Source organism: Microtus oregoni, unplaced genomic scaffold, assembly GCF_018167655.1.
Source record: "Microtus oregoni isolate MIOR12 unplaced genomic scaffold, Mior012 000010F_ref0000083, whole genome shotgun sequence".
NCBI classification, from domain to species: Eukaryota; Metazoa; Chordata; class Mammalia; order Rodentia; family Cricetidae; genus Microtus; species Microtus oregoni.
This window is the reverse complement of record NW_024543069.1, coordinates 20,187,959-20,260,047: the sequence shown is the minus strand read 5'-3', so window position 1 is coordinate 20,260,047 and position 72,089 is coordinate 20,187,959. Positions and strand designations below refer to the sequence as shown.

Here is a 72,089-nt window from a genome sequence, read left to right as displayed (position 1 = left end):
TCAGATTCTTCCCAAGTTCCTCTCTGTTCCCAGAAGTCCCACCTATTCTCTCCTGCCAAGCTATTGGCCCTTCAGCTCTTTATTAAACCAATCAGAAGGTGCTTTAGGCAGAGAGACATCTTCACAGTGTACAAAACGATTATCCCATAACAGGATTATCCTGCCTGTGAAGTTCAAGGGAGTATAATCATCCATTTTAGGCACATGGTTCAATGACAGTGGATAGTCTTATAATATCAGACTCAAAATCCAGAAAGGGTCTTGTACCCCTATATTCTTTATATCCGTTTTGTGGTCAGTCATCTTTTCATGCTCTCTGCCCTGGAAACCCCAATGTCCTGTCCACTCTGCACCATCTTCCAGGAAGTCATATAGATAGAATTGTGCCGTGTACAGCTTGTAGTATGTGACTTCCTTTACAGATGTTTTTAGACTCAGATACACTTCTGCATATATGTGAACATATTCACATAAAGTGGCTGGGGTGTCCTGTTGGGAAAGAACTCTTGGAGAAGGCACCAAGCCACATCCCAGCCTTCCCAGTTGTCTTGTGGAGGCAGCAGATCCCATCTGAGACATTTCAGCCCTGTTGGCCTCCACCAGAACAGATGAACCCTTCAGCTGAGCTGGATCAAGCTGTAAACCCCTAAGGGTTGAGAGAACACTGTCTTCTGCTCCCACATTCTGTGGTGGCTTGTCATACTGTGCTCTCAAAAATACCAGCCGTGTTTTAGGTTGTCATTAGCCACGGTCTTAATTTCCTCTAAGAAAGTTATTATCTACTTTAATAACAAAAAAGTTATAACAAATAAAAGAGATGGGAAACTGTTTTCCAAAACTTGTTCACCCCCATAAATAATTTGCTAAGTTACCATGATGTGCAGGGCAACAATGGAGTACTTTCTGTTTTTCTAAAAAATGGTGTCCCCCACCCCATCCTAAAAAAGTAACTAAACTCCCAAGTCTAAAAAGCAGAAAAAAATTAAATTTCACATCATGCTTAGTGAGTGACCACAATATTTATTTGTTTATTTATTTTGGTTTTTTGAGACAGGGTTTCTCTGCGTAAAAGCCCTAGCTGTCCTAGAACGAACTCTGCGGATCAGGCTGACCTCGAACTTACAGAGGTCCACCTACCTCTGTCTCCTGAGTGCTGGGATTAAAGATCTGCACCAGCACCACCACCTGGCTGTTTATACTTTTCTGGTTTTTTTGTTTAGCCCCTAGAAAACCCATCACGAAGCAGCACTGTGCCAAGTCCTGTATCTCACACACTTTTTAAAGAGGAGGTTGAAGATCTCAGTCTTACACAAAACTGCAGGCTTGTGAAGACCAAAGGGCTTTTGAAAGTTATTCAGCATGCTCTACTCCAGTGAGCATTTCCTCTCAGCATCCCTGTGATCAGGGAAGGCTCTGTAGCAGACACCAGGCTGTTTCCAGAGAAAGTTCCCCTGGTGTCCCACTGGAGGCTACTACTCTATGACCTGCTGTGACTCAGGGCCCTGCTTGTGGCCAGGAAGGAGACCTCCATGACTTGTTTTCCACACACCCACAGGCGGTGTGTGGGTTAAACCCAATAGTGAAGTAAGAGAAGGAAGTTTGTCTGCTGTTCCTCCGGCATGTCAAGTATGGATCTGCTTTGTTTAGAGGTGAAATGAGTCTTAGTCTTGTATATTTACCGCTCTAAGTTTCCTCTTAAGTGAAATCTTACCCCGTGTGTGTGTGAGTGTGTGTGTGTGTGTGTGTGTGTGTGTGTGTGTGTGTGTGTGTGTCTAACTCCTACATTTATCTGTTCTGGTCATTTTAACCTTTGACTGGGAGTGGGAGTTCTGGAGGAGACCAGAGAAGGAATTTGGTTTGAAGACAACTATTCACAAAGAACCTCCAACTTAGACTTGGAACACTTCTTCCAAGCATGGTTAGAAATACAGTCTTAGACACAGATGCTTCTCGTCAACTCTAAACTCCTGTCCCAGGATGGTGCCACTCTACCTCTGGAAGACTTTGAATTAATTAAAAAAGCCAAACGAAACCAAGCTCTGCAATTACCCACGAATTCCACAGCTCCATACCATTGCATTTTGCAATTAAAGCTTATCATTTGTTAAATAAAAATGTTAAAAACAGGACAAATTTGTGACCCTGCTTTGACAGTTCTTTATGATATTAATAACTAGGCATTTATGGAGAGCTTATGTTAGGGTCTTAGAAAATTCCACACCAATTTAAGTAGAAATTAATGTCATTCTGTTTTACAACTCAGCAAGTCGTGACCCAGGCCTAAGGAAACAGATGTGCTCAAGGCCAGTGGTGAGTATGTCACGGGGGGTGGGGGCTGGGGCTGGGCCGAAATGGTCTGACTCCAACATTGATGTTTCTGTCCAAGCTCAAATCTGCTCCTCAGTTTTGAAAGTGTGTGTGTGTGTGTGTGTCTATCTGTCTATTGTCTCAGAAGTGCTAGAATTGTGGGAAGGGCCGAGATGGAAACTGTTGACAGGAAGGGAAGGACCCTGTGAGGCTGTGCTGAAGTAGAGGTGAGTGAGGCTGCCCTTTCTCGAATCTTCTTGGCACGTCTTGCATTTCCAGCTCTTTTCCTGTATTGGTGCCTGGGTGTGTTCCTGTTGTTTCTACTTTAGCCCTGTTTCCTTGGTGTCCCTTCCGTCCTTACTCTCAAGACTCCTGGTCAGGAAGTGGTGGCGCACGCCTTTAATTCCAGCACTCGGGAGGCAGACGCAGGTGGATCTCTGTGAGTTCAAGACCAGCCTGGTCTACAGAGTTCCAGTTCAGGCTCCAAAGCTACAGAAACCCTGTGTCGAAAATCAAAAAAACAAACAAACAAAAACCATAAAAACAAAAACAAACAAACAAAAAACTGGATGTCTTGAGTCTTGAGTCTCACCTGTTCTCTTTGCTCTAGCTTGTGTCTCATCGCTGTAGCCTCTAGAAACTCTGTAGTTTCTGAGTAAACCTATGACATTGCCCTGCTTACTCATGGGAAACCCAAGACCCAGAATTTCTGCTCGTGGGCACTATGGGTCAATGCCTCCAGGTCTGAGGTTTGGGCGGCTGGGAGCGTGGGAGCTGCAGAGGACCCCTGAGTGAGAGGCTCTGGGGAGAGGAGTTGGGCCCAGCCTGTGCTGTTTGGAGTGTGGGAGAGCTGTCTCTCTCACAGCCCTCGGTGTCATGGAAACCTGCTGACGCTGCAGTTCCTCTTGTGTGCGGTGACATGGACACAATTTTATTCACCAGAGTGCCCGTCAGACTGGGCCTCACAGACAGGTCTTGGTCACGGTTATTTGCATGGGGCTCCACAGCCACACAGAGCACGTGAACTTCCCAAAACACATGGGGTCTGCCTGGAAAAAAAAAGTTTTCAACAACAGAAAATTAAAGTATAAAATAAAAATAAATGTCAATTAAGTGCCTGCAAACCACGACAGCATGTCATCTAGTTAGCCACAAGTCAACTCATGTAAACGTGATCTAGTGTGGAATTATCCCAGTGTTTGGCGTGAGGGGCAGGAGGTGGAATTACATGTGTGGAAGAATTTGCATGGTGGGGGGTAGTCTCAAGTGGACAACACACATCTTTAAAAGGGGCACAGTGAGACAAAAGGGCTGTACCAAAGATAACCATGCGTTCCCCGAAAGTAAGCCCTTCCCTATCAAATAAAATTGCGCAAACTGCTGTCTTGGTTCAAGTGAATGTCTTGCAGAAGTCAGCCAGGGGAGTGGGTGATGGTTAGCATTGAGGCTTGTCTCTCTGCCAGCATGTCTAAAATTGAACCCAGCTCTATTTGCCTTCTGTTATATGACCAGGATATCATAGCTGAAGGGGCCACCCTGTCCTCAGGACAACAGCAGTTCCTTGGTGGGTCACCTGCTTCTGAACAATCTTCTCTCCAGTATAAATGGTGGCTATTCAAACTCAGCAATCCGATGCCCTGTTCAGCTAAATTCCCACCTCCTCCGCCTCAGCGATCCGATCCTTACGCAATCTTCGCCCCCACATCCTTCACTGCGGGTCTCCAGGGTGCAACCCTGGGCTGCTCACACCTGCCTTCATTTGCATAAACTTGCTCTGATCAGCTCCCCGCACCCGCGCCTGAGCATTGCCCTGGGTGTTTCTCTCCGCAGGGAATCCTTTTCCAGGATCCACAGGCCCTGGCCATCTTTCAGAGAGGTTTCCACCCACCAGGCCAGAGGAATTCACAACACCTAGAGACCTCACTTGCTCTATTTCATTTTCTCCACCCAACAGTTTTTCTTCTGAAAATGTCTTTTCACACTCGGAGTTTTTCCACTTCTCTGCATTTTGTTTGCCTGCCTCCCACCAGCCAGCATGCCAACTCTACCAGAACAGGAATTTACCGGTGCTTTAAATAGCATGGCCATTGTCTGTGACAAAGCTTGGAAGATTGGTTGGTGGTCAGTAGCTAGGTGTTGAAATAGCAGTTAAAATAATGAGCAAGGCACGGCCCATGGGAGGGTAAAAACGTGCAGATTCTTAGGGGTTCAGGGGTTGGAAGTAAACTAATTTTCACCTAATCTCGGAGTCTCCAAGAAACATCTGCTTTGTATATGTGTTTAATTAGGCTGTACCTCACTGCAAAAGAATCTGTGTCGTTTTCAAAGATGGGCCTGTATCTCTCTGCATCTACGAAGAGACATGTGAATATGTTACAGAAAATAATTTTTAAAAAAGCTTTAAAGGAAACAGTGGGGAGAAAACAAGTGTTGAAAACATCAGATGAAATGCAGGAAAGATTAATTATTACTGTCACAGAGCTTTGTTTTCTGGGACTAGACAGCAAATTTAACTTTGAACTTCTAAAGAGCCAGTGATAGTTACTAAAATCCTTAAAAGAAAGAAAGAAAAGGAAGGAAGGAAGGAAGAAAGAAAGAAAAAGAAAAAGAAAGAAAGAAAGAAAATCTGTGCTTATTGCATTTTTGCCTGTTGTCTGTGAAACATAATATGTCCTATTTCGGCAGAACTGATCAAGATATACTCAATGGGATTACACAGTTCCACAAACGCACATGCTACCCCCACAACCTGGGCCATGTTAGAGGATCCCAACCTGAATTAAGGACAGCCAAGGCCTCTGGGTGACGCGGCTTCTGATCTCACTTGGAAACTCACACCTGCATTGAATGTCCAGGCTCTTTCAACGATGCTGAGGTTCACTTTTTCATGCTGCTTTCTTAGTCCTGGTCTGGGAAGTCACTCAGCGGGCTAAGCTATCCCTCGCCTGTGCACATACTTTCTGATGCTGTCCCTTGGGTGTCCTCTTTCTTCCTCCCCTCTTCTCGTTCACACGCATACTTGGCCACACACGTTGAAGGCAGTGTAGAACAGTTAAAAGCCTTGGCTTTGGAATACTGGCTGAGTTGCTTAATAGCAGTGTGCCTCCATTCCTTGTTGTGCCCACCTCTCGGAGTGGGAATGGGAATTAAATGCTTTTGAGAGCTTGGCACAGGGCAAGCACTATGTGAGCATTAGTGACCATTATAATTAAGTACCATTTCCCTTTAAAACGGCCCCCCTTACCATAGCGTGGGTTTATTCCTGTTGTCTTTTCCCTCTCTCTGTCTCTGAGTGAACCTGGAATTGCTTTCTGCTTTTCTGGTTCTTGCTTTGTCTAGTCTTGTTTGGAGACAGGGTCTCACTAATAGCCTGCCCAGGCTGGCTTGGGACTTGGATTGCTGCCTCAGACTCCTGAGAGCTAGGATTAGGCCGCACAGCGATGCCTTCAGCCCTTCTTTTCTTACAGAATGCCTCCCCATCCTTTACAGCCAGTCTTGGGCATTTTCCCCCACAGAAAGCCTTTCGTAAACATTTGTTCTGACTTACTGTGTATGGGTGTTTTGCCTCCGTGTATGTGTGTGCACCACGCATGTGCCAGGTGCTTAAAGAGTTCAGAAAAGGGACCCCAACCTGGTTCTCTGCAAGAGCAGTAAGCACCTTTAACTGCTAACTCTCTAGCTCCAGAAAAATCTTTCTTTGTTGACTTGCTTAAACTTTCCTCTGGGAGCTTGTGGCTCTCTTTCGATGGCTTGTTTTGTTTCGTGGAGACAGGGTCTTATTTTGTAGCCCAGCCTGGCCTCAAACTTATAGCAATCCTAACTCAGTTCCCTCCCCAACCGCAGGGATGACAGACACAAGCCTCCATGCCCTGCTCTTTCCTCGGCACTCAGAATGCTCGGGAGGTGGTATCTGATTTCCTGCCTGTTTCCACAATGGACTGTGAGACAGAGACCACACTAAACCTTGTGACTCTGGCGTTGCATATTTTCTTGCTATATAGTGTTGTTCAGTTCGGTGGTTAAAGAGTACAGCACCGATATTATGGAGAATGAGCAAGCAACAAACCAGCAGCCTCCAGCATTATGAGGATCATGGTATCATACTAATCAGGCCAAGACTGAACAGAATTATTGATGCTTAGGACTTACTGCTTAAACAAATGCAGGTTGAACTCATCACAACGGAAGGTGATGTCCTATTTATGTTGCAGCAAATATTTCAGGTATGCAGTGTGAAGTGTTGAACCATCTCCTTTTCTGGATTTGAGCCCCATTTCTGTACTAGTTGTGAGATTTTGGACAAATGGTTAAGTCTTCTCACGGCTCAGGGTTCCCATTTGAAACCGGACATTATGGTCCTCACCTCATGTCTCCCTCACGTGTCCTGTTATAAGTAGGCCAGATGATGTACACACATGTGCTTTGGCATGGCACACTATCCCACCCCCTGCAAATGCAGGATTGTGGCATTTGGGGTGAAATGGAGAGTGAGAAGCTATAATAGCTACAGGATTAACTAGAAATGGGTTAGCCAGAAATGGATTAGCCAGAAATGGGTTAACCAGAAACGTTATTACTTTAAATCGAGACTCCTTAGTCAAGAAATCTATACATTTCCACTTGTCAGTCAGACCAGTTCAGTCAGTGTTGAGGAGTGGTCTCTGTGTAGACCCTGCACATGCCCTGACTCAAGAAAGCAATGTCTGTGGACCCCAGACCCGGGACATTCCACGGGGAATGCTTGGGATTTCTAGTGACGAAGGTGACTTTATCATTATCTCCAAGGTGGGTGGGGACAGGGATAAATATTAGGGACAAAGACCATCTTCCTGATTCTAAACCCAGGTCTGTGTGATTATGACTATTCTTACATGGCAACTGAACCAAGAAAACTTCCCCGGACGCCAACTAGCCGACTAACGAAGGCTCCACCCCAGTCCTCCTCTCGCGGTTCTTTGCCGCTTTCTGGTTTTACTGTGAGGATAACAAAAGGAAACCACAGCACTTCCATCAGAAATCAGAACATGCCCATGAATAGCTAACAGACTGCATGCAGTGTTCCCAGCTAGCTCTCAAAGCCAAACGTGGGTTGGTTTTGTCTCTAAAGTGCCAGTGTGCCTTTTCCCTTCCAGTGGGAGCTCTCTGAAGGGAACGTTCAGCTGTGATGAATAACAGCCCCTCCAGAGAAACCAGTGTGCAGCATACATTTGGTCCCACTGCGTGGAACACTGTGCCTGTCACCAAATGATGATGGGCCTCTTGCCATTAAGTGACATAGATATATATTTGTCATTTGGCTCTTTTCCAAGTCTTACATGCTAGAGAAATAAAACACTTTTTACTATTTGTAGAGCCAATGATATCCTTAAGGTTTTTTTTAAATCTCTTTTTATTTTACTAATTATAAATAAAAAATTTAAATTTTATTTTTCTTAAATCCCCCCTTCTTTATTAACGCTTACATTACATTCTTTAACTCCTTAAATACATCATAATAAATGACAATGTTCTTTCCAACATAAACTTGCTCTATGCAGACAATATTTTCATCAATGAATCTTTAAAAATACTACTATTACCTCACAGACAAGGATAGTAATAGTTAACTTTTTCTAAATACTGCTATTCTCATATCATAGATGAGGAAGCAGGGATTTAGACCAGTTAGCTTTTCTAACATGGCATACCACAGTTTGAACCTAGATCTGTATTTTCAATTATTTTTTCTATGTAAAAACCACAAAACCAGTGTTCAGTTATTCCTACCCACATCACCCAATAGAATCATAACTTTTGTTAGTGGTTCTCAATAATTATTGCCAAAACCTTTTATTTTTTTATTTTCATAGTTTATTTTATGTGACATGCATGTGTGTATATGTGTGTGTATGTGTTAGGGGAGCAGACAACAACAACCTGGTGCTGTTTTCCGACATCACTTTAATTTGACAGGGCTTCTCACAGCCTGAGCTCAACAGTCAGGCTAGACTCTCTGGCCTGTGAACCCTAGAGATCTACCTGTTTCTGTCTCCCCTGCCCTGGGACTCCAAACCTCCTCTTAGGTGGGTTCTGGGCATTGGACTCAGATCCTTGTGTTTGCAATCAAGCATTTTACCAACTGATCTATGTTCTCAGACCCTGAGACATTTAAATTTTAAATTCAGAATATTATTTTGAAGCAAACAAGAGATAATAGGGACAAACATCCAACTTTTGGTGTTGTTTAATGTTTGTGTTAGATCTAAATATTTATTGAAGATAGTGTCATCGGGCCACTGGTATAACCCTATAAATTTTAGTCTGTCTTTCTGACTTCACTCTTCCCTTCTCACCCCTACGCTGAAAGCTCAAGTTGAAACTGCAGTTAGATGGCTCGGATTCAAAAGACACTTTAAACATCCCATTGAGCCAGCAAATTAAAGGAGATATTGTTTATAATTTGAAAAACTGGCTTGAACAGACAATACGTAGACAAGCAATAGAAACCAATAAAGGTACTTAGCACTTTGTCACCAGAGAAGTGCAAATGAACACCATGATGGTATAGCAATACACACTCACCAAATGTCCAAGATAAAATAAACCAGCAAAATTCAAAACCCAAACTCAGTAATGAAACAAACGAACCAGGGATGATGTCAGACACTGGCAGGATATGACGCAGGACTCTGCAACCTCCCATCCCACCACCCTTACATGAAGCATCCCTTCCTTCTTCCACTGAAGGATTCTCAGGGTTTAGTTTACACCCTGTTTTACCGTCATGAATAGTCTTTGATGCTTTTCTAGGAAAGAATGGAGAAAGCCTAACTCGCTGAGGATTTTGAATAGTATGGCATTTCCCCACTGCTTTCCAGTACCTAGCATTGCCTTTGAGGAAGCTGCAGCTCGTGTAACTCTTGTTCTACCTACTGTGAACTTGAAAGGCCTGGTGGCATGGTAGGCTTTCCTCTTACGTGTTGCTCTAGAATTTTAAAATGATTTGCCTAGAGGTTCCTTGACTCTCTCCCTGACTCTTTGTTCCTCTCTGTGTGTGTTTATGTTCATTTAGCTTATGCGTGTTTCTGGCTAGCTTTTTGTTTTGTTTTGTTTTAACTTAAATTAATCTGTTTCTGTTTGTCTATGCTTTTCATTGGGGCTTTTACCTTTCTTCTATAGATCTTACTTCCTGATGGCTCTACGTTTAGCTGGCTGTTGGCTTCCTGGCTTCTGGTGCCAGGAGTGTCCCCCTCTTCCTCTTCATTCTCTCCTCTCTTTTTCCTCTCATTCTTCTCTTCTGAGACTTGATTTCTCCTCCTATTTATTCTCTCTTTCTTCCGGCCCCACCTATCTTTTCTTTGCCTAACTATTGGCCGTTCAGCTCTTTATTAAACCAATACGATATCTTAGGCAGGCTAAGTCAAACAGTAACCCATCTTTGCATTGTTAAACAAATGCATCATAAACAAATGTAACAATCTTTACGTAGTTAAATATGCCACAAAAATCATACATAATTTTGCTCACAGAAAGGACAAGTGGTAGATGTGGAAGAAAACTGTCAAATTCTAGTTTAATTGTGTCCTACAGAGAAGACGTTGAGGAGACACACCTCAGTCATGAAGCTTCATGTATTACAGTAAAGTAAGAACACAGTTGGTTCTGAATGGTCAACAGATTTGCTTTCCAAACCATTGTTAAGAAAATTATTCTGAGAGAATATTTAAAGCACACTGGTGTCTCCAGGACCACTTTAAGAAACCTGAGTTTGTTATGTAGCATACAAGCTTACTAATGGGTTCCATTCCTTCTTTGTTTTAACTATTGTGCAGAAGAACCACACAGCGAACAGCTCGTGGTTGCTCCAGAATTCTGTGGGTTGCTGGGATTTATTTTTTCCCTTTTCACCTCTTGGGTAATTAAAGCTGCAGTATGCCTGCACCACAAAAATGAAAATACTATTCCTCAGCGTTGCTTTTTCTGTCTTGTTAGCAAAAGGTCTTCCAAATATAATATGTTCAGAAAAGTTTTTCAGGACATATTGAATTAATAGAGGCACTTAAAGGAAATGACACTGGAGACACCGTCAAAGGCTGCTGACTCTCATGGACAGTATTTGCCATCAAACCCTTTGTCACGGCAGCCTCATTAAATCATCAGCCTTCATTTTGTCTTGTTTTTTTCCTCCCTTTCCTATTTCCTCATCATTATTTATTCGTGACCCCAATTCTTCCAGGCAGTTTGGTCTTTGTTCTTTGCTGGATTGCTGTCTGATTATTTGGGGGAGGGGTGGAACTGGAGTATCACCACAGTGCTGGCCTGCCATCACGCAGGAGCTTAGAGAACCGATCATTGACTGACGAGTCTCTCATTTTAAAGGGAATTACTCAGGTGCCTTACTTCTTTGTACAGTTTGATTTTCTGCCCAGTGAGGTAGTGCCCGAAAGTTGTCACAAGCCTAATGATGATTCCTATTATATCAGAAAAGGAATCGAGGCCTCCATTTTAACTCGCATCATTTGACATGTTAAAATAGAGTATAGCTGGAACACGCACTGTAAGGGCATGGGGAGCAAGGCACACACGAGGACAAAGCTGTCCTGGTTAATACCATGCAGCCCTTCTTGCTCTCAGCTGCATATTAAATCTACCTGGGAGCTTTGAAGCCAATACCTAGAGGTGGACTCCATTCCAGATCCACTGAGACAGGATCTCCGGGGTGTGACCTGAGACTTGGCATATGTTAAAGTTACCAGGTGTTTCTGCTGCACTGTAAGAGTTAAAGACAATTGATGCTGGACAAGGTGGTTCCATAACGAACAGGAATAATGAAGCTTCCCTCTTCCCAGCGTTGGGTCAGGTGCATTATATTGTGGGAGAAGACATAGAGAAACAGGAGACACAGATTTTCCTATTCTGTCTAAGAGAAGGAGCTGAGGGCTCACAAAGCCATGTGTGCCAGGGCTCGTACAAGGACTCTGGGAAGGAAGTCTTGTTGTTGAGGGGAAAAAAGAGGCATTAAAGATACTGTCTGGAGCCTCTCTGGGAGTAGGCCCTGAACACTTGGGCGAATGGATGGAAAGCAAAGGGGCGGGGTGTGGGCGGGGCTTAGAGAATACTAAGTGGACTGTCCTGTGACTGGATTAGGGTTGGTCTACTTCCCTCCCTTCCCACCACCCTTCACCAAAAGCGCTTTGCATTCATTTTTGCTGGGATGCTTCTGAAATATCATTCCAGACAGGGAAACTGGCTAGCAGAGAATTGGGGAGCTTGTTTAGTGCCAGGGAACTGGACTCGGTTACCCAGGTGGCCTGGTCCTGAGTGACCAAAGAGGAGGGAACACTCACCACAGCTGTGATAACGGGAAGGAGAGAGTCTTGGGGACAAGGTGGGGACACAGCAGCAAATTGTCCTGTACTGTGAGGGTAGCTGAAGTCTTTTTGAGAACCCAGCTGAGGGTGGCTGGTTCCGAAGCCTTCAGACCTCAGCCAGGTCTGAAGCTGCTTACAGTGACATTCTTTCACGTTCCTGGGGCAATGTTGTGGGTAAGGCATGGCCTTCTAACATGTCAACATGATTTTCTGGAGGATACAAATATTTTAACTTTGAATAGCATTCGTGATCTTTCCTATTATTGTATAAGTCTTATCTAATGTCAAGCGACATATATCTCGAAACTTCCTTGCCCCGTATGTGACCCTGAATCTGGAGGGAGGCATTTTGGCCCCTGAAGCAAACAGTGGGAAATAATTCATGATATGGTTCACAGATGGTCATCATTAACGGTGGATACCATCTGGCAGCTTCTCACTTTAAATCGTTCCTCTTGCTAAGCAGATATTAAACTTTCACAATCATCGCCTAGAGATTTGGGTCCTCCAGATCTCCATGCTTCGGGCCTCGTTCCTTTCCCATGTGGGACTCCTGTCCATCCTTGCTCCAGACAGCTCAGGCATGGATTAGGTGTGTATGCTGTGCATGTACATCAGAGTAAGGACAGGTAAGAGCTTAGTGACTTCCTTCTCAGGGTTGTGGAATAACGTCCAAGTATGCTTCTTATTCTGGCGCCCAAGAGGCTCACATATTTGAATGCTTAGTCACCAGGGAACAGCACTATCTGGAAGGATTATAGGGATTAGGAGGTGTGGCCTTGTTGGAGTAGGTGTAGTCTTGTTGGAAGATGTCTGTCACTGGGGGTGGGCTTTGAGGTTTCGAAAGCCCATGCCAGACCCAAGTGCCCCCGCCACTTCTGGATCAGGATGTAACTCTCAGTTCCTGCTCCAGCACTGAGTGTCACCAGGCCCCTGACACCTCTGACATTGTAAGCAAGCCTCCAGTTAAATGCTTGTTTTTGTAAGAGTTTTCATGGACATGGTGTCTTTTCATAACATAGACATTTCAAAGTCATCTATGCTGCGGTGAGTCCATTAGGGGGCTCAGAAAGGATAGGAATCTGGTGGTAACATAGCAACAAGGTGGCATGGATGTCATTTGAACTCAGACATGTGACTCTAAGGTTGAAAGTTTCTTCCCACCATGAAGCACGATTAATAAAATCTCAGGATCAGAAACTGGGGTTCAACCTGAAGATCCGAAAAGTAAAACAGCCAGCCACTGAGTCTTACCTCAACCTCAATCTGAAATAGCGATCCTGCCTTTTGGAATCTCAGGAGGAGACTGCATCTGAGAGCTATCTCTCCCTATTTTATATTCCTCTCTAGGGCTGGGATCAAAGGCATTCACCACTGGGATTAAAGGCATGCACCACCTGATTTCTATGGCAACTAGGGTGGCTACTGGGATTAAAGGTGTGTGTTACCATTACCTGGTCTGTAAGGCTGACCAGTGGGGCTGTTTTATACTCAGATCTTCAGGCAGTCTTCATTTCTTAAAATACCTTTGAAATGCCACCACACCACTATATTTCTCTAACTACCCAGGGACCATGTACACTACAGAGAGGCCCCAGCCTTGGCCCTTGTCTTTCACTTAACTGTCGATGGGGCTGGCTTGTAGGTAGATACATGGGAACTCATTGATGAAATCAGATTAAGGCCAAACAAGATGAAGAGCAAGCTAAAGTGGACCAGTTTTCTTCAGACAGTGTTTGGGACTTATCACTAGGAAGATTACTCAAGATGAAATTTCTATTGCTATGATTTTTCTTTTAGTATTTTCATTTTGGGTAGATGTTATCAAACATGTAAAATATTGAAATGATACAAAAGGGGACTCGCTTCTCAGGATCTTGGGAGAGAAAAGATTGCCTCTGGAAGATTCAACTGAAGAGACTTCAATGAAAGGACTGTTTACAGTAGTGCATACAAGGTAAGTGGAGAAGCAAAAATATGGAGGATCCCTATCCAACAGCCCAAGGAAAGAAGTGTTAGTGTGGTCCAGTCTGAGTTGGGAAGGAGCTGATTTGAGACAACTGTGTCTATTGCTAGAGGCACAGTTCCAAAGAAGCAGGGAGCTTGGAAGGAGATCCTGCCTTTCTTCTCACTGTCTTTCTTCTGTAAGACAGAACTCTTGCTGGGACTCCCATTGGCCCAAACCAAGAAGTCAACCATCAAGGTAGGCTGACTGTGTCTCCATGGAGGACACAAAAGCCTATGAGAGCAGGAGGGGTAGTGCTGGGGTTGAGTGTGACCCTCCGAACAGCCGCCCATAGAAGTGTGGAGTGCTCATCCCAGATCCCCGAGGGAACTAGTAGCCTTCACTTTAGAACCTTCCAGAAACCAAATCTGCACATACAACCTGCATGTGTATCAACCCATTTCTACATAAATAGTAATGAACACCTTCACTTTTCACTAGCCCCCGCCCCTTATTTGTTACCAACCACTGTGTCTTAGATTTGGGTTCCCTGTAGCATCCACGGAGCTCCTTGAAGTTGGAAATAAAAGTTTCTAGATGTATAGTCCTCAGGTAGACAGCATCAGTATCCCTCAGGAGCATGTTCATAGTATAAGGAATTAGGAAGTGTAGGTGAGGCCCAGAAACTAAGGATCCCACTTAGAGGAGTCCCACTTGGTCAGGGGTATTATCTGCACACGTGTTCGTGTACCCCGAATCTATGGCCAGAGACCCAATACTGTAGCATTAATTCTAATTGTTCTTAATAATAAAAACCTGGCATTGCATATTGGAGTAAATGCTGAAAGATCAGAGAGACAAAGGAGCAAGCCACAGCCACTTCTTACCTTACAAACTTCTCAGCTGAAAAGGGGCCAAACTTCTGTCTCGGCCCTGCCTTATGGCTTCCTCTCTCTGCTCAGCCTTATCATTTCCTGTTTCCTCCCAGCTGCTGGGATTAAAGGTGTGTACCACCACTGCCTGGCCTCTATGGATAACTAGTGGCTAGCTCCTCACTCTGATCTCCGGACAGGCTTTATTTGCTAATCACAAACAATATGTCACCACACGCGGCATCGGCCCATGTGACCATGTGCTTACAGGGTAAGGAACACAAAGGGCAGCAAGCATCCTTTTAAGCTTTGGTAGCTGCTGTCAATGCAAATGAGAATCGGCAATCAGCATGGTTCCGGACGCATCCTTTTCATGTCTTCTCTTCTATTTGGTTTGTTGGACTGAGATACTGTGTTTTAATGTCTGGTTGAGTCTGTGATGTAATCCAAGCTAAGTGTAATTATGAAGAATCATAGTTAACACACACAGGCAGCAGCTTGGCATCTATAGCAAGCCTGGCTATCTGCCCTGACTCTGTAAGTCACTGGGCACTCCTCACTGTTTTATCATCTGGGTCTCAAACATCTTTAGCATATGACAGTGACTACCCCATAAAATGAGTCCCTTATCTTTTGAAAGCTGGCTAAACAGTCCCAGGCTTGGGAGGCACCGGTTTAGTGTCTCTAGGGTTTGCTTTGTGTTTTGTTTCCCTTACCCATGGAAGGGCAGATCTACCGGCTTGTGTGGTCTCACATTACAGCAGAAAATATATGAGTTGGGCCCCCTGAAGGGTGAAGTCACAGTTCCTGAACTCTGGTACTTTTAAAAAGTGCCCTAAGAGACTCTAATATGCAGATAGGCTGGAAAACCCTGGTTGATGGACACCTACTACCTTCCTGTCATGAGCTGTTGGGTTTCAGCTCAAGGTTCTTTTGAAAGTAGTGCTATGAGGACTCAGTGCCCTTCTCCCCAGAGATGGATGAGTGACCAGATCAAGCAAGAGAATTGTTTTTATAATGATTCTTTACTAGCAACTTCAATATCCAATGCATCAATGGGGTTTACAGTCTTAATAGGCACGGGGGATTGATGATGGGTAACATACAGGCAATTCACTATCACAGCTATCAATCCTACTAATCCTAATTCGTAAAACCAATTTCTAACTTCCATTTGACTTATCAATTATCTATAAAACTCTTCTTAACCTCAATAACAACTTATCAATTTATGTTTCCTAATCTTATTAATTATCCATAAAATAAAACACTTCTTAACCTTAATACAACTTATCAATTAACAATTCCTAATCTTATCAATTGTCCATAAAATATCTCTTAACATTTAACACACTAAACACATGCATAACATTTCACACATCAAACATACATATTAACACATCTGTGTTTTTCTCTTAACATCCACACACGCATTAAATAGCATCATACAAACCTGATATTCTTCTGCAGTCCTGAAAAGGACTTTTGGGTTTCTTCAAGCTGGATACCTGATTGCACTGGGGCTTGAAAGCGAGGCTCAACTCTTGACCACGTGGTCTGCAATCAGGAGATAAGGCATTCAATGTCCTGCTCTCAGGCTGGTACCTGGTGCTGGATCAACTCTTGACCGCATAGTCTGTGGTCTGGTGCTAGTCTTACCTCGAAATGCAGGGCCTTTGGACTCTGCTCTTAGGTGACGGAGTCTCAGGAGACAAGGCTTTAGCTCTCTGGTAGCGAGCCTCTGCTTTCGGGGCACAGACATTCAATGTTCTGCTCTCAGGAAATGAGGCTTAGCCCTCAGGAGGCAAAGCATTAAATGTTTCTGCTTTCGGGAGGCAGGGCATCTGAGGATCTCGCTCCGAGGCTGCCAGGGCCATCGTGAAAGTGAGACAACTGCCTTGCGCCTGCCCTCTCTTTTTATGCAGTTTGAAACTGCCTCTCGTCTGATCCTTCTGATAACCAGATGTCCTAGGTTGTCGATACTGACAGGGCACAGAGGAGTGAGGTCCCCGCTCATGTCCATGTTTCTGGTAAACATGTTTACTCCAAGTCTGTATTGACCGGGTACAGAAGGGTGAGGCCCCTCTTGTGTCTTACTGGAAAACATGTTTACCTCAAAATGACAAGGGTGTTTTTCCTACATTTTTAAAAACATTTCCTCCTAGTAATTTTCCACACCACACACAAGACGAAATGCTTTTACACTATACCAAGTTGCACTCATTTTTACTCTATAAATTTCCTGCTCTGTCTACACTACAGATTTCCCTCTTTATTTATTCATTCAAAGGGATGTTTCCATGCTCATTACACTTCCAAGTGTGTGTAGATGCAAAACAAGTATTTCCTTTTGCCCTTGATACCACTGTGTTGTTTTGAATGAAAATGGCTCCCATAGACCCATAGAGAGTGACACTAATTGGAAGGATTAGGACCTGTGGCCTTGTGGAGTAGGAGTGGCCTTATTGGAGGAAGTGTGTCACGGGGGTGAACGTAGAAGTTTCAAAGGTTCAAGCCAGGACCTGTCTCTCTTTCTGCTAATAACAGATCTGGATGTAGAACCCTCAAACTCCTTCTCCAGCACGTGTCTGCCTGCATGCAGCCATGTTTCTGGTCATGACAATGGACTGAACCTCTGAAAGAGTTAGCAGCCCCAAATAAACATTAAAGAATTGCTGTGGTTGGGGGCCAGCCGTGATAAGCTAAGTCTGGGCAGGTCACCCAGAGGAAGTTCTTTACTTCCAACCATTATCACCTGGGACTCTGGCCATTGATGAATTTAAATGGAGTCTGGAGTCTCAGTAGTTTACCCTGAGACAATACCGGGCTACAAGAGGAACCACAGGCTGAGATAGCCTGACCCCCACCCAAGAGCAGACCATTCAAAGGAAACGCCAGGCATTCTAACCGCTATAGATAGGATCACCTGCCAGCGTACCTCAACAGGACACCCCTAGACAGATGTCAGCGAATCAGAGGTCCTGAACCTCAAAACCCCTCATCCCCACCTTTACTACTATAAAAAAAACCCAATTCTAATTGAGCTCAGGGCTCTCCGTTTATTCCAACACATTGGACATGCGGAGAGACCAAGTTTGCAAACGTAATTAAAATAAAGGCTCTTTGTTTTTACATATGGGACTCGGTCTCCTTCGTTGGCTTTTGTGGGGACCCACGGATTTGGGCATAACAGTGGTCATGGCATCTCTTCCCAGCAATAAAACACTGACTAAGACACCACTTCACAGAAGTACAAATCAAAGCCCCAAGAGCAAATTAACATCTCCAAGTCATAAGCCAATATGATGGGCTTTAATTAACGTGGAATTCTAACCTCATATTCCATCATTGGTACCACACCCTCAAACCTCAGAGTCCTCTTCAACACAAAAGGAACAGATGGTGCTTCTATCCTTAGACTGCTCTGAGAATTAAATAACACAATACACCAACAGTGTGGTTATGCGTAGTAGGTGTCAGTATTGTTAACATTAATGACCCGTGTATAACACAAATTTTGAAGACTATTGCATTGAGAAAGACAGGCTAGAATTAGGATGTTGCAGACGTTTCTCGTGATAGAGCATGGGGAAATTGATGTCTGGGTAAATGTTAAAGACAATTGATTGTGGAAAATCAATGTAGAATAACCTATTTCTAGGCTGAAATTGTGCTACTTGTTGAGGTTTAGGGAGCTAATAAACAGTGTTCCCCCATGCACTTCTGAATTTAGAAATAGTTAAACAGCCACTACAATACTACAAAGATCTCCCATCAGAGGGAACATTTTGCTACAGATAAAAGGGTTGCGTCTCTCCGGTTGCCATGGAAGAGCTGGCCCACTGTAGACATTCCAAGCAGAGACCTGATTCCATGAATTCATGTGTAGCTGCAGACTCAGCACCCCTGAGACTGGGAGGCCTGCGCAGAGCAGAGCTGAGCAGGTGTGCAGGGCATTCTACCAGGTGCTCAGGTACTTTTGCCCTCCCAGGAATGGAAGTGGTTAAGCTGGTCTTTCTCTGGTGCCCCAGTGCCGTGGAGTGAGAGTGTAGAGGGCATGGATGTTTCTGTGCTGGCTCAGGGCAACTTGACACATGCTAGAGGCATCTGGGAGGAGGGAACCTTAATTGAGAAGATCCAGCTGTGAGGCATTTTCTAAATTTGTGATTGACAGGGGAAGGCCCAGCTATGAGTGGTTCCATCCCTGGGCTGGTGGTCCTAGCCTCTTTAAGAAAGCAGGCCAAGCAAGCCATGTGGAGCAAGCTAGAAAACAGCACCCCTCCATCAGCTACTACCTCCAGGTTCCTGCCCCATTTGAGTTCCTGTCCTGACTTCCTTTAATGTTGACCAGCAGTATGGAAGGTAAGTTAAATACTTTCTCCCCAACTGGTGGCAGGTTTTATAGGGGGGTATGGAGCATGCGCATAGGGAAAATACTGTGACCGTGGTGGCAGTGGAAATGAGTCGTATTGGCCACTAGTGATGACACGGCCATTGGGGCTGAGTCACTGAGGTGGGGTGGGGATGGGGGAACACCTGATTCTGGAATATGGGTCATTCTTAGTTGACTAACACTTGGCATCATGACTCACCCGTGGGGAGGCCCGTGAAGGGGGAGTATATCCGAGACCACAAACTGTAATAGAAACTACATTTTTATCCTTTCTTTCTGTAGTGATTTCAGCCACATAAGGCTGATATTTCCAGGTTCTAGGGGTCATACAGGTTCAGGCAAGCCCTCAGGCAGAAAGTGCCTAATGGTTTCCGCGAATGTTAAAGGGCTGTGCATGACCCACTTGCAGTGTGGATGACATCATCCACGTATGACTCAGCTAAGCCCTTGCGTGCATATGTGAGCCCATCATGTGCATATGACATAGCCACATCAACCTCTTGTGCACATGTGCTAGGCAGCTTTTAAAAGCAGAAGCGCCATCTTCCTCTTTCTTTCTCCTCTCTCCTCTCTCTCTCTCTCTCTCTCTCTCTCTCCCTCCCTCTCTCTCCTCTCTCTCTGCACACTGACTTTCCCAGGCCTGTACAAGCCCCCTCTAATAAACTCCTGAGTGGGTTTGTTGCATGTTCCGTGTTTCCTTCTCACACGCACCAGGTAATTTCACTTCACTTCACTTTTTAAAATTAATAGAAAGCTACAGTTCTCTAATTTTCCACGCAGCCTTCTCAGCAGATGTTTACAGATTGCGGGGAGGAGTAGGCCAGAGTCTCCATGAATAAAAGAAGAGGGTGAAGAACATCCCTAGCTGAGCCGGGAGCTCTGATCTCTCCTCTTTCTCTGTCTCTTACAACCACAGCAAGAATACAAAGTCTCTCAGTGTGCACATATGGCTTGGAGTGTCTCTGAGAGAGACAAGATAATGAGTATTTGTCTTCGCTCATTCATGAAGTTAATATACGAGCCACTCTTAATTACATTTAGGAACTTTATTCAACTAGTGTAAATAGTAATTTCTGAGATTTCCCACCAACCCTGACGCTATACCTGTTCCATGGAACAAGCCCCGAGAATTCATCTGGGCTTTCGAGACCAGTTTTGGTGTTTGGCTGTGTGAGTGAATCTCCTTGTTTCCTCCTGACTCTACCAAGCCTTTACTATCTTTCGGTTTTCTAGGACAAGAGCTTTTATATATTTTACTTTATTTATTTTCAGATCACTTTATCCTACCATGAATGTGATTTCCATCTGTGAACTGTGTTGCAGGAACCACCCTCTGGCCAGCCCCTCTCTTCCCCACTTTCCTCACAAACCCAAGAACAGCACAGAAGGAAAAGAGAAAGAGGATCTGCCTTCCTCATACCTGCCCAGCCAGGGCCCAAGAAAACAATGCTGCCCTCCAAGCTTCTCCTAATCTCTTCAGAAATGGAAATGCTATACCTCCTCACACTGTGAGAGATTTATGAGGCTCTCAGTTTATGAGGAAACATTACCAAAACACCAATTGTTTGGAGAAAACAAGTTCAGTGTGGTTAGAAAAGAGCAAGGGAAAATGACAAGCAAACCAGGACCTAGGGAGAGGCTTTGTAGCCGAAGGCTGGAGCCCATTGGGATTGCTTTGCAGATGCTTGTCTGTGGGCCTGTGTGCTGTAGTGTGAAGGCTTGTGTATCCTCCAAAAGTTGTGTTGAAAGTTAGACTCAGCACAACAGCACCTTTAGAGAGTAAGGAGGCCATCAGCCTCACCTGAGAGAGTGAAGTCAGCACTTTGTAAAGGGGTTAGTGAGCATGAGGCCATATTGACTCTTCTGTAGTTCTGTCATGGGACGACAGAGTATCCATTCACGCCAGAGAAGGTAAAATGCAAGGAACTCTATTTTTAAATTTTTTATGTTTTTTGAGAATTTTATACATGATACAATGAAATATAATAATGTTATGCCCAGATCACGGTGTCCCCCCAAAACCAACTAGGAGACCAATTCCTGTATGTAAAAACAAAGAGCCTTTATTCTTTTTTTTTTTTTAAATTTTATTTAACTTTATTTTATGTGCATTGGTGTGAAGATGTCAGGTTCCCGGGAACTAGGTCTTCAGACAGTTGTGAGCTGCCATGTGGGTGCTGGGAATTGAACCCGGGTCCTCTGGAAGAGCAGTCAGTGCTCTTAACCACTGAGCCATCTCTCCAGCCCCCTTTTTTTTTAATATATTTATTTATTTATACAATATTCTGTCTGTATGCCTGAAGGCCAGAAGAGGGCGCCAGACCTCTTTAGAGATGGTTGTGAGCCACCATGTGGTTGCTGGGAATTGAACTCAGGACCTTTGGAAGAGCAGGCAATGCTCTTAACCACTGAGCCATCTCTCCAGCCCAAAGAGCCTTTATTCTTACACAAGTTTGCAAACTCAATCTTTCCGTGTATCCAATGTATTGGAATGATCGGAGAGCCCCAAGCTCAGTTGGGGTTGGTTTTTTGTTGTAGCAAAGGTGGGAGTGAGGGATTTCTAAGGTTCAGGACCCCTGACTGGCTGACATTTGTCTAGGGGTGTCCTGGTGAGTGTGCTGGCAGGTGATCCTATCTACAATGGATAGAACATTAGGAATTTCCTTTGGATGGTCTGTTCCTGGGTGGTATCTGGGTGGTCTCAGTTTGTGGTCTTTCATGGAACCAGGTGTTGCCTTCTGGAAAACTACTGAGACTCAGGCCGCCATTGAGCTTGTCACGGCTGGGTCCTGCAATCATATCTACCCCAATTTTGCTCCTGACTACTTTCCAACCTACTCCTCCCAACGTTGTCATCTTGATCTCCCCCCCCCCACCTCTGTTTCTCTTTTTTTTTCTTTAACAACCTACTAAGATCAATTACTGCTATACATATGTACACGGGTGAGGGCCTCCTATCCATGGCCACACCCCCAAAGCAGAGTGATTCTTCCTCCCCAGACAGTTATCAGCTGCCAATAGCTGCTCAGTTACAGGTGGAGCCTCTAGAAATTCTCTCCCATTTTAGCTGGGATTCTGGCTGGCTTACTCTTAAGCGTAACCATAGCAGCTGCGCACTCAAGAGGGCAGCAGCCCATGGCATGTGCGGAAGACGGCGTTCCTTCGCATCCTCTGGCCCTTGAGCTCTTCCCACGCTTTCTTCCTCAATGTTCTCTGAGTCTTGGTGGGGCCAGCTGAGGGCAGTGATAAAGACGTCTCATTTAGGGCTGAACACTTGCAGTTTTTCTTGTCCTGACTGCGTTTGCCTCCGGTGGAGAGGAGCTTCTCTGGCTCTAGGTCTGTGAATACCAACATACTTAGAGGTCAATTGGACAACATAACTGCAATGGTAAAAGTGAAAATGCTGCGGATCCCGGAGTGGCCGCAGTGGCAGAAACGCTGCAGCCCTCCAAGCGGCAAATCCCAGGATTAACATTTGGAGCCACCCCAGATTCTGAAGTGAGGCTCTTTGCTCTGGTGTTGGGAGCCTCCCCCATTAGGAATCAGGCATTATGCTCGCCCTGTCACCTGGCAGGAAGAACCCAGGCAGTACCTGGGCCAGCCCAGGGTTCTATGACTGCTACGTCACTATGTATGTACACAGCTACAAAAGGTCCCTTTAAGAGAGAAGCACCACCCACTTCCACTCTCTCCCACTGCTCTTATAAAGAGGTAGGCTGAGCCTTCCCTCTTCTTCCTCTTCTTCTCTGTTATGATTTTAGCCAACCGGCATGGCTGGCACTTCCGGGTTCCAGGGCCACGCATGTGCCGACAAGGCAAAAATACCTAACATCCCCGGGGACCTTAAAAGGCTGTACATGATTTACGTGTGGCACGGTTGCATCACCTACATATAACGCAGCTACGTAAGCCCTTGCACGCATGCGTGACCTCTGTCATCTGTGTATGATGTAGCCACGTCATCCCCCTGTGCACATGCGCTAGGCAGCCTTTAAAAGCTGGATGCGCCATCTTCAGTTCTCTCTTTCTGCACACCGACGTCACCAGGCCTGTACGTGTCTCCTCTAATAAACTCTTAAGGGGGCTTGTTGCGAGCTTCGTGCTTCCTTTTCACTCGCTCTAGGTAATTTCACTCACTCTCTGTATTTCTCTTTCTCCGCCCCCATCCCCGCACTCCCTTATCTCCATAAAACTCCCACATAAGCTTTGCCTGCCTGGTGTGTCTGTTTTCACCCTCCGTGAGCTCTCCAAGGTCTCTCTCAGGCCATTTGACAACATTGGGTGTCGTGATACTCCACAGGCTCCCCTGGCAGTTCCTCCTGCCTGCCAGCAGTTTGAGAACCTCAAGAATGCTGTATCTTCCAATCTGGTCACCTTTTCTGAATAAGGATCACTGGAATTCTACATCCAACACCAACAGAATTGGCAGTAATTGATGGTAGGCCCCTTCATGACTGAGGATTCGTTTCAGTTGTGGTTTCTCACCTTCTGGCTTTGCTTGAAAGAGCTCAAGAGACCCAGTACTGGGCACCCACAGTCTCGCGCTCAAAGCTCTGGCCCCTGCCTTTGTGCTCGATGGACCACGAAGGCAGCTTGTGCCGGTCAAATCCTTCCTCTCTTAGTCTCTGAAACTCAGGACACTACAGGCTGAGGATCTTCCCCACCTCACTCGTGGAGCAAGACAGTGACGTAAACAGTCTCGTAAAGGGTCTCTCCTTACTTAAGATCTGTTCAGGCTGACAGGGAATGATTTAACAATGGATGTCTAATATCTAACATCTTTTTTTTTTTGCTACCATTGTTCGTATTAAAGGATAAACACATTTCAGATGTAACTTTTCACTAAAAGAACATGTTTTGCAATGACACTTTCTTAGCAACAACTACTCCTGTCTCTGGTAAATGATGAAATGGAAAGAGAAAGGTTCAAATTTCATGCTGAGGGTTTAAGAATATGTCCTAAGATATCTAGAGGTGTGAGGATGTAAAAGCTTAAATAAGTTCTGAGGATCTCAGAAAATGATTTACAATAGGTTAGTACCAGTTGTAAAGATTAATAAAAAGAATTAAAGTATATAAATAATGGGAGATACTTTAGATTTCTCTTTTCCCCGTCTATGATATTCTTACAGTTTTAACATTAACATTTAACATTGTTCAATAAAGTTCCAATAGGCTAAGAAAGCACTGACTACTTGCTATTCATTCACAAGTTCAGGATTTTAAATTTCTTTTGGTTGTCTTCTAAGTATAGACTTAAAAGTACTTTTCAGCAGGCTAAACTATCTCTGTCCAATCTATATATCTAACTCTCTGGACAGAGGAAAAATTGTTCATGCTTTTTACAATTAGAAATGTCATCTCTCTTTGTAGACTAAAAATTCATGTAGGCTCCAGAGAGTTAAGGAAATCATCAGATTTATATCCATCTGTCCCAGGTCAAAGAGACTTCAGATAAGCACAGTCCTAAGTTTCTCCACTTGTCTGTTCCTGAGGTGGAATCCTGATTTTGGGATTCCTCCTGTCCCCCAATTAATTCCTAGGACTCTGGGACTAAAAGTCCAAACGTAAGGTTTTCTTTTAAGTCCCTAAATTTTAACTTCTACCCCTAGTCTATATTTGTCTCGGCAGATTTCCATTTAGCTGACAGACATCATCTAAGGGTTACCTGCGGACTGGAAACTGCTGAGCTCTGGACATGTTGAAAACTGATGAGAACCACCGCAGCCAAGGTAATTGTTCCCTGTTTCTTCAGCTGGGTCAGCTAATCAGACGCTTCTGATAAATGCCCCATTACCCAGTCTTTTGACTAGCCCTCCAGCTTTCCTCGGCCCTGGCAACAGTGACCTAGTTTCAGCTGGAACTAGTAACAAGAGAGAGCATATCATTCCTTGCCCCCATAACAAGCTGAAATGCTAAGTCAAGATGAAACCCTCTGGCATAGCGGGCAACATGGCTTCTGACAATGCCAATTGACAGACGACAAAAGTGGGCACAGGTCTGTCAGCCAGTAGATTCATTAACTGAGATAGTTCTTAATATGATAGGACTGCTTTACAGTGTAGATTTCACCCCAATGGTAATGCTAATGTATTTAGAAATTTCATTGCTTTTTCTAAACTGAAACTTCATGTAGGCTTCAGGGAGTTAAGGAAAGCAGCAGATTTAGATTCATCAGTCACAGGTCAAGTAGACTTGGCCTGCTTTATGCAGAACAAAGAAGGATCATATGGATTTAAAAGAAATTTTTTTTTTCTGTACAAACCATTCAGGATTATAATCTGGCTGTACCCAAGAAAATATTACAAAAGGGGGACCTGGGATTAAAATAATAATTGCCTGGTGCCCTGTCCATTTCCAGGCTCCTTCCAGACAGTCACTTTAGCCCTTCTGCTTCTGCTAACTACTGTTGGCTTTTCCATCACTGACCCAATAACTAAATGATCATTCCTGTCTGGGTACCGTTAAGCTGATAGTTATAGATCCCAATATAAGCAAGCACCCATCATGGAGTCAAGGATTTGACCCAGGATATAACTCAAGGGGGGAATGTAAGACAGTGCTAACCTGTAAGTAAGCCCAACCCACCCAAGGCCTGGGTTACTTCCTGGAGTGCTGGGAGTTATTCAAATATACTGAAACCTCATGGGAGAAGATGGTGGAAGTATGGGTTTGTTCTTATAAACCCTTGCAAAACATGTCTTGGGGCCACTCAGCTGGGAATTCCAGGGAGTGGTCCCCACCAAAGTCCATCTTTATTGGTATTTAATTAATGTTTGCTTCAAATTTGGCTCAAATGGTGGAACTGGTTTTTCTCTGGCAAATCCCAGGAGATTAACAGCTCACTTGCTATGAACCTCTACACTAACATGTATCACAAAGCATGTGTGTAATACAGGGTCAGCATAAAGAACAGAAGAGTAAGGCATCCTTGGGAAATTCTCTGCATTTTCTTTATACCTTCTGTCTGAATAGGTGGGAAGTAAAAGCTCATTGTGGGTCCTTGATTTGCATTTGTCTTATGATTTACAATGTTGAACATTTTTAATATGTTGGGCATATGGATGCTATGTTTGTAAAAATTTTACTCAAGCTTTTGCCCATTATCTAATAGAATTATCTGAATTTTTATTGTTGGTGAGTCATACTAGTTCTTAAAATATGTCTGGTTAGTCTGTCATAAGATATATGATTTCTGTATATTTCCTTCCATGCTGAAGCTTACCTTTGTGTGTGTGTGTGTGTGTGTGTGTGTGTGTGTGTGTGTGCGTGCGTAGGGTGAGAGTGTGGGAATATGTGTGCGTCCATGTATGGACTGACATTCTCTCCTTCCACCTTGAGTCAAGGTCTCTCCTGTTTTTGCCAATCTAGCTGTCCACTTCAAGGGAGGTGTCCTATGAGCTTCTGGGAAATCCTCACCTTCACCTCTCAATCCATAGCATGAGTGCTTAAAATTCTAAGTCTGCAGCGCTGCCTCTATCTTTCTTCATGTAAATTCCAGGGCTTAACCTCGGGTCATCAGGTTGTGTGGCAAGCACTTTTACCAGATGGGCCATTTTGCTGGCCTAGTATTTTATGCTTTGTTAATTGGGCTTCAAGGTTATTCATAGTCATTGTACAGAAATACAGTTGATTTTCTGTGGGATTTTATATATTGCAACTTTGATGAATTAGCTAGCTAGTTCCAACACCCTTTGTGTAGAATCTTTATAATATGTACAGATAAAATCACTGCTTGGGAACAGGGGTAATTTCAGCTCTTCCTTTACAATTTGGATTGATTGTCTTTGTTTTTCTTATCTAATAGCCCTTACTTTAGTTCTTTTCAATTTTAGGATTCAGAAATTAATGCTTAGAGATGATAATTAGCTTGCTTGAGGTAACACAGCTAAGTGGTACAGTCTGAATAAAAACTCAAGGCTTTGAACGCTACAGTCAAGAATGGAGTCAAAATACTGAGTAGGATTTTAGCAGGTTGGAATGAAAAGGTGATGCTGGGCAGGTAAATTCTGGCAGGTTTAATATGGCCCTCTGTATCCTTGGAGATGACCACACACTAAATCACTAAATACAAATAGGCTTAAAGGGAAAACTCCAATTACATCTTAAAGAATAATAATTTGGAAGACAATATTTGCTCTAAGATCAGTTAGAATAGCAGTGTTAACTGGGGTGAATCTGTGCCAATGATGGGCATGATGTAAAAATTACCTTGAAGCCATTTGTGTCCTTACTGTTATCTTCCCCCTCTGTCTTTTTATTCCTCCCTCTCTCTTTATCCTTCTACATAGTTTGAGACTTTTAAAGTTGAATGAGACCTTAGAGAAGAAAACAGAGGAAAGAAAAACAAGATGATTGTAGCAGCGTAAACGAATGCAGACAGATTGTAAAATATATATATATATATATATATATATATATATATATATATATAGCTTTAATGGAGAAATAGACTTACAGAACCACCGTTCCCGCGGAGACCAGGAAAGCAGAAGCAGCAGCTGGGAGCACGCTTGCCAAATTTATAGGCAAACATTAGCCCGAGGCGAACATGCTCCCTAAGGGGCAGGACTTATCCCTACATCTCCCCTTTTTGTCTAAATAAGACAGAACTAAACCAAATACAACTATATACAATAATAACAAGTAATAAATATAACAAACAATATTGAGAACAAAAGTTTTGCTAAACATTCTATCTCAAGGAGTCTAAATAATGTAGAGAGTAACTACAATTATATAATCTTCAACTCCGTCAAAGATCCGAGAAGGGAATAAATATTACTTAACAAACGAGATATATCCAAAATGTGTAACAATTGACAGAGACAACTGACTACCTGGGCAATCACCCAAAGTTTCGTTTGCAATGTTGAGTCAACCAACTTTGGCTAAGGCCTAACATAACTGACATACCATTTTCAAAGGCAAGCAACTTTTCAAAACTATCTTACCCTGTCTTGGCAGGATATGACAGTCCTGTTTTATCCATTGATGCATGCTCTGTATCTCTGTCAGTGATTGAGGTATGGGCATTTCTTTGCCCAAAGGCCAGTTCTGCCAAACAGAAAGGCTCCAGGTGGAGTGTCTTTGGTGCTCAACATTCTCTCGGGAATAGAGCGGTGTTGCCAGGAGCAATTGTGTCTCACTATCACGAAACTCTGAGTTAGATTAAAGGCCATTTTCTACAGCTCTTTGAAGAGGTTGAAGATTATCTATCTATACTAAGTATTATCTCTATATATCTAAAGAACCTGATTAGTCTAATTATAAATGACAAACTTAGATGACTATTTATCTATATAATTCTCAATATCTATCTACCTTAAAGACTAAGACAATAAATGACTGAAACAAATGAGGACAATGACCTCCAAATATAAACAATGTACAAATATACATTGCAATATGGCAAATATATATCAATACACAAACATTATATAAGTATCTTAATCAGAGGTAGAAATGTACACTGCAATATGGTAAATATATACTATATATATCAATACAATATATGTCAATACATAAAAAATGTTTTAAACAGACATAGAAACATGCATGCATATAATGGTCAATATAATTTAACTTTATATCAATATACAAGAATCGATACCAATATATTTGTCTAAAAGCAGTAACTCACAATTATAAAATCTATTATCCCATCATTCCCTTTTTTTAAAATGATCCCTGAACTTATAAAATTCATCCCCCAACCCCTAAATGATGTCCCTAAACCCAGGGGCAAACTTTACTGGGAGAGGAAACGTCGTCCTCTAGAATTACTTTCAGCTGTCATGAGGGCGACGTTCTTTTCTGAGGGATCCTATGAAAGTAAAATGATGGTTAAATTTCAGGATCAATGTCTTTTGAAATTGCAAATAGTCTCTGACTATTTTGTGGAGGTCTGGCCAGAATGTTGTACAGGATGTGCACCATTTCAGCTAACCAAGTTGGGATCGTCTTGTGCAGCAGGTACCCCAAACAGGTCTTGTAGTAGCGTTATCAGTATCATGACGTCATATCAACCAGGTAGAGTTGTTGTTGTGGGGCCCCATCTTCTTCCTGGAAACTTCAAATGTTACTTCAGGAAAAACTCATTGTTCATTGAGAAAAACTTAAACATTAATCATATAGACATATATAGACATACATATATATATTCAATGAAAGGCATGATAGATATATTCAATGAAAAGTATGATAGATATGAAGAAAAGCAAAGATGTTTTCTAAATTCATATTTCTTTCTGTCCCATATCATGGCTCTTGACATGAGACAGGAAGTCCAGAAACACTGGGTTTTTCTCTTACTAACAGGCTTGGAATTGGAGAGGGACTGAGCCAGAGTCCAACTTCAAAACCAGCTCTACATATTTATAAAGAAATGTTTAATAATATATATATATATATATATATATATATATATATATATACTTACAAAGTGTGTCCATCCATCAGTAATTAAATATTCAGGGTCCCTTAATTTCTTTGAAGATGAGTATTTTCCTGTGGAGATAAGAAAAGAACCCTGCCTCCAACCTATCTGTATTTCTTACCATCAGTATGCTCGCCATCCTTATGAAAGAATTGTTATTTATCTTTTCCAAGTAGCTTCTCTTCTTCAAACCGAACCTTTATTAATTTTGACGGTATCCACAATTTTTTCTCACCTGTGGAGATAAGAGCAAAACCCCTTCCCCAACGTAGCACATCTCCTGGCTTCCATTGTGAGGTCAGCACATCCTTGAAATAAACTGGTTGATTTAGTTCAGTAGACTTTTCCATTATCCAATGTCTTTCTGCAGCCGTTGTTCCCTTCTCATTAGCGTTGAGAAAAATTCAAGGTTAACAAATCATTATGTAACCTATTTCTGGGGGTGTTTTCCACCCCTTTCTGTTTGTTCAACATATCCTTTATAGTTCAATTTGATCTTTCTATGACTGCTTGACCTGTAGGATTGTATGGTATACCTGTAACATGCTTGACATTGTAATAATCAAAAAACCATTTCATTTTCCTAGAGACATAAGCAGGACCATTATCCGTCTTTATTTGTGTAGGTATACCCATGATAACCATGACTTCTAATAAATGAGTGATTACTGAATCAGCTTTTTCTGAACTTAAAGCAGTTGCCCACTGAAAGCCTGAATAAGTGTCAATGGTGTGATGAACATATTTTAATTTGCCAAATTCTGCAAAGTGGAACACATCCATCTGCCAGATTTCATTCCTTTGGGTGCCCTTTGCATTAGCTCCTGCAGGCAGTGGCGTTTGGTTATAGAAAGAGCAAGTAGGGCATTTCTTTACAATCTCCTTAGCTTGTTGCCATGTAATTGAAAACTCTTTATTCAAACCTTTGCTATTAACATGATGTTTTTTATGAAATTCAGAGGCTTGTAGCACACTACCAATCAATAATTGATCAATTTCTGCATTACCTTGTGCTAGAGGACCTGGCAGACCCGTATGGGATCGGATGTGTGTTATGTACATAGGGCAAAGCCTGTTCCTGATCAAATCTTGAACCTGGAGAAACAATGAGGTTAGTTCTGTATCATCAGGTATTAATTCAGCAGTTTCAATATGTAAAATAACTCTTTCTGCGTATTGTGAATCAGTGACTATATTAATAGGTTCTTTAAAATCTCTTAGCACCATAAGAATGGCATATAATTCCGCCTTCTGGACAGAATTATAAGGACTTTGTTCCACCTTACCCAAGTCTTCTGATTTGTAACCTGCTTTCCCTGATTTATTGGCATCAGTATAGAATGTATGGGCTCCAGTTATTGGAGCATCACGGACGATTCGAGGAAGAATCCAAGAAGTTCTCTTTATGAAGTTAAGCCTCTTGCTTTTTGGATAGTTGTTGTTAATGTCTCCCAAAAAATTAGCACAAGCTCTTTGCCATGGTTCATTATCTTCCCATAATTTCTTTAGTTCATCAGCAGTGAAAGGCACTATAATTTCTGCTGGGTCTATGCCTGCTAGTTGACGAAGTCTCAGCTTGCCTTTTATAATTAACTCAGAGACTTTCTCCACATAAGTTTTCAGTTTCTTACTTGGTTTATGTGGTAAAAAGATCCATTCCAAAATAATATCATCTCTCTGCATTAAAATTCCTGTAGGAGAAATTTTTGATGGTAGTATGACGAGAATACAATCGAGCTCTGGAGTCACCCTGTCCTCATGTGCCTGTTGTAATTTTTCCTCAATCATTGTCAGTTCCTTTTCTGTTTCAGCTGTTAATTCTCTGGGACTGTTTAAATCTTTATCACCATCCAAGATTTTGTTCAAATGAATTATTAGATCAGGTGTTATTCCAATAGCTGGTCATAGACTGGAAATGTCTCCTAACAGTCTTTGAAAGTCATTAAGAGTCCGTAGGCGATCTCTCCTAATTTGTGCTTTTTGTGTCTTAATTTTTTGCAAACCTATTTTATAACCTAAATAATTAACAGAATCTCCCTTCTGAATCTTTTCAGGAGCGATTTGCAATCCCCATTTAGGTAAAAGTATCTTTATTTCTTCAAACAGTCTGTTCAAGGTATCCATGTTTGAATTGGATAACAAAATGTCGTCCATGTAATGGTATACTATAGATTTGGGAAATTTCTTGCGTATTATTTGCAATGGTTGGTTCACAAAATATTGGCACAGGGAGGGGCTATTTAACATACCCTGGGGGAGAACGGTCCAGTGGTACCTCCTCGAAGGTTGAGAATTGTTATAAGTAGGCACTGTGAAGGCAAATTTTTCTCTATCTTCTTTTTGCAAAGGTATAGTGAAAAAACAATCCTTTAAATCAATAACTATGAGAGGCCATCCTTTTGGTAATAAAGAGGGCAAAGGAATTCCAGACTGCAGAGGGCCCATAGGTTGAATAACCTTGTTGATGGCCCTGAGATCTGTCACCATTCTCCATTTACCTGATTTTTTTCTTAACCACAAATACAGGAGAATTCCAAGGGCTGGTAGATTCTTCTATATGTCCAGCATCTAATTGTTCTTGTACTAGCTGTTCTAAAGCCTGTAACTTTTCCTCAGTTAAAGGCCATTGCTTTGTCCATATTGGTTTCTCAGTCAACCATTTTAGAGGCAAGGCTGTTAGTATCTCTGAAGGGACATCAATTGCTTGTTCTTGTACAGCCCGAATGGCCGGTTTTCTCCGTTGTTATATCTTTTAATATTATTCTCAGAAATATAGGCTCTAGAAGTAGCAGGAATGTTAATTTCGGTATTCCATTGTTGTAATAGGTCACGGCCCCATAAATTCATTGCGATATTGGCTACATATGGCCTTAATTTTCCTATTTGTCCCTCTTGCCCTATACATTCAACCCATCTCATGCTCTGCCCTAGTTGAGATAGGGTTCCAATTCCCAGGAGCTGAACATTTACATTCTGAAGAGGCCAATACGGATGCCAAGATTCTGGGATAATGATACTTATATCAGCACCTGTGTCCAGCAGGTCAGTAATAAAAATGCCATTTACACACACTCTCAGTTTAGGTCTTTGATCATTTATAGAAGTTTGCCAAAACACACATAACTTATCTTTCTGATCATTATTGCTTGTAACAGTAGGCATGGGGCTTCCTAATTGTCCTGACGAGGCACGTTCTCTGTAGAAACTGGAAATGACTAAACCATGTTTGCCATGGGGGCCTGTGAGGCCCCCCCTCTCACGTGTCCCGTCTGTATCAGGTTGCCTTGTCTATCTCTTGTAGACCTGCATTCATTCGTCCAATGTCTGCCTTTTCCACATCTTCTACATAAACCTGAAGGCTGAGTCCTCCTATTTCTGTTATTTCTAGAAGATGCATTATTATTATTATTTCTGAAAATCGTTGTCTACAATTCCTTTTCATGTGACCCGTTTTGCCACAATTAAAACATTTGGTATTCTGGTGTCTCCTTTTACCATTGGAAATTGCTTCTTCTACCCATGCTTCAGTGCCATAATCAAATGTATCAACATTGAGTGTATGCAAGACCCATTCTTCCAAAGGCGCTGATCTGAGCTTTAAAGGGCCCAAAATCCTTTTGCATTCCACATTTGCATTTTCATAAGCCAAAGACTCAATCATTATATGTCTTGCTTCTGGGTCAGATATCCCTATTTGTACAGCCTTTGTTAATCTTTGTAAAAAGTCACTAAAGGTTTCTCTCTGACCCTGTTTAACTCTGACAAATGATTCCATTCTCTGTCCTGGGTCTTGTACCCTGTCCCAAGCCCTTAAGGCTGCTGTAGTACACATGGAGAGAGTGTTTTCATCCAAATTAGCTTGTTCCTGAGGGTCGGAAAAGAGCCCTTCACCTAGAATTTTATCTAGGGAAATGTCAATTCCCTTCGCTTTTTCCTGCTGTTCTAAGAGTCTAGCCTCTTGCCTGAATAAGCATTTCCATTTCAATTGTGGTCCACTCTCAAGTACTGCAGAGCTCAGCTGGAGCCAGTCCGAGGGAGTTGCTCTGCTTGTCATGGCCCAAGATCTTAGCATCTCTTTAACAAAAGAGGCTTGCATCCCAAAAGTCATGACAGCCTGTTTTATTTCCTTGAGATCATTCATACGGACAGGCTCCCATGTATCCTCCTTGATGACCCTAGGGTTTCTGGAACCAATCACCTTCTCTGTTGTTATTACTGGAAAGGCAGGTAGAGCTGTAGGTAGAGCTTTGTGGAAATTGTCCCGGAGAGATTTACCCACAGATGTAGTTAAAATTTGCCTTTCTACCCTTTGCTCTTCTTCATCAGAATTTAGAAATTCCTCAATCTTTTCAAATTCTATTCACCATTGCCTTCTGCAATGTCTGAATCTCCTGTCCAGAATTATGTTCCAAAGCCTTCATTGAGGATTCTAAAGTATGAAGTTTGTCTGTTAGAGATAACATCTCATCTTTGGACATAATTTTTATGGCATAAACCGTGCCTTCTTGTATTGACAATCTTTCCGTCAATCTGTCATAAGCTTTAGACAAAATCCGATTGTCACATTCAGCAGTTTTGATTCTCAAAGTTAATGTTTCATTTCCTACAGAAAGGGACTGAAGCTTACGATCCAAATCAGCTGTTCCCTCTTCCATAGTAATGAATTTCTCTTTAATATCAGCCACTAATGTTTCATTTCCTACAGAAAGGGACTGAAGCTTACGATCCAAATCAGCTGTTCCCTCTTCCATAGTAATGAATTTCTCCTTAATATCAGCCTGGAGAACTTCAAACTGATTCTTGAGAAGATTGTTGTCATTCTCAATTGTTTTTAAGCGTTCAATCTCTGCCTTAAGAATCCTGGATTCATCTCGTAAAGACTTTATCATATTTCTATTATCAAACCATTTAGTGCCAATGAAAACTACGAATCCCAGAAGGATCCATAGACGTGGGGTGATAGACACCTCTTGTAAAATCTCCCACATGGTACAATTAAAAAAACTGTTAAATTCTTGAATACTAACGTGTTCAGACATTTTATTTATAAAAGAAAAATGATCGGTTCCTGCCAGTGGTGGTCTCTGTGTTTTTGGAGCCTGTCCTGGAACTAGCTCTTGTAGACCAGGCTGGCCTCGAATTCACAGAGATCCACCTGTCTCTGCCTCCCGAGTGCTGGGATTAAAGGCGTGTGCCACCACCGCCTGGCCGGCCTCGAACTCACAGAGATCTGCCTGCCTCTGCCTCCCGAGTGCTGGGATTAAAGGCATGCACCACCACCCACCACACAATTTCCTCCAGGCTTTATCTCCCCATCTCCTCTTCCAAAGTGAGTAATGTCTCCAGGGAGACCTCATCAAGTATTGCCCCACCTCTGTCACCAACGTGCAGTATTTAAAGAAAACCTTTAAACGCTAGATAGAATGCTAATCTATATAGATATGATTTGTGGTGGGATGTTTGTACACTGTATGAAAACGTATTGCTGTGATTGGTGTAATAAGAAGCTGAATGGCCAATAGCTTGGCAGGAGGTATAGATGGGACTTCTGGGCAGAGAGAGAACTCTGGGAAGAGGGTGGAGTCAACAACCAGATGTGGAGGAAGCCGCATGAGCGGTATGGAGAGATAAGGTAACGAGCCACTCAACAGAACATAGATTAAAATAAATGAGATGATGTAAATTACAAGAGCTAGCGGGACAAGCCTAAGCTAAGGCCGAGCTTTCCTAACTAATAAGAATTCTCTGTGTCATTATTTTGGAGCTGACATGCCTTCTGAAGTATCCACCATGCCCACCACACACAACTTGTCACTCTGTTGCTCTGTGTGCTGTCTCTTGATGAGGAAGCTCAGAGCTGTGCTATGGGTCTTTTGTCTCACCAGAAGTTGTGGAGTACGTGAGTGATGGAGCTGGAGTTTGAACAGGCCACTTTTGGCTGTGAGAGACCCTAAAGCTGACCTCCCACCAGCTGTCTCCTCAGAGTGGGGGTGTGCTTACCCACGTGGCTGGAATTCCTTCTCAGTTCCCCCAGCGAGGCATGTAGGGCTGTTTGAAAGTCATTGATTTTGAAATAAGAACAACCCCGAGGGCCATATGGAGATTAGTTATTCTGCCCACATTTTAAATTAACCTTATTGATGGATTTCCTGCCAAGCTTAGTCTCATTTATCATGCAAGTTCCTTTCGGTGGGTGGAAGGAAAAAAAATGTCTGAGAAGTGTTCTCTAAATAAAGCAATGTATAGGCCAGGCTTGTAGATTTTTCTAAAGCTTATTTTTATTTGCCAGGCTTTCCTGTGCTGTCTTTGGTGTGAGGGGGGAATGTTTATTAAATATGATGAAAAGCGATATCTTGAAACAAGGATATTTTGGTACTGCACAACGGGACGCAAGTCTTCTTTCTTCCATCCATCACTGTCAGCTGAGAACATTCCCAGCCAGCGGCCAGGGGGAAATGGTGTCAAGATGGCTGAGCCACATCATTGTTTTCCTTTACGCTTCCTGAAATTTCAGCCGAAACTTCATCCTTCCTGCAAGGCAGCTGTTGTAGCATGGGGATGGACTGTGGCAGCTGGTTCCAAGATGTACCTTGAGCTTTCAAGGATGGGAAGGACCCGTGGATGTGACAGTCTTTTTGTCTTGAGCTACGGTGTATGAATAAAGGCTAACGTGGCCAGACAGTGTAGCTAACCTGTCCGAGATAGTCCCAGCGTTTGGATAATACTGAACATAAATAATCGAGTCGCAGGTGACTTTTTTTTTGTTATTGTCATATGTAAACTGCACTGGAGCTCAGAGGATGGAGAAGTTTCTCCAAAACGGTGTGTGGCTTAGCGATTTCTTTAATAGCTTGAATTTCTTAAATAGCTTGAATAATAATTTCTTAAATAGCTTGAAGCTCCAGAACTATCTTTTCAAACTGAGAAAAATAATGACCCAGATTGATCATCAGTTACTTACATGGGTTTATTCATAGAATTTGCCAGTCCACACGCTTTCTTTAATAACAAACATTTAAACACCCCTTTCGTTATCCTGATATACTTACATGTAACACGTCATGAAATAAATACCTTGGGGCTGGACAGACAGGTTGCCATTCCACATAATAGCTCACAACTGTCTGACATCTAGTTCCAGGAGATTCAGACCTTCTTCACCTCACTCAGAGACAAGAAGAAAGTTTTAAAAATACAAGCAACATTCAGCACTGGCAGGAAGATGTAGCCCAGCGCTGCTTCCAGCAGCCAGGGGAAGTTTCCTCTGGGGAACTGCACTCTGGTAAAGATGACCTTGACTAGGCCTCAGAAAAGAATTTTAGAATCTGTCAGTTTGGAGCAAAATGCTGAGTTTATTAAATAGAGGCAAGGGGGAGTAGGCACTTCAGATTTAACCACAGGAATTTAGGGAGGGGATACCCTTGGATGTCTCCATGACAGCCACTGACATGATTCTGTGACTCTCCGAGTTACATTGCTTACAGGATGTAGTTTACAACAAAAACTGAAGAATAAACCAAGCTCAAAAAATAAGTCATTAACAATTAAAAAGTGCAAGGTGGTTCACTTTCTTTTTTCTTTAAATTGTAACAGTTCCCTTTTGGGTTAGAGATTTGTCTCATTAGTAGAGCTCTTGCACAACAGTCTGGGATGCATCCATGCGTGCACACCCAGATTCTTTCGTAAATAGAATTGCAGAGTGGTTTTATGAGGTACATTGCTTAGATTTAGGGCTGAGAAAGTCATGCTAATACATTTAGACACCAAAGCCACAAATATTCGGACTAAAAATAAAGCATAGTTCTCCCTACCCCCACCCCAGGGCAGCGTCTTACGTGGCTCTGATTGTCCTAGAACTCACTGCAAGACCAGGCTGGCCTCGAACTTACAGAGATCCTCTTGTCTCTGCCTCACGTGTGCTGAGACTAAGAGCTTGTGCCACTCACTACGCCTGGCTCTGGCTTGTTGATGTTGGCTTTTAAGGAGTCATTTTAGTTCCACACCTGAATGTGTGTATGTGTGCAGAGCGCTCACTGAGTCCATAGAGGGCGTTAGAGTCCCGGGTACTGAAGTCACAGGTGGTTTTGAGAGGGGTGCTGGGAACTGGATCCAGGTCCTCTGCAAGAGTAGTAAGAGTTTAACCTTTGAGACATCCCTGGAGCCCCCTAGCATGCTTTCCCATCCTGCTCTGAGTATGGGACAAGCCCTATCAGTGTAACAATTTCACGTGTATCTGTTGTGTTAAGGTTTCTAACTTCCAGGTAGTGGTGGCGCACACCTTTAATCCCAGCATTTGGGAGGAAGAGGCAGGCCAATCTCAGTGAGTCTGAGGTCAGCCAGTCTACGAAGCAAGTTCCAGGACAGCCAGAGCTACACAGAAAAACCCAGTCTTGAAAAACCAAAAGAAGAAAAAGTTTCTAACTGCCAGCTAGGTCCACAATAAGGGACTTCTTTCTCTTTTCACACCTCAATTTTCTCTCTTTCTCGTCTGCCTTATAAAGGAGCAATCCCCGCTGTAAACAACAGAAATGTGTTTGTTTAATTAAGTCAATTTTTCTCAGTGCTCCGCAATCCAAGCCTCTGCCAGGCACCTCAGAAGTCCTCTGGTCAGGGAGGGATGCCTGGGTTCTCATAGTGTCTTCTGAGAGCTGGGTGAGCCTTTTGCTGGTTTGCCTGCTTGCCCTCAAAGCGAGTGTTGAAAATGACTGTGGGTCTCTTGCAAAACCATTAAAAGCTTTAATTGAAAGGCCCTCCTCTACAGGCTTCGGATGAGTTTTGATTACGCATTCTTCCTTTGACCCTGAACGCCCTGGAGACCCGCCAAATGTCAGGGCTGGGTTATTCTGAAGTACTTAAGCCATAAGCCTCTGGCAGGTCTTTGATGGTCCTTGGGCAGGAGTCCTGTCCAGCCCCAAGGGGCAGGGACACACTGCAAGCAACACCATCTGTTAAAGTCTCTGGATTAAACCAGCCTGTGGAAAGGGGAGAGGTTTAGCGTTTAAAGCATCTTGATGGAAGTATTCATATGATGAAAACGACAGGCTGGGCTCCTGAAGGAGCTTTTATTGTAACAGTCCAGTGCGATTCCACCGGAAGTGTCTCACGGGCTCCATGAAGCTCCTCTACTAGTTTTTAATTTGCCTGTCTGTCAATCTGTCTGTCTGTCTGTCTGTCTGTCTGTCTGTCTGTCTATCTAGTTAGCTAGCTAGCTACCATCGATTTATCATCATCTGTCTATCATCTTGCTGTTACTTATTCGTCTATCATATACCTAATCTAGCTCCCAATCATCTATTTCCTATCAATATATGCATTTGTTTGTATATATGTATCGATCATCTATCTATCTATCTATCATCTATCTGTCACCTATTTAACTATCTTCTTCATCATCTACCTATTATCTATCTATTTATCATCTATCTATCTATCTATCTATCACCTATTACTTATTTACCTATCATCATCATCTATCTATTATCTAACATCTATCTATCTGTCACCTATTTAACTATCTTCTTCATCATCTACCTGTTATCGATCTATTTATCATCTATCTATCTATCTATCTATCTATCTAATTTTGTCTGGTCATTCATTGGTTGACTCAGTCTCATTTAAGGCATAGCCCAATGGAAGCTGTTTAAATAGGCAAGCTTTTTTTCTTCTAGAGTGGGAACCTCCGGAAAAGTATCCACAGAGCTCCCCAGACTATAAAAGGGGATTGGAGAGGAAAAAATAATGGCATTGGATTCCTGAGTTACTACTCTCATCCAGAAACCTTCAAATGAGCAAACAGATAGACTGGTTCTTTGCAAGAGCTTCCACTGCAGCCGTAATCCACGCTCACTGACCATAAAGTGCCTGGCACAATGGCCCCTGCCTGTGGTCCCAGCACTTGGGAGGATTGGGAGTGGAGACCAGCCTAGGCTACAGAGTGATATTCTATCTTAGACCCAGCCAAACAAATGACAAACAATTGCCCTGCCACATTCACAAGTGAAGCACAGAGAAGAAAATAAGAAGGAAAAGGTTTCAGAGGCCCTATGATTTGGAAAACAGGTGCCGTCCACGCTGCGCTGCAGAAGGCATGTCAAGAAAATGTCTCCTGAATCTAGGGAGAAGTTAGGTAAGAATTGAAAAAGGAAAGTTATGTTCTCTCACCCTTATAAAACATCAGATAACTGTCAGGTCTTCAAATCTCTCCTTGTGGATATTGGTTTGGTAGGACAATTATTATCCTTACTTGGAATGGTTTAAAAGTAACATAAGAATTAAAAACCGTGTTCACTCTGGGTTCATATCTGAAGCCGCTGAGGATCACTGTGTGTGTATATTGCAAACCATCCGCCAGGATGTGGGGCTCTTCAGCCGAGGAAGGGAACAAGGGCTGCAAATGTGGGGAGGGGATGCAGGGCAGCATACACTGTAGAAATGGAACTCAGACTGTTTCTGGGAACATAATCTCATGAATAAAGATGATCCAACATCTCTGAACTATGTATTTTAAGATTAATATTTCTCAATAGTTCTTGTCAAAGTGACTGGCAGTAGAATCCATAATAAGTACTTTATTGAATTATATTTAGCTTCAATATAAATGTGGAAAGACACTGTGAATTCTCATGTCAAATTATGTTACCTGAAAGTTAATTAGTTGTGCCATGATTCAAAAAAAAATAATTATTTTTAATTTGGCAAAATACAGCTTTGTATTTCTAACAATTCAATAAAAGGCATTTTAATTAATGAAATTTAGTTTTGAGAGGGTTTTAGGTTCATGTCAAAGCTGAATTGAAAGTACAGAGAGTTTCTCTGTACCCTCTATTCCCACACAGGAACTGCTCTGCTATTGATACTGTGCATCACAGTGGGACATTTGTTAGAACCAGTGAAATCTATACGGACACATCATTGTCACCCCAAGTCTAAAGTTTACATTGGGGTCACTCTTGTATTATCCATCTATGCAGTCTCACAAAGGCTAATGACATTCACAGTGTGACCATCTTAGTATCTCACACAATAGTATCTTTGCCTGGCCACTCTTCTCTTCCTCCTGGCAACCACAGATCTGTTTACTATACACAAACTTCGACTGTTCTGATGATGATGTATGTGGTGGTTTGAATGGCCCCCATAGACTTTTGAATGCTTGAATGCATTTGAATGGTTGGCCCATAGTGAGTGACACTATTAGGAGGTGTGGCCTTGTTGGAATTAGGTATGATCTTGCTGCAGGAAGTGTGCAAATGAGGGGGTGGGTTTTGAAGTCTCAGATGCTCAAGGTAGTGTGACATTCACTTCTACTACCTGTCAATCAAGACGTAGAACTCTCAGCTCCTTCTCCAGGACCTCGCCAGCCTGTATGCTGCCGTGCTCCCCACCATGACGAGAATGGATTAAACCTCGGAAGCTGTAAGTCGCCCCGATTGTTTTTCTTTATAAGAAGTCATGGTGTCTCTAGAAACCCTGACTAAGACAATCTACAGTTGGAATTTTGGCGTATATTTGCAAAATAAATTTTACCTTCCTCTATGTCTTTCCGTAGTTTGACAACTTATTTCTTTTTAGTATTAGAAAATGTCCCATTGTCAGCATATTCAGCAATTTTTATCCGGTTATCAACTGAGAAGAATCTTGGTTGCTTACAGTTTTTGTCCTTGATGAATAAGGCTTCTAGAAACATCTGTGTGCTATGTGCTAGTTTCTGTATAGAGTTGTCAGTCCCTTTGCATAAATAAAAAGAAGTGTAATAACTAGATGACACAGCAAATGTATGTTTAGGTTGCAATCAACTGCCAAAGTGAAGCAGGTTAGAAAAATAGGGAAAATTAAAGAGACATAGGAAGAGAAAGGAGCCCCTCACTCAGAAATCTGATAGGGAGCCAGAAACTCCAACCAGCTGATAATGTTGAAATCTCCTCAGAGATGCAAAGCACAGCCTCCTAGGAGCATCTCCAAAACAGAACAGCAATCTGCACATCCTTTGGACCAGAATGCTTGTAGCTTTGAGTTTAACAACTTCACTCCTCTCTTTCATTCCTCAGTCTAAATAGTGACTCTGAAAAACCACCTTACAGTTTCATTTACAAAAAGGAAAGTTTTTTTAAGAGAAAAAAAAATAAGTAATGTAGGGATAAGTCCCGCCCCTTAAGGGGCGTGTTCGCCTCGGGCTAATGTCTGCCTATAAATTTGGCGAGCAAGCTCCGAGCGCTTGCTTCTGCTTTCCTGGTCTCCGCGGGAACGGTGGTTCTGTAAGTCTATTTCTACATTAAAGCTATATATATATATATTTTTACACTCTGTCTGCATTCATTTACGCCGTTACATTTTGGCGTCCAACGTCGGGCTATTTTGCCCCCGACTCAAGCGGGTAGCCCGCTAGCTAACACAGCACCCTCCCCGGTGCTGTTTTTCAGTTCGTGACTCCGGCCCCAGTGCGGAGTCCGAGACACACTCGGCGACACAGGCCCATTCTGCCTGCCTTGGCTAAGTTTTGCAGCGGAACCCCACTGCCTGAATTAGCAGAAGCTCAAGTAATTGCGGTTTTGCAACAAAAGCTGCCACAGCGTCAGATTTGGTCTGTTACAAAGTGACTTGGCCGGTTGTGGTGGCCCACGCCGGTAGGATTTGCTGAAGGAGGCAGAGGCAGGAGGATCACAAGTTTGAGGCCGGCCAGGCAGTGGTAGAGCACGCCTTTAATCCCAGAACTTGGGAAGCAGAGGCAGGCAGATCTCTGTGAGTTTGAGGCCTGCCAGGCCTTGGTAGTGCACGCCTTCAATCCCAGCACTTGGGAGGCAGAGACAGGCGGATCTCTGTGAGTTCAAGGCCAGCCTGGTCTACAAGAGCTAGTTCTAGGACAGGCTCCAAAAACACAGAGACCACCACTGGCAGGAACCGATCATTGCAGGTAAAAAAAATTTTCTTTTATAAATAAAATGTCTGAACACATTACTGTTCAAGAATTTAATGATTTTTTTAATTGTACTATGTGGGAGATTTTACAAGAGGTGTCTATCACCCCACATATATGGATCCTTCTGGGATTCGTAGTTTTCATTGGCACCAAATGGTTTGATAATAGAAATATGATAAAGTCTTTACGAGACGAATCCAGGATTCTTAAGGTAGAGATTGAACGCTTAAAAACAATTGAGAATGACAACAATCTTCTCAAGAATCAGGTTGAAGTTCTCCAGACTGATAACAATCTTTTCGAGAATCGGTTTGAAGTTCTCCAGGCTGATAACAATCTTCTCAAGAATCAGGTTGAAGTTCTTCAGGCTGATGTTAAGGAGAAATTCATTACTATGGAAGAGGGAACAGCTGATCTGGACCATAAGATTCAGTCCCTTTCTGTAGGAAATGAAACATTAACTGAGAGAATCAAAACTGCTGAATGTGACAATCGGATTTTGTCTAAAGCTTATGACAGATTGACAGAAAGATTGTCAATACAAGAAGGCACGGTTTATGCCATAAAAATTATGTCCAAAGATGAGATGTTATCTCTAACGGACAAACTTCATACATTAGAATCCTCAATGAAGGCTTTGGAACATAATTCTGGACAGGAAATTCAGACATTGCAGAAGGCAATGGTGAATAGAATTGAAAAGATTGAGGAATTTCTAAATTCTGATGAAGAAGAGCAAAGGGTAGAAAGGAAAATTTTAACTACATCTGTGGGTAAGTCTCTCCGGGACAATTTCCACAAAGCTCTACCTACAGCTCTACCTGCCTTTCCCGTAATAACAACAGAGAAGGTGATTGGTTCCAAAAACCCTAGGGTCATCAAGGAGGATACATGGGAGCCTGTGCGTATGAATGATCTCAAGGAAATAAAACAGGCTGTCATGACTTTTGGGATGCAAGCCTCTTTTGTTAAAGAGATGCTAAGATCTTGGGCCACGACAAGCAGAGCAACCCCCTCAGACTGGCTCCAGCTGAGCTCTGCGGTACTCGAGAGTGGACCGCAATTGAAATGGAAATGCTTATTCAGGCAAGAGGCTAGACTCTTAGAACAGCAGGAAAAAGCAAAGGGAATTGACATTTCCCTAGATCAAATTCTAGGTGAAGGGCTCTTTTCCGATCCTCAGGAACAAGCTAATTTGGATGAAAACACACTCTCCATGTGTACTACAGCAGCCTTAAGGGCTTGGGACAGGGTACAAGACCCAGGACAGAGAATGGAATCATTTGTCAGAGTTAAACAGGGTCAGAGAGAACCCTTTAGTGACTTTTTACAAAGATTAACTAAGGCTGTACAAATAGGAATATCTGACCCAGAAGCAAGACGTATAATGATTGAGTCTTTGGCTTATGAAAATGCAAATGTGGAATGCAAAAGGATTTTGGGTCCTTTAAAGCTCAGATCAGCGCCGTTGGAAGAATGGGTCTTGCATACACTCAATGTTGATACATTTGATTATGGCACTGAAGCATGGGTAGAAGAAGCAATTTCCAATGGTAAAAGGAGACACCAGAATACCAAATGTTTTAATTGTGGCAAAATGGGTCATATTAAAAGGAATTGTAGACAACGGATTTTCAGAAATAATAATAATAATAATAATGCATCTTTCAGAAATAATAATAATAATGCATCTTCTAGAAATAACAGAAATAGGAGGACTCAGCCTTCAGGTTTATGTAGAAGATGTGGAAAGGGCAGACATTGGACGAATGAATGCAGGTCTACAAGAGATAGACAAGGCAACCTGATACAGCCGGGAAACGTGAGAGGGGGGGCCTCACAGGCCCCCATGGCAAACATGGTTCAGTCATATCCAGTTTCTGCAGAGAACGTGCCTCATCAGGACAATTAGGAAGCCCCATGCCTACTGTTACAAGCAATAATGATCAGAAAGATAAGTTACGTGTGTTTTGGCAAACTTCTATAAATGATCAAAGACCTAAACTGAGAGTGTGTGTAAATGGCATTTTTATTACTGGCCTGCTGGACACAGGTGCTGATGTAAGTATCATTACCCCAGAATCTTGGCATCCGTATTGGCCTCTTCAAAATGTAAATGTTCAGCTCCTGGGAATTGGAACCCTATCTCGAGTAAGGCAGAGCACGAGATGGGTTGAATGTATAGGGCCAGAGGGACAAATAGGAAAATTAAAGCCATATGTAGCCAATATCGCAATGAATTTATGGGGTCGTGACCTATTACAACAATGGAATACTGAAATTAACATTCCTGCTAAATCTAGAGCCTATATTTCTGAGAATAATATTAAAAGATATTACAAACGGAGAAAACCGGCCATTCGGGCTGTAAAAGAACAAGCAATTGATGTCCCTTCAGAGATACCAACAGCCTTGCCTCTAAAATGGTTGACTGAGAAACCAATATGGACAAAGCAATGGCCTTTAGCTGAGGAAAAGTTACAGGCTTTAGAACAGCTGGTACAAGAACAATTAGATGCTGGACATATAGAAGAATCTACCAGCCCTTGGAATTCTCCTGTATTTGTGGTTAAGAAAAAATCAGGTAAATGGAGAATGGTGACAGATCTCAGGGCCATCAACAAGGTTATTCAACCTATGGGCCCTCTGCAATCTGGAATTCCTTTGCCCTCTTTATTACCAAAAGGATGGCCTCTCATAGTTATTGATTTAAAGGATTGTTTTTTCACTATACCTTTGCAAAAAGAAGATAGAGAAAAATTTGCCTTCACAGTGCCTAGTTATAACAATTCTCAACCTTCGAGGAGGTACCACTGGACCGTTCTCCCCCAGGGTATGTTAAATAGCCCCTCCCTGTGCCAATATTTTGTGAACCAACCATTGCAAATAATACGCAAGAAATTTCCCAAATCTATAGTATACCATTACATGGACGACATCTTGTTATCCGATTCAAACATGGATACCTTGAACAGACTGTTTGAAGAAATAAAGATACTTTTACCTAAATGGGGATTGCAAATCGCTCCTGAAAAGATTCAGAAGGGAGATTCTGTTAATTATTTAGGTTATAAAATAGGTTTGCAAAAAATTAAGACACAAAAAGCACAAATTAGGAGAGATCGCCTACGGACTCTTAATGACTTTCAAAGACTGTTAGGAGACATTTCCAGTCTACGACCAGCTATTGGAATAACACCTGATCTAATAATTCATTTGAACAAAACCTTGGATGGTGATAAGGATTTAAACAGTCCCAGAGAATTAACAGCTGAAGCAGAAAAGGAACTGACAATGATTGAGGAAAAATTACAACAGGCACATGTGGACAGGGTGAATCCAGAGCTCGATTGTATTCTCGTCATACTACCATCAAAAATTTCTCCTACAGGAATTTTAATGCAGAGAGATGATATTATTTTGGAATGGATCTTTTTACCACATAAACCAAGTAAGAAACTGAAAACTTATGTGGAAAAAGTCTCTGAGTTAATTATAAAAGGCAAGCTGAGACTTCGTCAACTAGCAGGCATAGACCCAGCAGAAATTATAGTGCCTTTCACTGCTGATGAACTAAAGAAATTATGGGAAGATAATGAACCATGGCAAAGAGCTTGTGCTAATTTTTTGGGAGACATTAATAACAACTATCCAAAAAGCAAGCGGCTTAACTTCATAAAGAGAACCTCTTGGATTCTTCCTCGAATCGTCCGTGATGCTCCAATAACTGGAGCCCGTACATTCTATACTGATGCCAATAAATCAGGGAAGGCAGGTTACAAATCAGAAGACTTGGATAAGGTGGAACAAAGTCCGTATAATTCTGTCCAGAAGGCGGAATTATATGCCATTCTTATGGTGCTAAGGGATTTTAAAGAACCTATTAATATAGTTACAGATTCACAATACGCAGAAAGAGTTATTTTACATATTGAAACTGCTGAATTAATACCTGATGATACTGAACTAACCTCATTGTTCCTCCAGGTTCAAGATTTGATCAGGAACAGGCTTTGCCCTATGTACATAACACACATCCGATCCCATACGGGTCTGCCAGGTCCTCTAGCACAAGGTAATGCAGAAATTGATCAATTATTGATTGGTAGTGTGCTACAAGCCTCTGAATTTCATAAAAAACATCATGTTAATAGCAAAGGTTTGAAGAAAGAGTTTTCAATTACATGGCAACAAGCTAAGGAGATTGTAAAGAAATGCCCTACTTGCTCTTTCTATAACCAAACGCCACTGCCTGCAGGGGCTAATCCAAAGGGCACCCAAAGGAATGAAATCTGGCAGATGGATGTGTTCCACTTTGCAGAATTTGGCAAATTAAAATATGTACACCACACCATAGACACGTATTCAGGTTTTCAATGGGCTACTGCCCTGAGCTCAGAAAAGGCTGATTCAGTAATCACACATTTATTGGAAGTTATGGCCATCATGGGTATACCTGCGCAAATAAAGACAGATAATGGTCCAGCATATGTATCTAAGAAAATGAAATGCTTTTTTGAATATTATAATATAAAACACATTACAGGTATACCAAATAATCCTACAGGTCAGGCAGTTATAGAAAGATCAAATCGTACTATAAAGGATATGCTGAACAAACAGAAAGGGACCGAAAATACCCCCAGAAATAGATTACATAATGCTTTACTAACCTTGAATTTTCTTAACGCTAATGAGAAAGGAACGACAGCAGCAGAAAGACATTGGATAATGGAAAAGTCTGCTGAACTAAATCAACCGATTTATTTCAAAGATGTGCTGACCTCTCAGTGGAAGCCAGGAGATGTGCTACGTTGGGGAAGGGGTTTTGCTCTTGTTTCCACAGGAGAAGAAAAATTGTGGATACCATCAAAATTAATAAAGTTTCGATTTGAAGAGGAGAAACCTCTTGGAAAGGAGAAATGACAACTCATCCACAACGATGATATTCATACAGGTGGTAAGAAAAACATATAAAATGGGGGCAGTGTTCTGTTCTTATCTCCACAGGGAAACACTCATCTTTGAGAAATTCAAGGAACCCTGGTTGTTTGGATACTGACAGATGGAAAAATACCTGCCCAATAGGAAATATCAAGACAACTGAATGGGTTGTGTAAGTAATATTAAACCATATTTCTAAATTTATAAAGCTGGTTTTGAAGTTGGACTCTGGCTCAGTCCCTCTCCAATTCCAAGCCTGTTGGTAAGAGAAAAACCCAGAGTTTCTGGAATTTCTGTCTCATGTCAAGAGCCATGATATGGGACAGAAAGAAATATGAGTTTAGAAAACATCTTTGCATTTCTTCATATCTATCATACTTTTCATTGAATATATCTATCATGTCTTTCATTGAATATATATATATATATATATATATATATGTCTATATGATTAATGTTTAAGTTTTTTATAATGAACAATGAGTTTTTCCTGAAGTGACATTTGAAGTTTCCAGGAAGAAGATGGGGCCCCATAACAACAACTCCACCTGGTTGATATGACGTCATGATACTGATAGCGCTACTACAAGACCTGCTTTTGATACCAGCTGCACAAGACAGTTCCAACTTGGTTAGCTGAAATGGTGCACATCTTATACAACATTTTGGCCAGACCTGCACGAAAATACTCAGAGACTATTTGCAATTTTAAAAGACATTATCTTGAAATTTAACCATCATTTTACTTTCACAGGATCCCCCAGAAAGAACGTCGCCCCTATGACAGCAGGAAGTAATTCTAGAGAACGACGTCCCCTCTCCCAGTAAAGTTTGCCCTTGGGTTTAGGGACATCATTTAGGGGTTGATTATAATTAGTATATGATTGAGGGTTGGGAGAGGAATTTTATAAGCTCAAGGATCATTTTGAAAAAAAAAAAAGAGGGAATGATGGGATAATAGATTTATAATTGTGAGTTACTGCTTTTAGACAAATATATTGGTATCAATTCTTGTATAATGAAACAAAGTTAAATTATATGGACTATTGTATGCATGCATGTTTCTATGTCTGTTTAAAACATTTTTATGTATTGACATATATTGTATTGATATATATATTGTATATATTTACCATATTGCAATGTACATTTCTACCTCTGATTAAGATACTTATATAATGTTTGTGTATTGATGTATATTTGCCATATTGCAATGTATATTTGTACAGTGTTTATATTTGGAGGTCATTATCCTCATTTGTTACACAGTTGTTTATTGTCTTAGTCTTTAAGTTAGATAGATATTGAGAATTATATAGACTAATTGTCATCTAAGTTTGTCATTTATAATTAGACTAATCAGGTTCTTTAGATATATAGAGATTATACTCAGTATAGATAGATAATCTTCAACCTCTTCAAAGAGCTGTAGAAAATGGCCTTTAATCTAACTCAGAGTTTCGTGATAGTGAGACACAATTGCTCCTGGCAACACCGCTCTATTCCCGAGAGAATGTTGAGCACCAAAAACACTACACCTGGAGCCTTTCTATTTGGCAGAACTGGCCTTTGGGCAAAGAAATGCCCATACCTCAACCACTGACACAGATACAGAGCGTGCATCAATGGATAAAACAGGACTGTCATATCCTGCCAAGACAGGGTAAGATAGTTTTGAAAAGTTCCTTGCCTTTAATAATGGTATGTCAGTTATGTTAGGCCTTAGCCAAAATTGGTTGACTCAACATTGCAAACGAGACTTTGGGTGATTGCCCAGGTAGTCAGTTGTCTCTGTCAATTGTTGCACATTTTGTATATATCTCATTTGTTGAGTAGTGTTTATTCCCTTCTCAGATCTTTGACTGAGTTGAAGATTATATAATTGTAGTTACTCTTTACATTATTTGGACTTCTTGAGATAGAATGTTTAGCAAAGCTTTTGTTCTCAATATTGTTTGTTGTATTTATTATTTGTTGTTATTGTATGTAGTTGTATTTGGTTTAGTTCTGTCTTATTTAGACAAAAAGGGGAGATGTAGGGATAAGTCCCGCCCCTTAAGGGGCGTGTTCGCCTCGGGCTAATGTCTGCCTATAAATTTGGCGAGCAAGCTCCGAGCGCTTGCTTCTGCTTTCCTGGTCTCCGCGGGAACGGTGGTTCTGTAAGTCTATTTCTACATTAAAGCTATATATATATATATATATTTTTACACTCTGTCTGCATTCATTTACGCCGTTACAAAGTAAACCATATTTTTTAAACTTAATTTTTAACATTGATAATTTCTAATTAAGCAATTAACCTTGCTTAATTTCAAACCTGGTTGCATCCGTTGAGTCAAGCACCTTATAAGATTGATGGCTGCACTGGCCACTGTGCTAATGAGGCACCTGAACAACATAACTTAAAGAGCCACAGAATGACATGCAACCTTTGTGAAGATACCTAACCAATGATATCCCCTTCTCTAAACATCTGCTGTTAAATCTAAAGCACATGGTCTCTTATCTCTACTTAGTGAATTGGTTAACTTTCCTGAAGGAGGTGTGTGTGTGTGTGTGTGTGTGTGTGTGTTTGAAACAGGTTTTCTCTACATAGCTTTGGCTGCCTTGGAACTCATTATATAAACCAGACTGGCTTCGAACTCACAGAGACCTCTCTCCCTCTTCTCCCTCCCTTGTATGAGGTTTAAGGCATGCACCGCTATGTCCACATCTTTTACCACAACTTTAAATCTGGAACAAGGAGGCGTAGTGTGGTATACCCAGAGAAAGACCATCAGGATCCTTGAGGATAACTGGATGTGGGATTCCCCTCTGTATGCTGTGACTACCATTGGCTAATAAAGAAACTGTCTTGGCCTGTGATAGGGCAAAAGAGTAGAGCTAGATGGGGAAAACTAAACTGAATGCTGGGAGAAGGAAGATGGAATTTAGAGATGCCATATAGCTGCTGCCAAGAACAGATGAGCTGGAACCTTGCTGGTAAGCCACACCCACGTGGTGATACACAGATTGATAGAGATGGTTTAATTCAATATGTAAAAGCTTGCTAGGAATATGCTAGAGTCATTGGCCAAGCAGTGTTTTAAATAATATAGTTTCTGTGTGATTATTTTAGGACTGAGCAGCCTGGAACAAACAAGCAACCTCATTACAACAATAACTAACCACCTACACTGTGGGGGCACCCATCACCTGGGAAATGGCTACGTCAGATAGGCCAGTGTTTTCTAGTCCTGTATTTTAAGGGCAAGTAAAAAAGTGTCCCATATTCTGTGTGAACTTTTCTTTTTTTCTTTTAGATAACCAGGGAAACAGGAACAGAGATGTGGGTAAGCAAAAATTTATCACTAAGAGCTTGCCTTTAGGCTACAGCTTACATAAATGGGGCACTTAAAAATACATGACATCAAGAAAAGAAAATTATAATTTATACCAACCTGCTTGGCCACAGAATAGTTTAGAAAATTGAAAGGCTGAGTCCACTGTGAAAACATTCTCACTGTAGTACAGTCTCGCAATCTGACTTAGTTCACAAAAGGAAAGATAAGTGATCTTAAGATTCATGTTCAGAAGTCTATGACATTATATCCGAGCCGCCAATGGCTTGAGATTCACAGAAGTGTCTGCTTGCGTGCATCTGGGAACTACGGACATCCCCTGTCAGCTGTCCCATCTCTTGACACTGCTGCATTATCATCCTCAAAGTTTGTGTCTGAGAACGACACAACACCCTTACCCCCTCCCCCTAAAAAATAATTTGTAAGGAAAATCCTATCATGTTGTAAGTAGGTCTGTGGTTTCTGTGTTGAGCCGCTGTGACAGAGACACTGTGTTCATTAGTTGGTGTTTTGTTTTTTTTGTCAACGTGACACAAGCTAGAGCCATCTGAGAGGAGGGAATCACAACTCAGAAAATGCCTCTCTCTTCTTGTCTTGCAGGCAAGTCTGTTGGGCAGTTTCTTGTTTGAGGACTTACATGGGTGTTGCCACCCCTGGGCAGATGGGCTCTGGGTCTTCTAAACTGGCTGGTGAAGGCAGGGAGAGCAGGACAGTCAGTGGACTTCCTCCAGGGTCTCTGCTTTGAGATCTTCCTGCCGTGAGTTCCTAGCCTTGTATCCCCCAATGCTAGACTGTAACCTGTTAGCCGAAAAAACCCTCTCCTCCCTGAGTTGCTTTTAGTCATGGCATTTATCACAGCTATAGAAAATCAAGCTAGGACAGCCGTAGTCAGTCATAGTTCTTCTTAGCTCCATGGACCACAGGTTAGACACATCAGAGAGAGGATAATACTAAGTTCCTATCAAGAGAGGCTGTTCTTAAGTGTCATCAAGTGTTCCAAATGAATTGTCAAGCCCAGGGCAGAAGCAATGCAGTAACTCAGAATCTAGGGAATCTTCAGATCAAATTTCTCTACAGTCCCAACTCCCATCTTCTCAACCTTCCATTCCCTCAATGTATCCACCTCTATTTCCTGCTTAAACAGGAGTAACTATGAGTGAAACTTCTTATCTTCCCATGCCCTTAATCAACAAACGTGTTTCCACTCTGGGGAGCAGCAAAGGAGAAGGAATTTTAATATGACATGTCCTTTTGCCAGTGTCAACTTTCTCTCAATGCAAACAGAAATCGGGACACTTTGAAGCGCATGCCGATAGGCTTTTTGATGATTTTTGATCCTTGAGTATGTCCTTTGAGCTATCATAGTTATATCTTCATATAACTTGATCTGTTTGCTGCATTCAAAAAAAAAGTGAGGAATTTGGGCTCCTTTTGGGAAGAAATTCATGTTAGAGGACGTGAACAGTCTATTGGGGTCACCACTTCCCCAAATCTGGCAGTGGGGTTCTGAAAACAAGCTGGAAGCAATGTTCTAACTCTGCCCAACCATATTCTTACTTAAGTGACAAAATGCAGAGGACAATGGATGTGACAGTAAACTGTAAGGTTGTAGAAGCAATTGAAAATAAAGATGAGATTCTGACCCTATTTTTAGACTATCTTACTGAGACATTAAGGAAATGTAGACATACCAATCTCAGCTCTAATGAAAGTGAGATCTTGCTGGCTACTTAGTTTGCCATTCAGTCTGCTCCAAACATTAGGAAGAAGCTAGTAAAACAGGTATTGAGATTCCAGACATCCGTAAAACAACTATTAAATTTGACCTTTGGGGTTTTTAACCACAGAGATAAAATAGAGGTAGCTCAAAATGGTCCAGTGGAAATGATTGCAGGCACAGAAAAGCCTAAATTCTAAGGAATAATATATTTCCTCAAGAAAACAAGTTACTGTCTACCCAGAGAAAGCCCAAGTAAAGAAATGAGAACTATAAAGGAGCCAGGGCCTGCTGCCTGTCTGAAAAAACAGGGCATAGGTAAAAAGAACGGCTCACAGCAGGGTCCTGAGAAACCAACAAACAAATCCAGGGCTTTGCTGTCTTGTAAAGAGATGAGACACTAAAAACAAGAATGTCACATCCTCCGAAGGAAGGATGGACTCTTGGCTTCGATGATGGCTATTGTAGACTTCTTACTGAAACCTTGCTCAAGTAAATGTAGCTATCGTCAAAGACCCCTGAACTAACTACTCTTGCTATCGTCAAAGACCCCTGAACTACTCTTGACGGGACTGGTCAAAAAAATATATTAATATTCTTCTAGGTGCTGTGGCTTTATTCTCTGAGCTAATGTATAATTCAGAACACAACTATGATAAACCAATGGTTATGTAACCCAAATCAAAAGCCTAACAAAGTCTTTTACATGTAGTCTTGGATCAGGGTTTTCTTGTAAGCCTTTGTAGGTCTCCCTGATTGTCCTGTTGGAAAGAGATTTTTAGAATTATAGTAATCCTCCAATTGGTGCCAGAACAGATTTTTTTTTTATAAGATCATCAATTACTAAGTCGATTTTAAAAAGGAAAACTCAGAACATCCCTCCCAAAGTATGGGTAGCTACAATGACACACCTCCTCCACTAAGTCCAAGCCCCCTTCAACAAGGCCACACCTCCTATTTTCTCAAACAGTTCCACCAACTGGAGACCAAGCATTCAAACATACGAACCTATTGGGACCATTCTCCTTTAAACCACCACATTTCTGTTATATCCCAAATCAAAATATCTGCTTGATTCCAAGAGCAGAGACTCAATACACAATAAACATGTATATTGCATATATGTAATAAACTTGCATGAATTTTTATCACAGGAATTCAGAGGTAGCCCTCACCAGTTTGAAATGATGACTATAACTTTAAAAAATAATGGCTTGCCTCAGAAGATAAGTGATCTTATGTGCAGCCCTACAAAATTAGACTCTGATGACAATATTAAGTTCAGAAATTTCTAGGAACCACAAGATTATGACTAGCTTCTCAAAAGGCTCAAACTTCCCAACAAATGGTAAACTATTTAGGGCCTATCCTAACTCCAGAACAGTTGACTTTGGCCCCTAAAAGGAAAGAAAAGTGCTATTAAGAGTCAGACCACCGTAAGTATGCTAACAGCCTTTTAAGGCGTGGCTGGATTCGGACTCCCCATTTTGGTATCGCTGTTAAGCCGCTTCCTGAGGCCACGTAATGACCGCGCACTCAGGACCCCTCCAGTGGTGTTGAAGAATAGCAGTGAGATTTTTGCTCTTATTGCCCTGGCCTTGGGAATTCTTGATTTAGCAAAACATTTAGCCCTAGGTGTAAGAGTGTACATATAAGACACACACTTGTTTGGGAGCTATTTCCTCCATACTCATAAGGTTTAGGAAGGAAGCCGAGAGATGGACAAGGTCCAGGAAACTCACGAAACTTAAGATCAGGAAGCTCAGAAAGTTAAAAGGTTCACAACCACCAGACCAAGGTTATAATGGGTGTGAGCAGAAGCAGGCATGCACACAAGTTGTGCAAGGAGTCCATAGTCACGCATGGGGTTTCTGGAGACACAGCTGCCTTTGAGTCGCCCCTGCTCCTGTAAGCAACCCTAATATAAACTCACTGGCTCACTAAGGTAGACTTGGTTTCTTTGGTTGGCATGGGTGTCCTGTCTGAGGAAAATAGGTGGGTTTTGTCTCTTCAAGAAAAGTCACACAATAGGAATCTTCACCCCAAAGCTATGGTGCAGTCTGGGATCTGTAGCGCTATTTCCCCAAACAACTAGGCTCTAGCATGTGGATGGCCAACATGAGCAGAAGCAGCTACAGCGGGGCTAATAAGCCCCCGCTTACCAGCCTGCCACTCAATTCTCTCTGGAATCCTCGTCTACAATTCTGGGTTTGTGCCGATGCATGCTACTTTTTGTTACTGTGACCCAGCAGTACAGTTTGAAGTTAGGTATGATGGGACACACAGAGCATTGTGCCTTGTGCTTAAGATTGGTTTGGCTAGCTGGAGCCTTTGTGCTTTCATATGTGTTAAGATTGACTTTCCATTTAAATAAAGAATGGCATGAGGGTTTATTTTAATGGCGATTTCATTTAATCTATAGCTTGCTTTTGGTAAGATAGTCATTTTCGCAGTATTTTAGAAATCCAGATGGTATGTTTCCACTTAATTTTAAACTTTAAATTTGCTTCCTCCCGTGTGTTGGCTCCAGCAGGCAGCTGTGCAGAGGTAGCACAGGGGGGACTTCCCAGGTCAAACAGGCTTTGCCCCATGGAGCTATAGAATGTTATTGCTACAGCTCCTGCAGGTCCCTCAGGGCTGAGGCAACCAGTTCATTCCTTCCATCTTTGTGGAGGCTACAAGAGATATCAGTGAAGCAGCTATTTCTCCAACAGTCCGTCCTCCCGTCCCCCCCTTCACCCCGTCCCCAGTACCCCTTCCGTCCCCTCCCCAGACCCCACTTCCCCGTAGTCATCTCCCCCATTCCCCCTCCCCTCCACCCCTGGCAGTCATCATTGATGGTCCAGGCTGCTATAGCCACCACACAGCTGCTCAGGAAGACTCTGATCTAGAAAAGCTGCCCAGAAGACTTCAAACCAGCCACAAACTCCTGAGAAGATTTTTCTTCCCAGTTGTGGAAACGACAGCCACCATCGTGGTCACTCTTCCAACTGTGGCTTTTCTCAGGAAGGCTTTGATTTGGTTGCAGCTGTTCCAAATGCTCAGAATAGCTCAAGAGACTTGAGCCGTGGCAGCTTCAGATGCCAGTTGCATGACCCAACCTACAGCCGCTCCAGATGCTCAACCGGAATCTGTCCAGACTTCTCCACGGCAGTCGTCCATCTGGCCAGGCAGAAACACCTCCCCGGGACATGATAGATGGTGTCCATGCATGGCTGCTTGCATACACAGTAGTAATCTCACTCTGGGTGAAGGCTGGGAGACCTCCCTTCCTTTTACACTTCAGCCTAAGCCCCCATAACGCCTCTGTGGTTTTTATCACAGGTAGAGCGAGCTGAGCTGGGAACGGGAGCAGCAGACACAGTCCCCTGGGCCGGAAGCTTCAGACGTACCTGACAGTATCAGAGAGTGGGTAGGAGCGGAGGCTGTGGGAACCTGAGACTGGGGAGAGACCAAGTATAGGGAAGTAGAAGGTAGAGAGCTGAGGCTGTGGAACACACATTGCTGAGAAGAGACAAGCCGTGGAAAGCAAAGAAGGGCTACAAAGAGGAGGAGCTGCAAAAGCTGACTGCCAGAAGAATTCCAGAGGGCCACTGAGGATCTGAAAAAGAAAAAGTTGAGGCTTTCAACATCTTCAACTCCGAGCTATAACTCTGAGAACTAAGGGATCTGACACTCCCAAGGTCAGAGCTATAACACTAACAACTCAAGAGTTCTGTCTCTCTAAGCTGGAGCCAAAACAGTACCTTCTAGGTACCATAGCCCGGGACTGTAACACTGATTGGGAGGGTCCCAACACTCTAAAGCTCAGGGTTGTTGATATCAAGATAATTGATTTTTGCTCCTTTGTGATTTCTTTTTCATTGGAGAAAAAGAACCCTGGGCTGATAGGTGACATTGATGTTTAAAATTTTCGCTTGTAGACCAGCCCTGACCGCCTTTGACCTCTAGTGAAGGTGGCCTCTGAAATGACTGTAGTTCCATGCTGACATAGTTAATCTTTGTCATGTGTGTATCTGGTTCTATCTGTTGCCCTTGCTGTCTGCTTTTGGGTTTCTCTCTTTTTCCACCATTTATGTTGTGAATAGAGCATTTTTATATAACTCTTAAGATATTTCTCTTCTCGGTATATGGATTACTTTAGAGCGTTTTTAGTGGGTACTCTTGAATTTGAAGTATATATTTATAATGAATTCACTTTCAATTAATCAACTATACCCATTCATAGTAGTAAGAGTACTGTTTAACAATAAAAATATTAGCAATTCCTCTGCCCTGCCCCTTTAACATCATGGTTGTTCATTTTACGTGTATGACTGTGTAGCGATATGCTGCCGTTTTTGAATGACAGCTAACTCTTAGACCAACTAAACGTTTGAGTAAAACTTCCTTCTCTAAAACTCTTCCTTTCTTTACAGAGATCAGAGTTTTAAACCGATACTATTTTCCTTTCCCTTGCAGAACTTTCATTCTTATGCCTTGAAAGACAAATCTAATAGTAACTTTATATAGTTCCGTACGTCTGCGTCCTTTATTTCTCCTTCATTGTTGAAGGATGGCTTTACATTCTTCCAAACTCTTGAGTTGTCTGTCTTTCTCAGTCGGTGCTTTAAATATTTTCTTCCTACTCCTTTTCTCTCCTTCGTGGTTTCAAAGGGGGAAAATGGCCTTAATTCTCTTTCTGTTAAAACTGGGTGTGGGGGGGGGACAAGTTTCACCTACGTACATGCCTATGTGACTAACACCTGTGAGCCTGGCACTCACGAAGAGGGTGTCAGGTCCTTTGCTTGGGATTGGAGTAGGGACAGTTGTTAGCCTCCACGCGGGTGTTGGGAATCAAGCCTGGGTCCTCTGGAGTAGCAGCCAGTGCTCTTCTCTACTGAGCCCTCTCTTTAGCCCAAAGGATCTCATTTTTGTTTCCAGTGCCCTACAGGTAAGGGGTGAAAGAATGGGAGGACTACGCATGCGCATTGCATCAACGCCTGTCTGAAGAATTAGCCGAGTCACTTACTTTCTTTTGACTTCTTTCAAGGTTTCATCTTTATTGCACTTTCCCTTGAAGTTTGTGCAGAACATGTCCAGGTGTAGCCTCTGGCAGCATCTATCTTGCATGTTATTCTCTGAACTTCTACATCTGTGTTTTGGTGTCTTACATAGTTCTTCTTTTCCCACGGTTCGTACATCTCAGTCATTTTGGTAACCTACACTTCTGTTTTTTCCCTTCTCTCCTTTAGTTTTAGAAGCTTTTATCAGAAGCCATGCCGGTACACTATGCCCGGTGTTAAGGTGAGGAGCTTCTAGAACAGCTATGTGTATGAGCTGCATCGCCAGTGACTGGGGGGTTGCCGCCAGCTCTCTTCAGAACTGAGTTTAAGGCTGCTGGAGCCTTAGTCAAAATAGTTACCACAAGTCCCTTCTTCTGCATGGCCAGAGAGCTAGCTCATCTTTTCAATTCCATCAGCTTTTGGAAGGATGTGGAACCACCTTTTACCATCGCAAACAGTTGGGGTTAGTCGGTGCACTCGATGTGCTGGTCAGAGGTCGCAATTTCCCCTTTTCCTCGGAGTGATTTTCCTGTCACAACATTCTCCTAAGTCTTCCATGTCTAGGCCGGGCTGACCGGACCCCCTCACCATCCACAACTGCCCAGTTAGTTGGAAACTCGGAATGGGAACTGAAACCCCCAAAAAGTAAAGGTGTGGAAAGGGAACAGAAATGGAATAAGAGGAAAGCTGGGTTAGGAGGGACAAAATGAGGAGCACTTCCGGCATAGGTAGACAACATTGGAAAATAACAGAGAAATTAGAGAAACCAAGAACACTCGCGAGAGGGTTTGGCGAGAACACTGCTCATTTCTGCTCAGCAGGAGTGGTTGGCGCCGTTGTGTTTTGCTCTATACTTAGCCCCGAAGAAAGCCTCAGAACACAATGGTTAAATAAAGCTTTTGAAAATGAAAAATAGGGACGGGAAACGCAGGGGCGGCTTCCGGGTGCCGCCGCTGCCGCCGCTGTTGCTCCCCGGCCGCCGCCGCCGCCGTCACCGCCGCCGCCGCCGCCTTGGAACCCGGGCCTGGGGGGCGGTGGGGCCTCGCATGGAGCCCCCGCCCCCCGGAGCTGCCGCCGCCGCCCCCGCCGCGCCACACGCAGGTCCCTCTGGAATGGCGTGAGCACGTCCCTAGCGATGGACCCGTCGGTGACGCTGTGGCAGTTTCTGCTGCAGCTTCTGAGAGAACAGGGGAACGGCCACATCATCTCTTGGACCTCGCGGGATGGCGGTGAATTTAAGTTGGTGGACGCAGAGGAGGTGGCGCGTCTGTGGGGGCTGCGCAAGAACAAGACCAACATGAATTACGACAAGCTCAGCCGGGCGTTGCGGTACTACTACGACAAGAATATCATCCGCAAGGTGAGCGGTCAGAAGTTCGTCTACAAGTTCGTATCCTACCCAGAGGGTGCAGGGTGCTCCGCTGAAGACTGCCCACCCCAGCCTGAGGCGTCTGCAGCCTCGACTGTTGCCATGGCCCCTGCTGCTATCCATGCAGCCCCAGGAACACCCAAGGGTGCAGGAATGGCAGGCCAAGGTGGTTTAGCACGCAGCAGCCGGAACGAATACATGCGCTCGGGCCTCTACTCGACCTTTACAATCCAGTCCCTGCAGCCACAGCCACCACCACCTCTGCATCCTAGGCCGGCCTCAGGGCTCCCCAACACTACCCCTGAAGGAGTACCAGCACCTCCCTCGGGGAGCAGGAGCACCAGTCCGAACCCCATAGAAGCCTGTTTGGAGGCTGAAGAGGCTGGTCTGCCCCTGCAGGTTATCCTGACCCCACCCGAGGCCACAAACCAGAAATCACAAGAAGAGTTGAGTCTGGAGCCAGGTTTCGGCCGTCCACTGCCCCCAGAAGTGAAAGTTGAGGGACCTAGGGAAGAACTGCAAGCAGTGGGAGCTGTGGGCTTTGCTTCAGAAACCGTCAAAACGGAACCAGAAGTCTCACCCTCAGCTCGGGTCCCAGCTGTCATCATGGAAAACACAGCCCAGGTTTGTGGCCTCTCTGCCTCTGCCGAGATCGCCCAACCCCAGAAGGGCCGGAAGCCCCGGGACCTGGAACTTCCACTCAGCCCAAGCCTGCTGGGTAGCCCAGGACCTGAACGGACTCCTGGATCAGGAACAGGCTCCGGTCTGCAGGCACCAGGGCCAGCACTGACGCCATCCCTGCTACCCACACATACCTTGACCCCGGTGCTGCTGACACCCAGCTCACTGCCCCCCAGCATTCACTTCTGGAGCACTCTGAGTCCAATTGCACCCCGTAGTCCAGCCAAGCTCTCCTTCCAGTTTCCGTCCAGTGGCAGCGCACAGGTACACATCCCTTCCATCAGCGTGGATGGCCTCTCGACCCCCGTGGTGCTCTCCCCAGGGCCCCAGAAGCCATGACTCCACCACCACTCCCTTTCTGGAGTCCCTCCATCCGTGCTCCTCAACTCTCCAACTAGCCATCTCAAGGAGAAACAGTTCAACTGACAGACTCATGCTCTGCTCGTGGTGGGGTGGATATTCCTGGGAAAGAGAGAATCTTTCACTAACTTCCACCCAAAATAGACACCTTTTTTCTTTTTTTTTTTTTTTGCCAGCCTCCCAGTGGCCGCCTTTACACGTTTCCTACTTGAATGGTAGACGTGGTTTATTTATTTATTTTTTGAAGGCCACTGGGAAGAATCTGGCCTAACCCTTTTAGGAGAGTGGGTAAGACATCTCCCCCATTTCTTCCCCAGTTTTCTCCCTAAAATAAGACAATCAGGGTATGGCTTGAGAAGGACCTTTATTTATTTCTCAGCCTGCCCTTGGGGAGCTGAGGGTGCTTTGTCTTTATTTTGCAACCTGGGTTGAAGAGCTAGTTTGTTTTGTTTTATTATTCCTGGCCATATCTAAGTCCAGGAAGCACTTTATGGTTTGGGAGTGGTAGCCAAGGAAGAATCACACTGTTCACATAGGAATTGCTACCTCCCCAACCTTCTCAGTCAGCTTGTTCTTTCTCAAGTAGGCTTTCAGTCAGGGAGGAATAGTCCTCTTGTTCTTCCCCTGAGAAGCCATTCCTTTGTCTCCAAATTCCCTGGGGGCCTGCCTATTACCTCCCAATGGAGGGTTTTTTTGGGGTGGTGGTCCCCGTCTGGGGGGCCCCTCCAGCCAGTACTCCAGGGCTCTCTGTCTCCCGTCTTCTTCCATTTTGATAGTATAATCTATTTTTAAATGGGGCTTTTCGATAGGGGAGAGGGAAGCATCCCTTCCTATATCTGATGGGTGGGTAGGCGGGTGGGTGGGAAGTAAGGGATTTGGAGGCGGTCTTCCTGCCAACCCCAAGTGTTTATTTTTGATACCAAATGTGTATTTTCAGCTCCCTCCCTCCCAGCCCCCCAATTTCCTGCGGGCAGGTGCAAAGGACCCTTTTAAGTGTCCCTGGAGTTGGGAGGGAGGAATGGGGAACATGAAGCCTATCTTGTATCAATTCTAGGCTGGAAGGAATGGATTCAAAAAACTCCCAGGCTCACCTCCTGTCAGCACTGGCCCAGACCAGGCCTGAAGACCTGGGGGCTGGTGATTTGGGGGACGGTGCTACACTCGTCTCCACTATTTGTTTTACTTCCCCAAAATGGACCTTTTTTCCTAAGAGTCCCAGAGAATGGGGAATTGTTCTGTAAATATATATTTTTAAAGGTGTTGATGAAAAAAAAAAAGAAAAAGAAAATGAAAAATAGCCGTGTTGGAAGCTCAGAGCACCCCTGGGGCAGAGGACCTTCCATCTTCCTCAAGCTGGGGCGGCAGTAGAACGATTGTGAAATTCCGCCCTTCTCCCACCGCCGGAAATTTAGCCCGGCTCCTTATGAATTACATTGCTTAAGAGCTAGTTCCAGGACAGGAACCAAAAGCTACGAGAAACCCTGCCTCGAAAATCCAAAAAAGAAAAAAAAAAAGAAAGAAAAAGAAAGAAATACGTTTTTGAGATGGTTTTATTTGGGGTGACCCACCCTGGGGTTTGGTGGCCTTGTTGCCTTGGCCTATGATTATCGCTGCAAGCTACCATTTCCCACTGGCTTTATTTTATTGATATTAATATTATTCCATTTCATTAAACTGGGAGGCTACCCTGAGGGTGGCAGAGAAAGCTAACCGATGAGTAGTTGCAGGTTGAGAACTTTGTGAAAAGCCCGAGACACATCTGGACATAAAGGAGAATGGTGATCATAAGGTTTATTGAGTGCTCTGAGCATCCAAGACGTGGCTCCGTAAGCACAGTGAACGGCATTATTTAATTTTCCCTAATAACAGCCTCAGGAGATACTGTAATAAAACAGATTCAGAAACTAAAGAGAGAAAAAAATGAACCTATAAACTATAACCGTGCCATAGCAGGGGCAAACGGCCTTCCCTTGGTGGGCCCCTCTATGTGCGGCAAACAGAGCCCTGCTGTCCTGGGCCCCTCTGTGACTGTTCTTTTCACACAGTGTTCTAAATTCTAAGAAGAGGTGTTTCTATTCCTTCCTCCTTTCTTTGCCTGGAACCATTTTTTTTTTCACATACAAAATTAGAGTGTTAACAGAGAGACACAGAAGGTGGGGCCTGAAGTGATTTTCAAGGAAAAAGTAGTTGGATTCTCTGGCTTTCAGACTCGAAGGCTGTGTCCAGACCAAGAGCTCATGCAGACGTGGGAGTCTTCCGCTTGTGTGTTGACATCGGGCTGTGTGCTGCTCTGAATTGCTGCATGTCTGTGAAGTAGCAGTTCTTCAGACGGTGCCTCATGTGACAGGCTTGATTGCACAAGTAGCCTTTGACTCTATACTTTGACTTTAAAAAAAAAATCACATTTATTTATTATTTCTGTGTGTGTGTGTGTGTATGCGCGTGCGTGCCTGCGCCTACATGTTTGTGTGTGGTTGTCTGTTGTCTCTGTGAGTCTCTGTGTGTCTGTGTACGGATGCATGTGTATAGGAGTCAGAGGACAAGCTGCTTCTCTTCCCACCATGTGGATCCTGAGAATGGTACTCAGGTTATCACGTTTGGTGGCAAGTACATTGATGCACTGAGCCATCTCTCTGTCCCCTTTGACTTCATCCATTTTGAGGACAGAGAATAGGTCTGCCCCCAAGTGGCCCTATGAATGCCACTTTATGTCCGGCAGCAACCACATGGTATAAATTGATCAACGACTTATTCCTGGGAATAGGGAGGATACCACCCTATAAACATCAGGGTGAACTGGTAGTGTAGAACATATGGTTGCATTAAGAAAACTAGGCCATGGGCTGGAGAGATGGCTCAGAGGTTAAGAGCACAGGCTGCTCTTCCAAAGGTCCTGAGTTCAATTCCCAGCAACTACAAGGTGGTTTACAACCATCTGTAATGAGATCTGGTACCCTCGATTCCAGAATACTGCATATATAATTAATAAATCTTAAAAAAAAAACTAGGCCTGAGAATTTATTGAACACATCAGACCAGAAGAAGGTTGTAATTCTCTCATTTAGACTCAATAAAGACCCCAGTGTGAAAGACCCCCGGTGTAGGGAGACTCCCGCTCAAGTCTCAGAATAACACCCCCACCCCCAGGGACTCATGAGAGACCGTCCTTGCTGCAATCACAGGAGGTGCATTAAGGCTAGTGGGTACCATGTGATTACTAAGCCTTGGTTTGCCCATTTTCAAAAGAGGAACAGCAATGCTCAAAATTATAGAAGGTGTTAGAGAGGACATAAAAGGCACTCATTCAACTAAGCAGCAACCTCCTGGCCCATAGTCTGTAGGTTCATGCATTAAAGAATGCAAAGGGTCTTCATTTCAGGAGGCAAAATGAGAGTTGTGCATTCGAGAAGCAAAATGATGTACTACGTATGGACGGATGCGCTTATGAGCACACACACTCTTGCTTGGTGCTTCCTCATTTCACGATCTTAGGAAAGGCAGAGAAGGTGATGCTTAGGGATCGGTTGCAGTTTTTATGTGATTACTTATCCAAAGGTGGTGGAGGGGACTATGTTTTAAGATCTAGCAAAAGTAGGATCAGCCATCTGGGTAAGAAGACCGATCAGAAGCCACGTCACTGACACTAAGTAATACACAGTAAGTTCTTTTGCTTGCAAGAGACAATGGATGTATTAAGCCAGGCAAGATTCCTACAGGGAAACAGATGGGAGCAATGAACATCTCCAGACTGCAGTCTTCTTGAATGGCACCATGCACCAGGTGAATCCAGAGAAGAACAACAGAAATTGCATGGTAATTGCTGTTCCTTGCAGACACCAGACCTGCAGGATCAGAAGCGGGTGAGATGGGGTGATGGAGTCCAAAGGAAATGCCAGAAAAGCACTTGTTCCCTCTCTTCTCCACATGCCAGAACTACCCAGAACACAGGGAGACTGTAGAGACCCGTGACTTCCATTCCCCCTCCTCCACGCAGAACCAAGAATATCCCTTCAGAGCTACAAGGATCTAAAATTTCTCCCTTTGAACTCACTACATCTATACCATCAATCACTTCCATAAATATTCTTTGAATTTCTTATTTTCTGTTCTTTAATCCGTACTCTTGCACATGTCCGTGATGGTTTCTCTTTTGTCTGTATATTGCTCAGTTAGGCTTGAGGACTGCTACGTGTGTCTTCAAACAGCCCACGATAAGACACTCTCTACTATATTTTTGCCCACGCCTCATATACTTCCTTTCTTCCTGTGTTTCCCTTATCTTATCCTTAGTCCCTCTTCTTTTAATTTCCAAATTATAACTTTCCACTGTCTTAAAGCCCGTGGGTACCAACAACATCCCTGCATTCTTTTCCCAGATACTTTTCTGTCCTCTTTTTTCTTTGGTAAACACCATCCTCTTCTTATCCTTACTCTCATCCACCTCACTTCTCTCCCACATACGACCTTAGTGACGAGAGTCTGAGTACACACCACGATGCCTGCCTTTTGTCCTCCAGCATCGACCCACGCCTTCAGGAACAAGGGTCCTTAATGGCAATGTGTCAAGGGGGAGAACTAGGGATGAAAAATAAAGACAACAAAGAGAAGCTGGGACTGGCAGGTTTTGCACAAGCTGATGACTTCTCTTGAGCAGGATTAATAAGCAGCATAGTTCTTTACATACTGTTTGCAGGAGGAAAATGTCCAAGGCCGCCAGAGAGCTAAATCCATGTTGGCAAAGAGAACACAGGATGCCTGGGACACAGCTGCCATAGGACTGATAACCAGAGGGAAGAATCGGGTCTCCAAAAACCACAACCTTGACTCCTTCAAGGCCCTGGATCCAGTCCCAGCCTAGTTCTGGTCTTGGAAAAGGACACAGAACCACCTTTTTCTTTGTTCTCTCATCAGGCGTTCTGAGAAAGCCTTGCATCGGTCTGGCTCTCAACAAGCATTTACTGAAGTCAAATGGTAACTATTAATTGGCTAGTAGGATACTCGCGTGGTGGGACTATCCAGCCAGTAGTGATTGCTCCCACAGCTAATATTCTCAGGACACCCTGAGCACCTGGACGGAGAAACTTTTCTGAACTAAGCCAGCTCAATTCTAGAACAGCCAAGTCCCATGTGAACATTGTGAATGGTTCAACTGAAAGAATGTAGCTAGAAGAAAAGAAAAGAAAACAAACAAAAATAAATATGTGTAAGTCCTGGTGTCATAATACATAAGAAACACAGACAGAACACAGAGAAAAACAGTGCCTCCAACATCTGCTAATCTTACTGTCATGACTTCCAGTGAGAGAAAGATGAAATCTTGGAGAACGTAAAAGAATGACTATAAGTATGTGCAAGGAAATCAAAGAAGGAACTAAATTCCTGATCCAGACCACGAACCAAAGGGTGACTGAAATAAGGGAGGTAATGGAAGGTGTGAAAGGGGAATTCAATGAAGAGATAGAAAGAATGAAGAAAAACCCATCTCGTGCTGGAAATAAAACATGAATTGTCTGGGGTATCACCCAGAGAGGGCTACTCAGACACAGGTTTAAGCCAATATAAAATTTTTCTTAGCTAGCCAGTGACTGCACTGGGTGCTTGCAGTCCCGGTGTAGCCCTGAGCCTTTCTTGGGGTGAGCTTTTAACCACAAAAAATATCCTGGGCTGACGTACTTCTTCTTTTTTTTTTTTTTTTTTTGAGATAGGATTTCTCTGTGTAGTTTTGGTGACTATCCTGGAACTAGCTCTTGTGGACCAGGCTGGTCTCGAACTCACAGAAATCTGCCTGCCTCTGTCCTGAGTGCTGGGATTAAAGGCGTGTACCGCCACCGCCTAGCTGTGGTTACCCATGGAATTAACAATGTGGGATTTCTCTGTTATGTTAAATCACATGATTGATAAGGGAAATGGCTATTAAACCAGATTGTTTGTAACACTTCTATTTCCGATGGTGATTTTCTATGGATATGTATTCTTTCTATATTCCTGACATCTACTGCATTTTAAACACCACGTGCTACAGCAGTGAGATGGCTGAGTAGGAAGCGATGCGTTGTGGAAGCCAATCTCTGCAGCTCCTGGCAAGGGAACGATTGTAATTAAATGGACCTAGAAAAAAAGTAGGTGTCATTGTTCTAATACTTGACAAATAGAGACTTCAAACCAAAGCTAGCCAGGGACACAGGTGCATCCAATTCCATAAAATAAATACGACTAGATGTTCAGTCAGTGTATCGGTAACACAATAGTGTTTGACTTCCGTACCTCATTTCACCAACACACAGCTTTCTGACAAAAGTAAATAAAAGAAAACACTACTAAATTAAATGGCAAGACAGATCAAAAGAATTTAAGACTTATTTATAAAACATTTCATCTAAACACTACAAAAAAGTGTATACAAAAAATCAGTTAAAATGAAGAAATGCTTCTTTTATTTGTTTGTTGTTGGCTGGTTTATGGTGCTGTTGGTAGGTGTGAGGGTTGGTCCTATCCACCCATCATGTGGGTGTAGGCACCACATTGGGTTTGTCAAGCTTGGCGGCCAGCACTGTTGGGAGCAGGTTCTTTGAGAAGGTAAATATGACCTGCAAGCCTTTAGCCAAACTAAATGAAAGAAGGAGAAGTCCCCAATCAAAATTTAGAGCAGACAGGAAGCCATCGCAACAAATACTAATGAAATTCAGAAAGTTATTAGTTTGTAGCTAAAGCATATATTCCACTAAATTGGAAAAATCTAAAATAATCATTTCTAGATGAATATGACAAACCAAATTTAAACTGAAATGAGGCCACCAACAACAAAAATAACCAGTACAACACTCAGTAAGATAGAAGCTATAATTAAAAGTCCCCCAACTGAAATAAGTTTAGGTTCAGAGCTATTTGCTGGTGCATTTTTCCAGGCTTTTGGGGAAATACTAACACCAATTCTTATCAAACCTACTCTACCTAGTAGGAAAGGAGTGTCCATTACCAAAATATTTTTGCAATGCTAGTATATAAAAACATGAAGACATAACAGCAAGAAAGAAAATACAGATTAGTCTCTCTGATGAGCACAGATGCAAAATTTTTCTTCAAAATACTTGCAAACAATTCAAGACTACATCAGAAAGATAATTTACCATAATGGAATTAACTTTATTTCAGAGATTCAGGTATGGTTGAAGAAGCATACATTAACAAATGTTATAAAGAAATGATCTCAAAGACAGAAATCATATGGTTATCTCAATAGATATATAAAGGCTTTTGACAAAAATCCGACATCCTTCATGATGAAAGACCTAAAGCAGCTCAAAATAAGCTGGGCACTGGCGGTGCACCTCTTTAATCCCAGCACTCGGGAGGCAGAGGCAGTTGGATCTCTGTGAGTTCGAGGCCAGCCTGGTCTACAGAGTGAGTTCCAGGACAGCCAAGGCTATACAAAAAAAAACCCTGTCTAGAGAGAAAAAGAAAGAAAGAAACTCAAAATAGAATATATATTATAAAACATAATGATAGCAAATTATATAGAAAATAATATATAATAAAGCCCTATATATAACAAACCTCTAGAAAACACTATATTAAACGGGAAAATTTTCAAAGCATTTCTCCTAAAATCAGAAACAATACAAGGGTATCCACTGGCACAAGAAGACAGATAGTGGTCAACAGAATAGAAGAGTTCTCCCATGCAAGGCCACATCACTGCTGTCACCTGCGTTTTTTACAAAGACGTCAGAAGTAAACACCAGAGAAGGGACAGCGTGTTCCACAAATGGTCTTTGCACATGTGGAGGAATGAGCAACACCCTGCCTCTCACTCTGCATAAAGCTCAACTCCAGATAGATAGATCAAAGACCTCAGCATAAGACCTGGAACTCTCAACTTCTGCCAGTAACAGCAGAGAGTATACTTCAAGATACACACACAGACAACAGCTTCTTGGGTAAGAATTTGATTGCTCAGGATGTAAGGCCAATAGCTTTTTAAAATGAAACTTCACGGCATTAATAAGATTCCGAGGGAAAAGACAGCCTAGAAACAGAAGAAATCTTTTCCAACTATACCTTTGGTAGAGGTTTAGTATCTAGAATACACAAAGAACTCGACAAACAAAACATGAAGAAAACACAAAACCGAATAAAAATGAGTTATAAGACTGAACAAAGAGCTCTCAAAAGAAAAAATTACAAATGGCCAATTGCTGTGTTTGAAGCATCCAACATGACTAGCCATTATAAAAATGCAAATTAAAACTAATTTACTATCCCATCTCATGCCAGCCAAAATGGCTATCACCAAAAAAACAAAAACAAAAACAAAAAACAAAAAAACAAATGACAGCAGGTGCTAGCAGGGATGTTAAGAAAGGGGAAATCTGATCCACTATTGGTGGAGTGTAAACTGGTGCAGCCACTGTGGAAATTGGTAAGGAAGTTTCTCAAAAAGCTAAAAATGGGTGTTCTACTCTTGGAGATGTACCCAAAGACCTCTATTCTGTAACAGAGACTCTTGCACGTCCCTGTCCATCGTTGCTCTAATCTGTAACAGAGACTTTTGCACATCTATTCACGGTAGCCAGAAAATAGATCAGCCTAGGGTGTCCATAAGCTGAGGAAAAGATGATGAAAATGTGGGATATATACAGCATGGAAATTTATTTAGCTAAAAGAAAACTGAAATCTGTGGCTGGAACAAGAAGTTATTGTAGAGAGTTAAATAGCAGGGTCCCAGGTAGACAAATGCCTTGGGGTCTCTCTTATGTGTGAAAGAGAGACTGTGAAAACACAGTGTTGGGCTAGAATCTCCATTTGGGCCCCGCTCCTCCCTCTCTAGCCCTGCCCTCTAAGAAAGGCTCTTCCTCTGAGGTTGCTGGCTCCCCAAGGCCCCACCCAAAGCTTTTAATTGGTCACAAACCCAGCTTGGGAAGACAGTGTCATTGCTCTGCGCCTACAGAGCATTTAAGCCCTCTCCTTTATAAGTCATGTGATTTCTCTCCTGCCCCCTTCCCCGGCCTCATTTCTGGGAACTGGGAGACACACCTGGAAGTGCTTTGTTCAAATATACCTGGTCTTTTACTGTTTGATTTGGCTTGATCTGGCTTACTGCATTGGTGGAGAAACCTACTATCGTGGCACAGGAAAGTTATCACATAGCTTTGATTGTTTAGATTTATGTTTTTATTTGGGAGTGGACACAGAAGCTAGAAAGGGTCTATAACAGTGGTTTTCAACGTTCCTAATGCTCTGACCCTTGAATACAGTTCCTCATGTTTTGGTAACGCTAACCATAAAATTATTTTCACTGATACTTTGTAGCTGTGATTTTGCCACAGTTATGAATTGTAATGTAAATATTTCTGGAGACAGAGGTTTTCCAAAGGGATTACGACCCACAGATTGAGAACCCCCGGCCTATAACGTAGGGAGAAGAGGCCTTAAGGCGGTAACGACGATGCAGCACGGCTGACGTGAAGCTCCGTCAGCTCTAATCGAAAGACTATGAAAGGCACAGAGTGGTTTCATTGCCTTTCTGCAAACAGCACAGTGGACCCGATGATCAATATTCCTTTAAAGTGCCCAGGAATCGCTACAGATTTGACCAAAGGCAACTAAATAAATGAATTGTCCTTTAGGGCTGTCACATCAACCCTTTCAATGAAAGCAGTTTGCACAAATGCAGACCAAATGTGTCCCTGGAGGTCACTCTAAGCATTAACTATCAATCAGGAGAGTGTTTTTAAATGGAGAGGGTGGATGCATGTTGTTGTGGCTATGATCCTTCATGCTGGAGGAAGAGGAACAGCTTGAGGAGGAAGATTATCCCATATGACTTTGTCCTCTTCCCCCTCTGGACACAAACATACCCATAAAATCATTAATATTAGAAATTAAAGGGAGAACAGAAAGATTCACTGTTAAGTGCCTATGGATCCCACTTTTTAAAACTGGTTCTCAAGGGCATTGTCTTTGAGGAATATGAAAACACACAGATGTGCACAGATACACACAGACATTCATACACAGATTCATGCACACAGAGACACACAGAGACTCATACACACACATACACACATACCCAGACATGCATGGACACACACATACAGATATACACACAGACAAACACATGTACACAGACACATACACACATACATACAGAGACATGCACACACACATGCAGATACACACACAGAAACACACATGTACACACATACACACTTAGACATGTACATACACATGAGTGCGCACATGCACACAGAAACACACATAGGAACACGTTAATTTGACTTGTTAGGAGGTGCCAATGCACAGATGCTCCCCAAAAGGAAGTATTCTGTTTATGGACTATTGTACTTCCAATGATGTCAGACTGGGAGCCTTGCTATATTTTGTGAAATAAGGACACATGGTTCATCCTTCCAGTACCTCTGTGGCAGGGCTATTGTTGCTATCTCTTCAGTCAAGTTATATTGTAGTTTCAATATCTGAGTATATTGTGTATCATAGTGCAAGGCCAAATATAACATATGTATGGTTTCATTAAAGAATTCAGTCATCAATCATCTGGGTTATAGTTTAGTGAGGCTGAGCAAAGGATGGGCTGGGGATGGTGGAAGGAGTGGCAGCAGTCAGGAGATTAAGGAGAGGAGAGCAAACATTATTGCGATCTTGTCGGTGGACTGATGGCCATCCAGGTATGTGACAGTTCCTAGATAAACTTACTCAGACACCGTCTGAAAGAGGCATATCCCAATTGAGGCTTCCTCGCTTGTTCTGGTGTCCAGTGTGATTTCTCTTTCAGAGGAACCACACGTGCCTGGGGAAACCTTGTTCCTTCCTGGCTTGAATCAACCTTATTTCTCCAAGAGTTATCTACTTAGAGATGAAGTCCTTTCCTTTCGACTAGACACAGTCCTCCAGTAAGAGTTCGTATCTGTATCTGTTATCTGAGGGCCCAGATGTAAGTCCTTGAGATAAATATTTGCTGAATAAGTGAATGTCGGACAGAGAAAGAAAGTGAGCAGAAGAGGGACATGCGGGAATGGTTCTGATTCACTCTGATCCGTCTAACTCTCCCAGGAGTCCTCGGTAGATGGAGCCCCTCGTGCTGCAGCACTGGCTGTAATGGGAAGGCACTTGGTGAAGGAGCTTATTTCAGAGTAGCCGAAGGGGCTTCCATTTCACCCTGGGTTTCTCTCCTGCTGCAAGCTTTCATTGGTGTCTCACATTCACCATTACAAAGAACTCAGAGTTCTCTTTATCAGCATTTACCTAGGCTCAGCATCATAGGACACAAAAGAAGACTCAAGCCGCAAGGTACTTCATGGGGAGGAAATGGGAAAGTCAGGGAGTGGCCTCCTGAGAACTGAATTACTGTCTCTTTGATCTTGCTATTGACTGTTGGGGAATGAAGAATCTTCTTTAATAAATGCTGTAAGAAGCATAGAGCTGCCCAGGTAAATAAATAAAGGCTGAGCCTATATATAAACACATAAAGGAGCCCTCGACTGAGTAAGATGGTACCACACTGACTAACATTGCTAATTTGGAGCAGGTGGCCATCAGAAGTTTTCCATGACATTTGAAACTTTGCCATCAACATAATATAATTATAAAATGGACACTGATTTTTAAAAATAGTTTTGAAAGATTTAAAAAATTCAGCTGTCCACTTTATTTCAAATTGCACATTGACAACCTTGCACTGTCACAATCATATTTTCTTGGATTTATAATTATACTATACTTTAAAAAATATTATTAATTTTTGATACTTTTGTGCAAGGTGTTTTGATCATATCATATTTCCTTTCCTCCCAGATCTATCACCCCAACTTTGCATCCTCTTGTTTTTATAAAAGGTCTCTTGCCCTGTCCATATAACCCTGGATACGTGGCCATCCCTTGGGTATGGTTGACCTACCAGTATCCCTACACTTTCAATGGTAGCCTGCTATGTGAGAAGCAAGGTTTTCAAAATGCATTTCCACCTCAGTAATGCTCTTGGTATTTGGACAGGAGTGCAAATCTTTGCATTCCTCTTGACTGGACTGAGAGTAGATAAAAACACAAGAGAAGGTATAATTTCTGAAATGGAGGCAGCCTTTCTTTGATCCCAACCTTAATCCACAATGCTCTTAAATTGTTAACTTCAGAAGAATTTCTGAAGTTCCTAAAAATACCTCTGACCTTGGCTTACTTTGGAAAGGCCTTGGAAACTGCTTAAAGTGCTGAGACACAGACTTCCTGGAAGGCCGTTTGTAGAGATAAGGATGGGGGCCAGCACTATGCTTCATTGTTACAATCTTTATGGTTCTAATCCAGTTTGGACTAGAATCTATCCAACTATAACCTTGGGAACTGAGCAGAAGATGCTGTCTCTCAGACTATTAATCTCTTTTATTTAAAAAGCAGATA

At 42.8% G+C, this 72,089-nt stretch overlaps 1 protein-coding gene and 1 long non-coding RNA gene across 2 annotated transcripts; both read left to right on the top strand.

Annotated features, from left to right (window-relative positions):
* The first annotated feature begins 22,936 nt into the window (after positions 1-22,936).
* Positions 22,937-35,690, top strand: LOC121452931. Its single transcript, XR_005974935.1, has 4 exons — positions 22,937-22,990; positions 23,168-23,305; positions 24,499-24,599; positions 35,595-35,690. It is a non-coding gene; the product is annotated as an uncharacterized LOC121452931 (long non-coding RNA).
* A 22,389-nt stretch (positions 35,691-58,079) lies between these two features.
* On the top strand, positions 58,080-61,205 carry LOC121452930 (ETS domain-containing protein Elk-1-like). Its single transcript, XM_041659345.1, has one exon. The coding sequence runs from the start codon at positions 58,407-58,409 to the stop codon at positions 59,658-59,660; it is 1,254 nt and encodes a 417-aa protein (XP_041515279.1). The 5' UTR covers positions 58,080-58,406; the 3' UTR covers positions 59,661-61,205.
* Positions 61,206-72,089: the final 10,884 nt, after the last annotated feature.

Coding starts and splice junctions, on each gene's coding strand:
- LOC121452930 (XM_041659345.1), top strand. CDS start 58,407: ATGGACCCGTCGGTGACGCTGTGGCAGTTTCTGCTGCAGCTTCTGAGA.